This window comes from Sus scrofa, chromosome 3 (assembly GCF_054392235.1).
Source record: "Sus scrofa isolate SSC_HxYL_T2T_F1_AM1 chromosome 3, Sscrofa_HxYL_maternal_Yorkshire_Landrace_v2.0, whole genome shotgun sequence".
NCBI lineage: Eukaryota > Metazoa > Chordata > Mammalia > Artiodactyla > Suidae > Sus > Sus scrofa.
This window is the reverse complement of record NC_139385.1, coordinates 21,832,909-21,904,817: the sequence shown is the minus strand read 5'-3', so window position 1 is coordinate 21,904,817 and position 71,909 is coordinate 21,832,909. Positions and strand designations below refer to the sequence as shown.

The following is a 71,909-nucleotide window of genomic DNA, read 5'->3' as shown; positions in this document are numbered from 1 at the left end:
CATATTATCCTTGTTCAAAATATGAATCATATCCCATTAATGCATTTTCCCCACAACTTCCATATAACCAGAAACATTCATTTGGTATATTGGCAATCTCCCACAACTAATTACACTTATAGATTCAATACACAGTTACAGGCTGTTAATTTTCAAAATAATGCCTTTCTTGTCTTTATATAGATTTCCTAGTGAAAATAGAAAGTAAACGTTTATGTTTTAAAGTCAAAATATTAGGGTGAATTATCTAAACCACAGTTTACTCATATACAAACAGAATGACAATAATTACCCTTGGGGGCTGCTGTGAGGTTTTTATAATTAATCCAAAAAATGAATACACCTTAATCATATGCTGCTGTCATTGGATTGTGGCAATTATTCTCAAAAACAACATTTCCTAAATCATTGCCTTGAGTTGCTTAGATAGAAACATATGGATAAAATAGTATAAATAACTTCAATTTTGTTTGATGTTTAATTTTTGCTTAATTACTGAGACTTTTAATTTGACTAGCTAATCAAAAAAGGGAAATTTTATAATGTGAAAATATGGTCTATTAAACAATTATATAAATCACATGATACAATAGCAAATTTTAAAGTCATGAATTCCCTAAAGTGTACTTTTAATCAAAATCTATGGGAATATCTATAAAAGACAAATATAAGGCTGAAAAAAATTTTACATGATTTATTGAGGCAATGTTCACAGAATAGTCATCATTTTAAAGTGAAAAATTCCACAGGGAAGGTGTGGCCAAGATGGCAGTGCAGGAAGACTTTCAGCTCACCTCCTTCCAGAGGCACACCCAAATCATAGCTATTTACAGAGCAACTGTTGATTAGGACAACCTGAAGACAAGATGAAAAGATTTCCACAACTGGAGTAATAAAGGAATTTCAAGAAGACAGGCAGGAGAGGTACAGATACACTAAAGACCTACAAATGGGTTTTAAGTACAACTTGGGAACCTCCAAATGGAAGGAAAATCACAACTGCAGAGGTCCTTCCCAAGAAGCAAGGGGTCTAACTAAGTCACAGAATGGGCTCTCCAGCTTGGAGATCCTGCCCCTGAATCATGAGCTCCCAGGACATCTGGCTTTGACAACACTGGGGCTGGTGTAAAGGAGTGAGGAATTCCCATTGTGGAGGATGAGGGTTCAATCCCTGGCCTTGCTCAGTGGGTTAAGAATCTGGCATTGCCATGAGCTGTGGTGTAGGTCCTAGACACAGCTTGGGTCTGGTGTTGCTGTGGCTATGGCATAGGCTGGCAGCTACAGCTCTTATTTGACCCCTAGCCTGGGAATTTCCATATGCCATTGGTGCAGCTCTAAAAATACAAATAAATAAATAAAGGCCACATGTGAAACCTCACAATCTCTAAGAGAAGCAGAGGCAGTAATTTGAAATAAGCCTGGGTCAGATCCACCTGCTTATCTTGGACATCCTTCTGGGGAGGCAGGATGCAACTGGAATACCCTGGGGGAGATAGAAGCTGGTAGCAGCCACTTTGGGGAGATTGTTCTACGCAAGGACACTGATGAAGGCAAATGTCATTTTAGAGTCCTCCCTCTAGCCTATCAGAAGTGGCACTTACCTGTCCACTGGTGTGTTGGCACTAGTCCCAGGACCCCTCCCCTCAGGCTGAGTGCACAACTTGTGCAGACTTAGCCCCATTCACCAGCGGGCTGGCACCAGCCCTTGACCTCCCTGAGCCACATACTGTAACATACCAGGACCAGAGCCTACCCAGCAGAAGGATGGCAGCCTATACAAGAGACAGGGCCTGGAGCCAAGTGGGCCAGGGTCCAGCTACACCTACAAGTGCTTCCACAGATACTGGCTCCACCACAACAGAGCACATGCAGCCCACATAGGAGGGGATACAGCTCTGGTGACCTGAAGGGACTGTGCCACTGGGCTCCACAGGATGTCTCCCACATAAAGGCCACTTCTCCAAGAACTGGAAACAAAAGCAACCTACCTAATACATAGAAAGAAAACCAGAGAACTAGACAAAATGAAAGGGCAGAGGAGTATGTTCCAAACAAAGGTACAAGATAAAACTCCAGAAAAGATGTAAATGAAGTAAAGAGAAGCTAACTATTTAATAAAGAGTTTAAGGTAAGGTACATAAAGATGGTCAACAAACTCAACAGTGCAAAGGATCAGAGTTCCCATCATAGTGCACTGGAATTGAATCTGAGTAGGAACCATGAGGTAGGGGGTTCGATCCCTGGCCTTGCTCAGTGGGTTAACTATCCGGCGTTGCCCTGAGCTGTGGTGTAGGTTGCAGACGCGGCTCGGATCCCGCGTTGCTGTGGCTCTGGCATAGGCCGGAGGCTACAGCTCCGATCTGACCCCTAGCCTGGGAACCTCCATATGCCGCGGGAGCGGCCCAAGAAATAGCAAAAAGACAAAAAAAAAAAAAAATTAACTTTGCTGTTCACCTGAAACTAACATTGTAAATTAACTATACTCCAATAAAAATTAAATTAAAATTTCATCAAAAAGAATAATACCTTGGAATAAATTTAACTACTGATGTAAAAGGCCTGTACTAGGAAAACCGTAAGACCCTAATGAAATAAATTGAAGATGACACAAACAAATGAAACGATAAACATGCCATGAGCTGTGGTGTAGGTTGCAGATAGTTTGGATCTGGCATGGTTGTGGCTGTGGCATAGGCTGGAAGTTGTAGCCTGAGAACCTCCATATGCTATGGGTGCATCCCTAAAATAAGTAAAAAAAAAAAAAAAGATAAACCAGGCTCATGGATTGGAAGAATTAGTATTGTTACCATGACTACACTACCCAAGGCAATTTACAGAAAAATGTAATCCCTATTAGAATTGCAATGTCATTTTTTATAGAACTAGAAAGAATAAATCTAAAATTCATGTGAAAACACAAAAGACCTTGGCTAGCCAAAACAATATTGAGAAAGAAGAGTGAAGCTAGAGGTATCATTCTCTCTAATTTCAAAGCATACTGCAAAACTACAATCATCAAAACAGTGTTCATGGCACAAAAACAGACACACAGATGAATGGGATAGAATAGAGAGCCCAGAAATAAACTGATATTTATATGGTCAGTTAATCTATGCAAAAGGAAGCAAAAACACACAATAGGGAAAAGATAGATTCTTAATAAATGGTTTTAAGAAAGCTGAACAGCTACATGCAAAGGAACCAATCTGTACTACTTTCTCATACCACTTACAAAAACAAACTCAAAATTGATGAAAACCTTAAGTGTAAGACCTGAAATCATAAAAATTCTGGAAGAAAACCTAGACAGTAAAATTTGACATTTGTCTTAATATATATTTTTTTTATCTGTCCCTCACTCAGGTATGGGCAACAAAAGAAAAAATAAACAAATGGGACATAATCAAACTTAAAAAAAAAACCAAAATTTTTGAATAGAGGCAGAAACCATCAACAAAATTAAAAGGCAGTCTACACAATGTGAGATGATATTTGGAAACAATATACCTGGTATGGATTAATAACCAAAATATGCAAAGATTTCATGTAACTCACTATCAATAAACAAGCAGCCTACTTTAAAAATCTGCAGAGGATCTGAATAGATTTTTTCCAGAGAAGACATACAGATGGCCAATAAGCACAGGAAAAGATACTCAATATCACTCATTTGGGAAATGCAATTCAAAACCACAATGAAATACACCTCATACCTTTCAGAATGATGATTATCTAAAAGACAACAAATAATTGTTTTCCTGGATGTGGAGAAAAGGGAACCCTTGTGCACTGTTGGTAGGAATTTAAATTGGTGTAGCCTCTTTAGAACACAGTCAGGGGTTCTCCAGAATATTAAAGATAGAACCACCATGTGATCCAGCAATTGCACTTCTGAGTATTTTTCCAAAGGAGACAAAAACACTGATTAGAAAAGATTCATGAACCCTTATATACACTGCAGCATTATTTACTATAGCCAAGATACAGAAGCAAGAGATAAATGGATAAAGAAAAAGAACAGTTGAATGGATGATCCACTTAGTCATAAAGAGAATGAAATCTTTCCATTGTTACAATATGGATGGAGGGTAACACGGTAAGTGAAATGTCAAAGAAAGACAAATACATTATTATCTCACTTATGTGTGAAATCTAAAAAAAAGCAATGAACAAACATAACAAAATAGAAAAAGACCCACATATGCAGAGAAAAAAGAGTTGCTAGTGGGAGTGGGCAGAAGAATGAAATGAAAAAAAAAAAAGGTAATTGCATGAGGTAATGAATGTTAATTAGTTGGATTCTGGTAATCATTTCACAATGTATACTTAAATAAAACCATCACACTGTACACCTTAAATATTTACAATTTTATCAATCATACCTCAATAAAGCAGAAAAAAAGTGAATATTCCATGACTTTTAGTTCATCCACAATGTAACCACCACCCCATAGCTAATTAGAAAGTATTTCTCACAATATCTTGATTTAGGTGAAACATGGCATATTTCCAATACCATCATTTTAGAATTCAAATAACAAAGAAAAAATATATTAAAATCATCATGGATTAATATATTATTCATAAATATTTATTCTATGATTATCATAAGTTCTCATTAAAATGTAGTAGTACTTTTTAACAGCAGCATCTGTGGCATAAGGAAGCTCCTGAGTAAGGGGTTGAATCAGAGCTGCAGCTGAGGCTTATCCCACAGCCACAGCAACATCTGATCCAAGTTGCATCTGCAGCCTATGCCACAGCTTGAGGCAATGCCAGATCCTTAATCTACTGAGCAAAGCCAAGGATCAAATCCGCACCCTCACAGAGAAAGGTCAAGTCCTTGACCCACTGAGCTACATTGGGAAAAGTGCAAAAATATTTTTTAATTCAAAAGTAAACTCATGGAGTTCCCATCGTGGTGCAGCGGACACAAATCCGACTAGGAACCATGAGGTCGCAGGTTTGACCCCTGGCCTCGCTCAGTGGGTTAAGGATCCGGCATTTCCGTGAGCTGTGGTGTAGGTCACAGTCACAGCGTTGCTGTGTTTCTGGTGTAGGCCAGCAGCTGCAGCTCCAATTGTACCCCTAGCTTGCGAATCTCCATATGCCATGGGTGCGGCCCTGAAAAGACAAAAAAAAAAGTAAACTCATATGCAATCATTCAATTTCAAGAAGTATATTTTCTCACGAAAAATATTTAAACATCAAATGCAAATGAATTTAGAAGTCAATCTTAAACTAGGGCATCCTCCAGGTGAGAAAGAAAACATACATTAAAATATATCAGGGCTCTGAGCAGCACACGGCAGAGCATACACTTTTAGATTATAGTTTATTAAATATGGGAATACATTCTAAAATTAAGGGCAGCTATAGAGAAACTCACTATAAATAGTTGAAAAAATGCTCTAGTAATTGCAATGTTAACTGCTGAATAAAGGGCATTTAAAAATTGAATCTATTTTTGCACACTTAGCACACTTCCTAGGAATAATCATGGAAATTGTTATATTGTTTAAACAAAACTGAAGGTAACTTTAATTTACTATAATCAATCCAAGGTTACTGCTGTTCAAGAATTACTATGTAACTAGTTATTCATTATGCATTTTCATATTCTGTAGAACAAGGAAATGCACTATTTGGGTGAATGAATTTTGCTTAGGGACACTAGCTTCATACTACAGCAAAATTAAACTCCATCAACACAGCAAAATCTGTTTATTCTATTGCTGGGCTAAAAGACTCACAATTCTAACAAATTTCACTAAAATTCTTGTGACTTAAAAATGTTTTAAATGTTGGGAGAGTCCGTCATGGTGCAGTGATTAATGAATCCGACTAGGAACCATGAGGTTGTGGATTCCATTCCTGCCTTTTGCTCAGTGGGTTAAGGATCTGGTGTCGCCGTGAGCTGTGGTCTAGGTCGCAGACACAGCTCGGATCCCGAGTTGCTGTGGCTCTGGCATAGGCCGGCGGCTACAGCTCCAATTACACCCCTAGCCTGGAAACATCCATATGCAGGGAGAGCAGCCCAAGAAATCTCAAAAATACAAAAAAAAAGTTTTAAATATTTAGTTAATTCTAATTTATTTAAATTATTTGAAGTCTAATTTGTTTTGCTGATATATGAGTATAATCATGCCTTAGGTAGTATTTTTGGAAAATGGCTTTTATCATTTGACAACATGACTGTTGTAAATTTTCCACACAAATACTTATAAATCTTCCTTGCTTATTTTTAATATTATGGTATTTTACTGTTTATTCTGCATCAATTGATTTTACTTAAATTGTTCCTCATGTGTTATCCATACAAATGCATATTTTCTTAATTGATAATGCCCTTAGTGATTGTTCATTTTCTTTATTTTATTATTATTTTTTAATTGTTAATTCCACAATTTTTTTCTACTGTACAGCATGGTGACCCAGTTACACATACATGTACACATTCTCTTTTCTCACATTATCATTCTCCACCATAAGTGACTAGGCATAGTTCCCAGTGCTATACAGTGGGCTCTCATTGATAATCCATTCCAAAAGCAATAGTTCACATCTATTAACCCCAAGCTCCCAATCCACCCCACTCACTCCCCCTTCCCCTGGGCAACCACAGGTCTATTCTCCAAGTCCATGATTTTCTTTTTTGTGGAAAGGTTCATTTGTGCCATATATTAGATTCCAGTTTTAAGTGATATCATATGGTATTTGTCTTTCTCTTTCTGACTTACTTCACTCAGGATGAGAGTCTCTAGTTCCATCCATGTTGCTGTAAATGGCATGATGTTGTTCTTTTTTATGGCTGAGCAGTATTCCACTGTGTGTGTGTGTGTGTGTGTGTGTATATATATGTGTGTATATATATATATATATGTGTGTGTGTGTGTGTGTGTGTGTGTATATATCTTCCTAATCCAATCATCTGTTGACGGACATTTGGGTTGTTTCCATGTCTTGGCTATTGTGAATAGTGCTTCAGTGAACATGCAGGTGCATGTGTCTTTTTTAAGGAAAGTTTTGTCCAAGATATATGCCCAAGAATGGGATTGCTCAGTCATATGGTAGTTCTGTGTATAGTTTTCTAAGATACCTCCATACTGTTCTCCATAGTGGTTGTACCTGCTTACATTCCAACCCACAGTGCAGGAGGGTTCCTTTTTCTCCACACTCCCTCCAGCATTTGTTATTTGTGGACTTACTGATGATGGCCATTTTGACTGGTGTAAGATGATATCTCATGATAGTTTTGCATTTCTCTAATAATCCGGGATGTTGAGCAATTTTTCATGTGCTTGTTGGCCACCTGTACATCTTCCTTGGAAAAATGTCTATTCATGTCTTTTGCCCATCTTTCCATTGGGTTTTTGGATTTTTTGCTGTTGAGTTGTATAAGCTGCTTGTATATCCTGGAGATTAAGCCTTTGTCAGTTGCATCATTTGAAATTATTTTCTCCAATTCTGTAAGTTATCTTTTTGGTTTCTTCTTGGTTTCTTTTGCTGTGCAAAAGCTTGTCAGTTTGATTAGGTCCAACTGGTTTATTTTTGCTCTTATTTCTGTTGCTTTGGGAGACTGACCTGAGAAAATATTTATAAGATTGATGTCAGAGAATGTTTTGCCAATAGATCAAACACTATAAATGAAATTGAATATGTCAAAAAATCACTCCCTACAAATAAAAGTCCAGGACCAGATGGCTTCACAGGTGAATTCTACTAGACATACAAAGAGGAACTTATACCCATCCTCCTTAAACCTTTTCAACAGGTTGAAGAAGGAACACTCCCAAAGACATCCTATGATGCCATCATCACCCTAATTCCAAAACCAAAGATACCACCAAAAAAGAAAACTACAGGCCAATATCTTTGATGAATATAGATGCAAAAATTCTCAACAAAATTTTTAACATATCAAAAAGATCATACACCATGACCAGGTGGGATTCATTCCAGGTGCACAAGGATGGTTCAACATACCCAAATCAATCAACATCATACACCACATTAACCAAAGAAAAGTCAAAAACCACATGATCATCTCAGTAGATGCAGAAAAAGCATTTGACAAAGTCCAACATCCATTCGTGATAAAAACTCTTACCAAAGTGGGTATAGAGGAAACATACCTTAACATAATTAAAGCCATTTATGACAAACCCACAGCAAATATAATACTCAATGGGGAAAAACTGAAAGCCTTCTCACTCAAATCTGGAACAAGACAGGGATGCCCACTCTCACCACCGTTATTCAACATAGTACTGGAAGTCCTAGTCACAGCAATCAGACAAACCAAAGAAACAAAAGGCATCCAAATAGGATGAGAAAAGGTAAAACCATCACTGTATGCAGATGACATGATACTATATATAGAAAACCCTAAGGACTCAACCCCAAAACTAATTGAACTGATCAACAAATTCAGCAAAGTAGCAGGATATAAGATTAACGTTCAGAAATCAGTTGCATTTCTGTATACTAACAATGAAATATTAGAAAAGGAATTCAAAAATACAATACCTTTTAAAATTGCACCACAAAAAAATCAAATACCTGGGAATACACCTGACCAAGGATGTAAAGGACTTATTCATTTTCTATTACATATACTGTGTTTATTTCAAATAAGTGTATGTTGTGACATATATTTCTAGTTCTATTTTAAATGTTTACAATAAATAATACTCTAATGCTATCACATTTTGTTCAATGATTTTTTGCTAGATGTATGTGGTCATTATTATTTAACTTATTAACATCTCAATTATATTAATATGTAGTCTAAGACAGAGCCATCCCCCAATTGTTGGAATACAACTAACTTGAACAAAGCAAATCATTCTTTGTGAAATAATGTTGAATCATTTTTATTTTTTTCAGGAATTTCAAATCTTTTGAGATTTTTTTAAAGCCTGTGATTATTTGAATAAAAGTCTATGGTTTTATGTTTGAGTATAATAGTCACATGAAATTCATAAAGTAAATGTTGAAGACTTTTAATATTTTTGCCATTCTTTAAAATGGTTTAATGGCACAAGTAAATTTTAATTCTTTCTCAGTTGAGTTTTGAATCAATGACTGGTGCCCAAGAAGTTGGATAGGAATTGATTTATTAATGTTAATGTTGGTAGCACTGAAAGCAATAAAGTGCTGAGTTGATCTAAGGCAAGTAATTCTGAGAGACAGAGAATGAGAAAGAGAGTCCATGAGATCTTGCTGTCCCTGCTTGTTGGTCCACACTCACCAATCCATTGAGTCTTTCCTTTTCAAGGAAGAGGAGGAAGTGAGGGGAAGAAGGCAACATTTTTCCCAAATAAATCTTAAGAGGCAAGTGTTCTTTTTTCAGTGCAAAAATGGGGGTCAGGGAGCATGAGGGGTGAATGCTTTATTCCTAGATGTCATTTATTTATTCAAGAAATAAGGGCAGTATATCCTAAGGCAATAGAAATGAGTAATGAAGAGGGGACAAAAGTTCTTTTGTTCTTTTCATCACAGTGTGTATCTGTGTGCATGCAGGGGGAATGGATATATTTAGCAAGTTAAGTTATGTAGCACTACATATAGTAATTAGCTGCATCTGGAATAAAAAGGAAGTTAAGCAGGATAAGTGGGGAGTGTGGGATGGGTGTGGAGATGGCAATTTAAACTGGGTGTTTTGGGTAGGTCTTAATGACAGTTAATGTTGGAGCCATGAAGCTCAAGGGAAGCTCTTCTAAGCAGAGAGAAGACCCAGAGGAGAAAACATGTCTGATATTTTTCAGGAGAAGCAGGGAGGTGTATCAGTAAGGAGAATAGCAACCTCAAAGTTTGGATAGAAATTGTCTCTAAAACTGTCTGGATCTGGAATCATTTATGATGGCCATCCTTTGTAAATCTTTCTAATTTATTCTTATTTAAACAGCTTATTCAAGTTTTGTAAATATTTATGAGTCATATTTCCCAATTTGCATTTTGATAGGAAAAATGCCCTCTGTTCAAGATTTTTGCTGGGATAAATTTTGCCTTTAAATTCCATTTACTGGAGTTCCCATCATGGAACAGGGGTTAACAAATCTGACTAGGAACCATGGGGTTGCAGGTTCGATCCCTGGTCTTGCTCCGCGGGTTAAGGATCCAGCGTTGCCATGAGCTGTGGTGTAAGTTGCAGACATGGCTTGAATCCCACATTGCTATGGCTCTAGCGTAGGCCAGTGGCTACAGCTCTCATTGGACCCCTAGCTTGGGAACCTCCATATGCTGTGGAGCAGCCCTAGAAAAGTCAAAAAGACAAATTAAATAAATAAATTCTATTTACTACTTTCAGTATTTACAACCCTGTTATTTTCCCTTTGAACATTTCATTTTTTAAAGGTTTTAATTTAAATCTTTTTGAGATAATTCATTTTCTGTAGGTTATCAAGATAATTCAGTACAAATGTTTAAAAATAAATTTTAAAAAATTTCCTGCCATATGAAGTTTATATTCTAACACAAGAGAGGGGAAATAAAAAATCAAGTAAAAAAGTAAATATATACTTTCTGATACATATATAATATATTTAATCTTTTTTAAAGTTTTAAGCAAAAAAAAAAATCCAGATCAATTACTTAGAATAAAAAACTTGGACAGTCATTTCCAAAACCATCATGTAATTATATATTATGGTGTTTATAAATTATACCTAAAGTAATAAAAAAAAATTCTAATCCCAAGAATGAAATTCTATTATTCTCATCTTCATTTGTTACCATTCTTGGTTGGTTCTAATCTTCTGTGTGTTCCCTGAAGATATCTCTGTGGAGTCTTTATCAGATTTCTAGAATCCAGGTCTAGTCCTCAGTTTACATTCAGGTATAGAAACTTAAAGAGCAAAAAATGAAGTTCTGTTATGACGTCATCTGATTAGGCTAAAGTGGAGCATAAATCCACGTATATGCCCTGAAGCATGTTTTGACCTAGTGACTACCTTTACTCCTTTTTTCCTGACCAAGTATCTCAAAGTTCTCAACTTCAATGATCTCCCTCATTTGTCTCTCTCAATGTATTCCAGCTCCATTCATTTGCCTCACAATAGTTAGAATGATCTCTTCATACAACCCCCCATCCATAAACACTCAAGGACAAACCTCTTTTAAACTCTCTTAAAGCCTCTTAACTCTCCTAATATGGAGACCAAAGTCTTGCAAGTGACCAACTGGGCCCTGAGTAATAGTTTCCTTTTCGGGCTCTAAAGCTGTCTCTCACAACTGTTTTCTTCTTTTTGCTCAAGTTTATCAAAGGTGCTCTTCTCCTTTCCAAAGGTTTGCATTTGCTCTTGTCCCTGACTAGAATGTTTCTTGCCTTCCCTCAACCCCCTGTACTCTCACACCATAACTTTTCAGTCCATTGAACTTTTCTTCCCAGCATTCATTGTATTAAGTAATTATAACTTGCTTTATGATTATATGATTTAATGCCTTTCTTCTACTGGACTGTGAGATCTTTCTTCACATGACTGTGAGACCACGGCTAATTCCTCTACATCAGCTCATAGCAGTATTAGCACATCACAGCAGCTGCTAATAAATTTTTCAGGAATGAATAAATGACCTGATTGAAACTTATAACTTGTGCACATCACTTTACTCTCATCAGACTTTCCTTGCTTTTTCATATCTTCTTATCTAGTATACTTTCTGACCATTGTTATAATTAGTTCCAAATTACTCAAATCCTTCCCTCCACCATGTCTTCCTGCCCAGCCTTCATGAACCCACCTGTCTGCCCCATTCTTGTACTACAGCTGGTAAGACCTGTAGTAAGGAGCTGCTTGAATTAACTTCCCCTTGCCCCCATCACTGGAGGGAGAGCTGAAACAAGGAGGGCAAGGAAGAATGGCTTTCTTACCCACTAGTGCTCCTCCTTCCTTACCCTTTCTCTGCCCCATGTTGAGAACCTCAGTCAAGAAGATCATTCTACCACATAGTTTTCTGTATGACCTCAGTAGAGGTCACAGTATCAAACACAGTACTGTTCATTTACTTTTCAGATAAATGTTAGGCTTTAATAAATTAAATTTCTTAAAGGGTGAAATATTTTTTGTATGCTCACTTTTCGATGTGTTCTTCATCTATTAAAGATATTTAAAGTCTTGAACACATGGCTTTGCTGAGTGAAATTGACATAAAATATTAATTTAAAAAGTAAATATATAATATGTGAGGGAATGACAATATATACTGAGAAAATAGCTTGAAAGAGTTAAAACATTCTTAGGGATAGGTTATGACTTTAGGTAGTGTGGTCAGGGAACACTTCAGTAAAATGTTAAGATATTTGCTGAAACTTTTTTGTTTTTTGTTTTATTTTTGGTCAATTCTGTGGCATACTGAATCTGAGCTGCAGCTGCTGTGGCAATGCAAGTGGGTCCTTAACTCACTGTGCTGGCCAGGGATCAAACTGACACCTCAGCAGCAACCTGAGCTGCTGTACCACAATGGGAGTTCTGAACTTTTTCTTAGTAGTGCTGCTAGCACAAAAATTGGAATCTAGGGTTAGATCAATACTGATACTCTGCTTTTGTGTTAGCTGAATAATTGTGCTCATAGAAACAGTTCATTAATAATTCTTCTTCTTATTTTTTTTTTTTTTGGTCTTTTTAGGGCCGCACCCATGGCATACGGAAGTTCCCAGGCTAGGTGTCTAATCAGAGCTATAGCTGCCAGCCTACACCAGAACCACAGCAACATCAGATCTGAGCTGTGTCTGTGACCTACACCACAGCTCACAGCAACACTGGATCCTTAACCCACTGAGCAAGGCCAGGGATTGAACCCACAACCTCATGGTTCCTAGTTGGATTCACTAACCACTGAGCCATGACAGGAACTCCCCTTTGTGTCTTTTTAGGGCTGCACCTACAGCATATGGAGGTTCCCAGGCTAGGGGTCCAATCAGAGCTGTAGCTGCCAGCCTATGCCACAGCAATGCCAGATTGGAGCCGTCTCTGTAAACTATATCACAGCTCATGGCAATGCCAGATCCTTAACCCACTGAACGAGGCCAGGAATCAAATCTGCAACCTCATGGCTCCTAGTTGAATTCATTTCTACTGTGCCACGATGGGAACTCCAATAATTATTCTTTATAATAAGAAACAGTAATTTTACTTCTCAAAAGTTGACATCCTGTAATTTTGCATAAATAAAATCGTGTAATAACAGTAACATCAATTCACTATAAACACATAGCTATAATAAACATGTGCATTATTAATAAATTACAGAGAAAAATAAGAAAGTGTAATGAGTTGCCAAATGCTTATTTATCAAAATAATTATAGGTAATGACAAATAAATAGTGGGAACTAGCAAGAGTAAAAATATTTCATATAAGAAACATAATGGAAAATGCTGTTCCATTATACAAAAACTAAGATACTTCATTTCCTCTTCATAGTTTCTCTTGGACTTACTATAATTTTCAAGAGAATCATCACATCTATTTTTACAAAGTTCTTCTATAAGCAAAGTTCTAAAACATTTTTCTTTTTTTCTTTCTTTTTTTTTTTTTTTTGTCTTTTTGCTATTTCTTGGGCCGCTCCCGTGGCTATGGAGGTTCCCAGGCTAGGGGTCGAATCCGAGCTGTAGCCACCAGCCTACGCCAGAGCCACAGCAACGCAGGATCTGAGCTGCGTCTGCAACCTACACCACAGCTCACGGCAACGCCGGATCCTTAACCCACTGAGCAAGGGCAGGGACCAACCCCGCAACCTCATGGTTCCTAGTCGGATTCCTTAACCACTGTGCCACGACGGGAACTCCTAAAACATTTTCCTTTTTTTTTTTTTTTTTCCATTTAACAAAGTGATTGTATTTTCTATTTTTCCTATGTCTCTTTTTTTTTTTTCCCACTGTATAGCAAGGGGGTCAGGTTATCCTTACATGTATACATTACAATTACATTTTTCCCCCCACCCTTTCTTCTGTTTCAACATGAGTATCTAGACATAGTTCTCAATGCTATTCAGCAGGATCTCCTTGTAAATCTATTCTAAATTGTGTCTGATAAGCCCAAGCTCCTGATCCCTCCCACTCCCTCCCCCTCCCATCAGGCAGCCACAAATCTCTTCTCCAAGTCCATGATTTTCTTTTCTGTGGAGATGTTCATTTGTGCTGGATATTAGATTCCAGGTATGAGTGATATCATATGGTATTTGTCTTTGTCTTTCTGGATCATTTCACTCAGGATGAGATTCTCTAGTTCCATCCATGTTGCTGCAAATGGCATTATGTCATCCTTTTTTATGGCTGAGGAGTATTCCATTGTGTATATATACCACCTCTTCCGAATCCAATCATCTGTCGATGGACATTTGGGTTGTTTCCATGTCCTGGCTATTGTGAATAGTGCTGCAATGAACATGCGGGTGCATGTGTCTCTTTTAAGTAGAGTTTTGTTGTCCGGATAGATGCCCAAGAGTGGGATTGTGGGGTCATATGGAAGATCTATGTATAGATTTCTAAGGTATCTCCAAACTGTTCTCCATAGTGGCTGTACCAGTTTACATTCCCACCAACAGTGCAGGAGGGTTTCCTTTTCTCCACAGCCCCTCCAGCACTTGTTATTTGTGGATTTATTAATGATGGCCATTCTGACTGGTGTGAGGTGGTATCTCATGGTAGTTTTGATTTGCATTTCTCTTATAATCACTGATGTTGAGCATTTTTTCATGTGTTTGCTGGCCATTTGTGTATCTTCCTTGGAGAAATGTCTATTCAGGTCTTTTGCCCATTTTTCCATTGATTGATTGGCTTTTTTGCTGTTGAGTTGTATAAGTTGTTTATATATTCTAGAGATTAAGCCCTTGTCGGTTGCATCATTTGAAACTATTTTCTCCCATTCTGAAAGTTGTCTTTTTGTTTTCTTTTTGGTTTCCTTTACTGTGCAAAAAAAAGCTTTTCAGTTTGAGTAGGTCCCATGGGTTTATTTTTGCTCTAATTTGTATTGCTTTGGGAGACTGACCTGAGAAAATATTCATGATGTTGATGTCAGAGAGTGTTTTGCCTATGTTTTCTTCTAGGAGTTTGATGGTGTCCTGTCATATACTTAAGTCTTTCAGCCATTTGGAGTTTATTTTTGTGCATGGTGTGAGGGTGTGTTCTAGTTTCATTGCTTTGCATGCTGCTGTCCAGGTTTCCCAGCAATGCTTGCTGAATAGACTTTCTTTTTCCCATTTGATGTTCTTGCCTCCCTTGTCAAAGATTCATTGACCATAGGTGTCAGGGTTTATTCCCGGGTTCTCTATTCTGTTCCATTGGTCTGTCTGTCTGTTTTTATACCAGTACCACACTGTTGGAATGACTGTGGCTTTGTAGTATTTCTTGAAGTCTGGGAGAGTTATGCCTCCTGCTTGGTTTTTGTTTCTCAGGATTGCTTTGGCAATTCTGGGTGTTTTGTGGTTCCATATACATTTTGGGATTGTTTGTTCTAGTTCTGTGAAAAATGTCATGGGGCATTTGATAGGGATTGCATTGAATCTGTAGATTGCTTTGAGTAGTATGGCCATTTTTACAATATTGATTTTTCCAATCCAGGAACATGGAATATCTTTCCATTTCTTGACATCTTCTTTGATTTCTTTGATTAAAGGTTTATAGTTCTCAGCATATAGGTCCTTTACCTCCTTGGTCAGGTGTATTCCGAGGTGTTTGATTTTGTGAGGTGCAATTTTAAAAGGTATCGTATTTTTGTATTCCTTTTCTAATGTTTCATTGCTGGTATACAGAAATGCAACTGACTTCTGAATGTTAATCTTATATCCTGCTATTTTGCTGACTTTATTAATCAGTTCAAGTAGTTTTGGGGTTGAGTCCTTAGGGTTTTCTAAGTATAGTATCATGTCATCTGCATACAGTGACAGTTTCATCTCTTCCCTTCCTCTTTGGATGCCTTTTATTTCTTTTGTTTGTCTAATTGCTGTGGCCAGGACTTCCAAAACTATGTTGAAGAGCAGTGGTGAGAGTGGGCATCCCTGTCTTGTTCCAGATTTGAGTGAGAAGGCTTTTCAATTTTTCCCCATTGAGGATTATATTTGCTGTGGGTTTATCATAAATGGCTTTGATTATATTCAGGAATGTTCCCTCTATACCCACTTTGGCGAGGGTCTTGATCATGAATGGATGTTGAACTTTGTCAAATGCTTTTTCTGCGTCTATTGAGATGATCATATGATTTTTGACTTTTTTTTTGTTAATGTGGTGTATGATGCTGATTGATTTGCGTATGTTGAACCATCCTTGTGAACCTGGGATGAACCCAACCTGGTCATGGTGTATAATTTTTTTGGTATGTTGTTGGATTCGGTTGGCTAAGATTTTGTTGAGAATTTTTGCATCTATATTCATCAAAGATATTGGCCGATAGTTTTCTTTTTTGGTGGTATCTCTGCCTGGTTTTGGAATGAGGGTGATGGTGGCCTCACAGAATGTCTTTGGGAGTATTCCTTCTTCTTCAACCTTTTGAAAGAGTTTAAGGAGGATGGGCACCAATTTCTCTTTATATGTTTGATAGAATTCACCTGTGAAGCCATCTGGTCCTGGACTTTTATTTATAGGGAGTCATTTTATGACCTCTTCAATTTCATTTCTAGTGATTGGTCTGTTCAGTTGGTCTGTTTCCTCTTGATTCACTTTTGGCAGACTGTAAGACTCTAGAAAATTGTCCATTTCTTCCAGATTGTCAAACTTGTTGCCGTATAGTTCTTCATAGTATTCTCTTATGGTTTTTTGTATTTCTGCTGTATCCGTTGTGATTTCTCCTTTTTCATTTATAATTTTGGTGATTTGGGTTCTTTCTCTCCTCTTTTTAGTGAGTCTGGCCAGGGGGTTGTCAATTTTGTTCACCTTTTCAAAGAACCAGCTCTTGGTTTTATTAATTTTCTCTATTGTTTTTTGAGTCTCTATTTTATTGATTCCTTCTTTGATCTTTATAATTTCCTTCCTTCTGCTGACTTTAGGACTTTTTTGTTCTTCTTTTTCTAATTCATTTAGGTGGAGGGTTAAGTTGTCCATTTGAGATCTTTCTTCTTTTTGAGAAAGGCCTGTATTGCTATAAATTTCCCTCTGAGCACTGCTTTCGCAGCATCCCATAGATTTTGAGAGGTTGTGTCTTCATTATCATTTGTTTCAAGGTAGTTTTTAATTTCCTTCTTGATTTCCTCACTGACCCATTGGTTTTTTAGTAGCATGTTGTTTAGTCTCCATGTAGTAGGTTTTTTCTCTTTGCTTTTCCCATGGTTGATTTCTAATTTCATGGCATTGTGGTCAGAGAAGATACTTGAGATAATTTCTATGCTCCTAAATTTATTGAGATTCGCTTTGTGTCCCAATATGTGGTCGATTCTTGAGAATGTTCCATGAGCATTTGAGAAGAATGTGTATTCTGCTTTTTTTGGATGTAGTGTCCTGAAGATATCAATTAAGTCTAACTTTTCTATTGTTTCCTTTAGGATCTCTGTTGCTTTATTGGTTTTCTGTCTAGAGGATCTGTCCATTGATGTGAGGGGGGTATTAAGATCTCCTACTATGATTGTATTCTCATCAATATCTCCCTTTATGTCTGTTAATATTTGTTGTATGTATCTGGGTGCTCCTATACTTGGGGCATATATGTTGATGATAGTAACATCCTCTCCTTGGATGGATCCCTTAATCATTAAATAGTGTCCTTCTTTGTCTTTCTTTATGTCTTTTGTTTTAAAGTCTATTTTGTCTGATATGAGTATTGTGACTCCTGCTTTCCTGTCTTGTCTATTGGCGTGAAATATTTTTCCCCACCCTTTCACTTTCAATCTATATGTATCTTTTGTCCTAAGGTGAGTTTCTTGTAGGCAGCATATTGAAGGTTTTTGCCTTTTTATCCACTCAGCCACTCTGCGTCTTTTGATTGGGGCATTCAGTCCATTGACATTTAAGGTGATAATTGATAGATGATTATTTATTGCCATTTGAACGTCGTGTTCCAGTTGATTCTATGGTTCTCCATTCTTCCTTTCTTTTTTTTTTTTTTTTGGTTGGATGGTCTCCTGTTGTTATCTGCTTGAGTGTATTTTTTCATTTTTCTTAATGTTATATTTATGCTGATGTTTGTACCTTTGTTACATCTTTTGTTTGGTTATATTGAATAAGCATTTAATGATATAATCTAGAGATGTTGTTTATCTTCCTGAAAGCTGCATTGAACACAAACCATTCTGATGACTAAGATACTTATTTTAAAGCAAGAGGCATCCAGCATGTTAAAGTGAATGAATCTGCCAAAAATTTTATCACAGAAACCAAATGTTTGGAGTTTTCAGAAGCAACAATGGAATGCAGGCATGGGGAAATCCACTGTAGGCTAGCAATTCAGCTTTGAAAGATTTACTAATCTAGTGCATCAAATACATATTTAGAAACTGATGTTAAAACAAATGTTAACTATACTGTTGTAGTGATGATTTCAATATACACAAATATTGAATCATTATGCTGTATAATCAAAATATGCCAATTACATCACAATTAAGACAGAAAAAAGAAACTTTAGATATTTTAATAATTTTCTAAAATTTCTATTAAATGTAAAAAATAATGTTTGCATTTCCCTGAGCATTATGCTACAGGAAAGGTAAACTTACTAATTAGATTTCAAAGAAGTATAAATCATAGATAAAATGAGAAAGTCATTTAGGAACATCTGTTTATTTTAATAAGGTATATCTTTGAAACTTAGTGAGTTTAATATAATAATTAGTATATTTAAGCATTTGTCTATTTTTAGAGGAAAAACATCTCTATTGTCCAACATATCCAGACTTCTCCCAAGGAGATTATTAAGAAACATGCTAATTAATTTCATTTTAGGTGATTTTTTAAAAACCGAACTTTGTTTTTTAACATACCTGTAAATTTATATTTAGTGGGAAAAAAATAATTCAGAAACTAGTCCTGTGCATCTTCTATCCAGTTTCCTCTAATTGTTACTTGCAAAATTGTAGCATAATATTACAATCAGGACTTTTACATTTACAGTAATGAGAGAGAACTGTGCCATCACCACTAGGGCCCCTCACTGCTGCCTTTTCATAATCACATCCACTTCCTTCCTATCAGCACTCCCTCCCTTGTTCCTGATAGCCACTAACCTGTTCTAATTCTGTAATTAAGATACCGGATATTCATCAACAGTTAGTGGTATCACTTTTTTAAGCCATTCTAATAAGTGTGCAATGGCATCTGATTGTGATTTTAATTTTCATTCCTCTAATGGGTAATGATATTGAATATTTTTTCATATACTTGTCATCTCTGAGTCTCCAATGAAATGCTGCTTCATGTTTTTGTCCATATGGTAGTTGAATTGTATGCTGTTTAAATTTTTACTTTCACTTTTGAGAAAGCTTTACATCTTCTAAATATTAGCTCTTTGATGTATATGTTATGTTCCAATATTTTGTCCTGATCTGTATCTTGTCTATTCATTCCCTTAACAGGATCTTTCACAGAGGAAAAAAAATTATTTTGAGGAAGTTTAATTTATCAACATTTCCTTTTATGAATCAGGCTTTTGTGGCAAGTGTAAGAGCTCTTTGCCTAACCATAATGTTCTTATTTTTTCCTAAGTATGTTTTATAGTTTGACATTTTACATATAATTCCATGATCTATGAGGAGTTAATCATTGTATAAGATATGAGGCTTATGTTGAGGTTCATTTATTTAAATTTTTTTTAAACCTTTAAATGTTCAACTGTTCCACCACCTCTTGAAAAGACTGAAATGTCTGTCTTTCCTCAGGCATATTTTTGAAGATCTATTTCCTATTTGATTCCTTTATGCATCTATTCCTCTCACATTATCAGAGTTTTGGCTACTGCAGCTACATAGCAAGTCTTAAAAACAGATAAATCTACTTGTTACCTATAATTTTTATCAAAACTATCTTAGCTAATCTAGTTCCTTAGACTTTCTATTAAAAAATTACCAAAAAGGACCTATTTTTAGCACAGGGAATTATATTCAATATTTTATAATGACCCATAAGGTAAACGAACCTAAAAAGGAATAGCCATATATGTATGTGTAACTGAATCACTGTGCTATGCACCTGAAACCAACATAACATTGTACATCAACTATACTTCATTTTCATTTTTAAAAGTTATAATGTTGTCTATGTCTGCAAAAAAATCTTTTGAGTATTTTGACAAAAACTCTTGTGACGATTAGTTTTATGGCCAACTTGATATATATTTGTGTTATGTCTATGTATTGTGTATGTTATATACATACCTTGCAATAGTATAAAAATGAATGAAAAGTCATTTCAGTTGCAATTAAAATATATGATTTTAACATGTATCTAAGATCACATAGCTAGATAGTGGCAGAATTGCGCTTGAACTCTAGCTTTCTTTTATATCAAAATATATGTGCTTAATTTCTGTATTAGCACATATTATATCCTATATTATCTCCCTGGGGTGGACAAGATCTCATACAGAGAATAATACCCTCCACCAAATATGTTCATGTCCTAATCTCTGTAACCCATGAATATATAATTTTATATGGTAAAGGAGAATTTACACATTTAATTAAATTACGATCTTTTCTCCTCTCTTTCAGTAATGAGTGTCACTACCCATTTTGCTTAGGCATCTGCTATAAATAGTTTCCTAATAAAATCTTCAGTGAACTTCCTGCTTCCCACTCTCAACTTCCGTATATAAAATGTACCACAGATGTTTAAGAGGCGTCTTGTTCATATTTTAGCTTTTAGGAACTTTAGCAGTCCCTCTAAATACAGCATGCCTATTGCAAAGAAGAGAAACCACTGAAATCATTTTGAGTAATGGGGGTATTTATGTAAATGAATATTTGTTTAAATAAAATCCAAGCAAGAAAAGGAAAAAAAAGAGTAAGGATCAAAAGGAACTAAACTGAACATCAGAATACCAGGAATCAAGACCATTCTCAAGCAACAAGGGGCTTCGGGGCCTGTCATCTTATTTCCCTCTATCATCATTCTCTCTGAAGTGTTTGCCTTGCTCTCACTTTACTATTTGCACTGCTCTAAACCTAACTTTAACAGACCTTTTAATTTAAGTGTATGTAACTGCAGATTCCATCTTTTAGTTTAAATTATCAAAAGTTTAAGAATCTGATTGTCAATGACTTGAGTGTTTACAGTAATGTACCACCTGTGGTGCAATTAACTTTGTATATGGGTGGGGATGGGGCTAATGCATAAGAGCACAAACTTGTACATGAACTTGAGTACCAAAGTTTAACAAAAAAGGAAGGTGTGTGGATTCCATTGCGGCTCCGTGGGTTAAGAACATGACATAGTGTCCATGAGGATGCAGGTTTGATCACTGGCCTTGCTCAGTGGATTAAGGATCTGGCATTGCCACGAGCCATGAAACAGTTTGCAGAGGCGGCTTCGGGTCCAGTGTTGCCTCTGCTGTGGTGGAGACTGGCAGCTGCAGCTCTGATTAGACTCCCTAGTCCAATCTTCCATACGCTGCTGTGAAGCTATAGAAAAAAAAAAAAAAAGAAAAGAAAGGGAAGGTGTGAACGTGATAAATGTCTACTACAAAACACTAAATGAAATAAAAATAATACCTGCTACCTCCTCCTCCCCCGGCCAAGGTGGCTGGCAAGCCCGGAGTTGCTGGGCCGGCGGGGCTCCCTCTACGCTTCTCACAAGGGCTCAGCTGGTGGACCATCTTGGCAAGCAGCCACGAGGGCTAGAGTCCCAGCATGAGAGTGCTCAGGGGAGATGAGAGCCCGGCGGGCCTCCCGCCCACCTGTCACTGAAGCCTGCCCTCCACACCAGGCCCAGCATGCGCCTGTTGGTGTGGAGGGCACTGCTGGCAGCCGGCCTTGCCCTGGCCCTGGTGCTGGCCATCCAGCTAGGGCAGCAGGTGCTGGAGTGCCAGGCAGTGCTGGGGGCCCCCCAGAACCCCTGGCAGGCTATGCGGCCGGAGCAGGAGGACCTGGTGATGATGGGCACGGACTATGTGGAATACCATTGTGGCAAGGCTATGCCGCACATCTTCGTGGGGGGCGTGCCCCTGAGCTGCACTACACTGATGCACGTGATGCTGGATGCCCACCTGGAAGTGCGCTGCGGTGAGGAGACCCGCATCATCCCCCAGGCCATGCGTCAGGCCTGGTCCAAGTCCCGTGGGGAGAAGCTGCGGCTGGATGAAGCCAGCATCACGGACCAAGCGCTGGAGGCCACCATGCAGGCCTTCATCCTGGAGGTGATCGCCAAGCATGGCCAGCCGGCCGGCATCCTCTGCAACAAAGACCCATTCACCCTCAAGTCCTCTGTCTGCCTGTCACGCCTGTTCCCCAACTCTAAGTCCCTGCTGATGGTGTGAGATGGCTGGGCCTTGGTGCACTCCATGATCACCCGCAAGGTCACCATTGCTGGCTTTGACCTCAGCAGCTACCACAACTGCCCCACCAAGTGGAACAAGGCCATTGAGGTGATGTAGGCACAGTGTGTGGAGGTGGGCAAGGACAAGTGTCTGCCGGTGTACTACTAGCAGCTGGTGCTGCACCCCCGTTGCTCCCTCAAGCTCATCCTCAACTTCCTTGGCATCACCTGGAGTGATGCTGTCCTGCACTACGAGGACCTCATTGGCAAGCCCGGAGGTGTCTCCCTGTTCAAGATTGAGCAATCCACAGTCCAGGTCATCAAGCCTGTGAACCTGGAAGCTCTCATCAAGAAGACTGGCCACATCCCTGGGGACATGATGTGAGACATGGCCCAGATCACCCCCATGCTGGCTCAGCTAGGCTATGACCCCTATGCAAACCCACCCAACTACAGCAACCTTGACCCCATCGTTGTCAACAACACACACGAGGTCTTGAAAGGGGACTGTAAAACACCAGCCAATCTGAAAGGATATTTTCAGGTGAACCAGAATGGTACCTCCTCCCACCTAAGAAGTGCATGATTTCCAGATCTCTACAAATGGCTTTGTTGCCAGGAAAGAAGAAACTTTGCATTGGAATGGAAATCAGACCTCTAATCCAAGCATATTGCTTTCTATTAATGGCCAAAACAGGACTGCCCATGAAGATCATATTTGCATATGTTTGCAAAAACCAAATCCTCAAAAACTTACCTTGAAAACTTGAAACACTCTATCTTAGGACAGTCTGGAGTAGAGAACCAAGAATGTGGAAGTAGTCTGGCTTTTGAAACTTGGGTATTTTATATTCCGCCCCCCCCCCAACTTTCTTTTAAGGGATGGATTTGCCATCCTCCTTAATTTGCAGGATTGCCTCAGTGGCTTTGTTCTCTGGGACAGGGCCTGCCACCTGTTCCTCTCCTGTTGACCCTTACTTTTGAATTCAAAATATCTATATAAGAATTTAATATATGAGGTTTTCTTTGATTCCTTCTCAGCTCTACTCAGTTTCACAGAGAAAAAAAAAAAATTCAAATAAACCACACAGGGATTCAAAAAAATAATAATAATAATACCCGACCTCAAAAGCCACTGTCGTTCCTACTTTAATGATGTGTATAGTCTGTGCACTGGATTTCAATTTAAGATGTTAAATAAATGAAAGTGTCTGTTCATGTTTTCTTGCCTTTTAGGTCATCATGAGAAATTGTGCATATAAGGTTAATGTATTTAAGCCAGAATTTAACAGTATCATCTAGGGAGTGATGTGAGTTTATGACAGAAGTAATTGTATTTCTATTTGCTTTTTAGGTTTACTGGTTTAATGGTTTTATTAGTCCCTATTGGCTTAGTTATTTCATATCACTGTGATACCAAAAAGAAAATACATTAATAGAAATGAACATCTTATTCATAGGCATCCTTATAACTAAAACTTATAATCCTTAAAACTACAAAAGGTTTTAGATACATTTATTTTGTTCAACTACCTTCATTTATCAATCTATATATTGGATCATTTGGAATTCTTTTTCGGCTTAAAAGATATATGTAATAAAAGTACCAACTTTTAAAAATACACAGGCACTATTCTCATAAATCAATGGATGAAGGAGTCAGTTATAGAAATTTATAAAAAATAAAATGCTTAAGATTTTTTGAAATACCCTACTTAAGAACTTTTGATTCAAGTTAATTAACATAATTAACATATATATCTTTTTATAATTCATTTATTCTAATTTCAACACATAAAATTTCATTACATTTCTACTGAGTAAAATGAATTATAACTTTTATTTCAACATCTAACGTCTGGAATTTGAGTAAACCCAGGAATGGGAATCCTGGTTTTTTCTTCTCTGTCTTGCGACCTCACACTTGGGTTTCCATGCCCTTCTTTCTCTGTGATTAAATATTAGTATTCACCACAATACTATTGTTAGTCTGTAGATTATTCCTCACTGAGAATAACCACAATGACAACTATTTCATTTATAAATCTAAAATCTACATCTTCACTCCAAGTCCCTCTGTTGAGATCTTGAACCATACCTAACTTGCTGGAGTACATATACAATTAGGCACTGCTTCGTTATCTCTGAAACTAAGGTGCTGACATTGAACATAGAATATTTTCTCTTACTTCTGCATACAAGAGCACTGGAGGTAAGCTCTAAGACACTTCCCTTAACTCTCTCTGAAGTGGATTATTTGACACACCACTGCATCTAGCATCAAGACAGAGTTTATTTCCTCATGACCTGTGAGTATCCCTAGCATCAGCTCTCACTGGGAAATGCCTCCTCTGAAAAGAGGCATTTTATCAACTGTCACTTCTTCCTCCTGGGAAGCCCATACTTATTGACAGTTGGAGGTAAGACTATGGATATCAGCTTCTGTTCTGAAAATAGGTCATTCTAATGGGCTTTCTCAGCTCCTGCGCGCCAGGCAGGGTCCTTGGGCCTTGTTTGGAACTGTAACTTACTCCAACTTCTCTCTCTGTCCAAGCCTAATGCATCCTGCAGAGGGATGAGAAATCTGATGCTAAATGGGATTTTGGACTTGGTTCACCTGCCAACTCACTGGCAGTGAGGACCCCATCATCACTGATAGAACACAGACGGTACCTGACACAAGGAAGAAGTGCAACTGTAAGGGTTTTAGCTGTGTTAAAGTAAGATGGAATTCCAGTGGAGGGGAATGTGCTATTAGGTACAATGTGTTCAGTTTTTTAAAAAACATGGGAGAGATTGTGTACCTATAACCACTACTCTAGTGGCATTACATGGTTATTGCTGAATGTAAATAATGCATATGAAAAAAAGATAAGAAAAAACTGTGCATGATTACCCAGCAACTAAGAGCTAAATGTGAAAGCCAGAAGGCCTCCTTAGTAGCATTTAAAGAAGATCTTGTCTACTGCAGCTGTGGGCAGAGAGAAATATGCATACCAGGCTCCTAACCTATAAGAGTGGCAGATTTCCAAGAGCTTGAACTCTCAATTGAGGTAGGTCTGCTACAGCTGGGTCAGGGTATTGGTTGGGAAGGAATAGGACCTTCATACACGGAATGAGGATTTCTGGATTTATGCCTCTGAAAATCTTGAGTCCTTCAATTACTTGGAGCCCTCTGGGCCTGGAGAAGTGGACCACACACACAATTACATATTAAGGGCCACATTACCTGAAGACAATACAAAGGCTTTCCTTCGGTAGGACAAAGTAAGCCTTCACCCAGTGTATGCTCACATGTTCCCTACTTACCAGTCCAGTGACTAGGGTTAAGTAACAACATACCTTATTGTGGACATGCTCAGCCCCATTAAGAAATAAATGAACTACTCAAAATACCTGTAGCATCTCGTCAACACACACCAGCAGGAGCAAAAGAGGATTCATGAAACTACATGAAGCTGATAGAACATAAGGGTGGATAAAGGATATTTATATACAATGCATATGAACTTCTAGTTAAATTTCTGGATTCAGGTTATAACTGTGGAGTCATTCAATTTTCGATAGAATTTAAAGCAATAATGTTGAATGAGATACCATAGCCAATGCTTACAGCTAGCTACTAATTTGATGTACTACTGAGAAACATGATGATCTACAAAGCAATATTACAATTCTACTATGAACCATTAAATTGCAGAGTTTAATACTTACATACGGAGAAATTATTATAATTAAAGGAAGAAGTAAATGCCTCTCTCAGACATAAAAATTAATAATTCTCTTCTCTTGTTTAGTATTTCTCGGAAAACTAGTAATGAAATGCCTGAACTTTCAAAGTCATTTTACAAGTATGTAGTGAACATTTATACTTGTTTTCTTGTGTGCGTGTGAATTTTACACTATTTACATATGTAGTTCATAGACTATATTGTGCTTTACTTTTTCCTACACTGAGAGATGGAACATTATAGGAAAAATGCAGAACACTGCTTCTACATAATTTCATATTTAGCAAAACTTTCAAACTGGATTAATTCATCCTCAAAAATGTACAGTTAATGCAATCCTCATAATTTCATTGATTGATTTATTTCTGAGTAGTTATTTCCTTCTTTACCCTCCTTTTATTTCAGTGTACTACAGACTGGTACTGTGACTAAGGAGGAGGATTTTAGCAACAGTTTTACTGATTTCCAATTAAGAGTTATTCACTTGCAAGTGTAAAACTTAAGAAAATAAGTCAGGCTCTCTGTGCTTCAGGTTCCTTGTCTGTAAAATGAACATAACCATGGAACCTAACTTATGGATTTGTAATGATTAAATACAACCTGTAAGCTGAATAGCAAAGGGGCTGGCACATATTAAGGATTGAATAAATATGACAATTATTAGCAATTACAGAAGAAATTCTTTCATTACTTTGATAAAGACACTTTGTGTATGGCCTAGAGTCATGAACACCAACTAACACTGGTACCTAACAATTATAGAAGCTACTTATTTTTTTCTAGTGAACCTCATTTATCAGAGTTAATTATAACTAAACACCTAACCATTCTTTCTCTTATCTGCAGTCTACATATCTAATTAAAAAGCACACAAACAGGAATGTTAAAAAATAAAAGCCTAAGAATTAACTTTGGATTTCAGGGTATTTTAAATTTGTCATAGCTATATAGCATATTAAATCAAAATGGATACAGCAAAAGAAATCAGGTGAGATAATTACTAAGCAGAGTTTTTATATCATCTTTGATTGCTATCTTGTGGTCCTACAGGTCAATAGGACAGTCATTCACATTATATAAAATTGATATTTTCCATTATTTAATATTAAGATGTTTGACTAATAATATTTAGAATAATATCTTTAAGAGTAAATGTTCAAATGCCACATTTCATTAATATTTATTATTTCTAAAGCATCATTATACAAAATTAAAATTGAAAAAATAAGTGTTGAACATTTATAATTTAATAGCATAAAACATCACCAGCTTCATGGCCAGTGTGATCACTTATAGAACATGAAGAAAAAGGAGTTACACAAAAATAAGTTCTTCACTTTGCTTGAATTATTATGGTTTAGTAAATGGTCTAATTCAAAATATATTTGTTACTCTATGATTATCATTATGGGAGAATTTTTTTTTTCAGAGTCAGTAGCCTAATTTTCTCTGAAAACCCAACTGAGAAAGCAAAAATTTTAATTTGCATTCTTCATTTGATGGGAATTATGGTATAAGGTGAAAATGGAGGAAAATTTTATTATAAAAATTAAAAATGTTGTCTTTCTTTAAGTAGGATTTGGGTAGAAGAATGCTTAATAATAAATGGCTGTTTTTATTACCATTATTAAGATTATGCAGTGATTTTGTAAAAAGATGGAAATTTTACTCAAACAGTATTTTTGATGTTTTGTAAGACAATCCAATACAAATTTATTCTAAAGTAATAAAAGTAAATCTACTAAATTTAATCTAATTTGGCCAAATTAATTATGAGCGATTTTTCAATTTTTCAATAACAGCAAACTTAAAAGACAAAATCTGGTCATAATTATATAACATGGTAAATATTAATAAAAAACAATGAAATTTTCAAATTCAAACACAAACATAGATTTAAAATACAATGTCTAAGAGGCAGGATCAAGATGCTGAGGAGTAAGATAGAGCACCTTTTCCCACAAGCACATAAAAAAAAATCCTCAGGGAGTTCCCGTTGTGGCTCAGTGGTTAGCGAATCTGACTAGGAACCAGGAGGTTGCAGGTTCGATCTCTGGCCTTGCTCAGTGGGTTACACATCGGGCATTGCCATGAGCTGTGGTGTAGGTCACAGACATGGCTTGGATCCCATGTTGCTGTGGCTCTGGTGTAGGCTGGTGGCTACAGCTCTGATTGGATCCCTAGCCTGGGAACCTCCATATGCCATGGGTGTGGCCCTAGAAAAGACAAAGCACCAAAAAAATATAATAACAATAAATAAATAAATAAATATCTTTATGTAGAACAATTCATACAGAACATGCACTAAATGTTGGCAGAAGATCACACCCCTCCAAAAAGGGCAGGCAATGAACCCTTTGCAAACTGGGTAGAACAAAAGGAAAAAAAAAAGATAGAGAGAGAAGAGAAAAAACAGAGTCAGGGTGGAACTAGTGCTTCTGAGAGGGACCTATGAAAAAGGAAAGAATCCATAACCTGAAAGGCAACCTAATTGATGGGGAGATCAGCCAGGACAGAAGGGAACCTCAAAGCCTCAGAGAAAAGCACAGCCATAAGCCTGAGGAGAATGAAGTAGAGAGAAATACACAAAGGATCTGTACCACTACCCTACTGAAACACAGCCTGAGACGCTTGGGTCGGGGCTGGATGCCGAGACTTAGGCAAATGAAGGTCAGTTCCAGGGAGAGGACTAGGTTGGCAGTGTGGAGATAGCCTAAGAGGCTAGGGAGAGGTGCACTAGCAGAACACCCCAGCTGAACAAGTGAGGGAGCAGGACCGGGCCCATAGGAGAAGCAAGGCACTATTGTTGGGGAGGACAAGAGGAAGAGGGGTGGGACAACCATAGGAACATGTTTCTCTGCACATCCACAGACTCTTGAACAGAAGGGCACCTCTTGTGCAGGCTACAGGGATGGATGCAAACCACCACAGCCATCTCAAACTCTTGAGTTGGGCATGGCCTGCCACCACTCAAGGTCCCTATGGCCCCAATTACCTAAGGGGTCACCAATGCCAAAGACTCTGCAACCAAGTGACACCCATTGCCAACACCCCCCTGGGAAGGCACATGCCCTGACTTTGCCAAAGGCTCTGGGTGCTATCCCCACCTTCCTCAGGGTCACTGCTACTACCAAGAGACCTGCAATTATGAGCAGCCTATTGCACCCACCTCTCCATGGGTCCTCACTACTGGCAAAGGCGCCAGCAACAAAGTATTGCTTACAGGGGATACCCATTGTCCCACCCCTCTGGAAGCACATGCAAACCATACACCTGCAAACGCCCTATCAAGGGGTGACAGCCTACACACACTGAGGAAAGAGACATCAAGCATCCAAACAAAAATCAGCCCTCATGCCAAAAAAAAAAAAGTAAGACTTCACAAGCTACCCACAGATGTTTGAACATATAAATAGCCATCCAAGACTACAGTAGATAACTGTTTTCCCTAAACACATGGAATTAAAAAAAATCAAAATAAAGATGTACAGGAACCATTTCCAGTTAAAAGAAAGGAGAATTCCACTGAAGGAACAAACAATGAAACAGACCTCTGCAGTCTAACAGACAGTGAGTTCAAAAAGGAGATAATGAACATACTGAATGAATTAAGAACAGATATCAATAGTAACACAGATTACTGTCGAAAGGAAAAGTATAAAAACTAAAAAGAGGAGCCAAGAAAAATTAGAAAATATATTTGTAGAGAGAAAAGCTGAGTTAAAAGCATTGAACAGCAGAATAAATAATGCAGAGGAATGAGTAAGTGACTTGAAAGATAGAAAAATGGAAACCACCCAATCAGAACAGCAGACAGAAAACTCAAAGGGAAAAAAACATGAAAGCAATATATAAAGCAGGCCAATCTACACATAATAGGGATTCCAGAAGGAGAAGAAAAAAAAGGGGGGAATTGCAAATATATTTAAAAAATTATGGCTGAAAAGTTTACAAATCTAAAGGAAACTGATATACAGATATGGGAAGCACAGAGGGCCCCAAAGAGACCTACACCAAGACATATTACAATAAAATGACAAAAGTTAAAGATAAGGAAAGGATTCTAAAAGCAGCAAGTGGAAAACAAAGAGTTAATTATAAGGGAACCTCCATAAGGCTATCAGGTGTATTCTCTACAGAATGCTACAGGCCGGAAGAGAGTGGCAAGATATATTCAAATTTCTAAAATGGAAAATTTGCAGCCTAGTATACTCTACCTAGCAAAATTATCATTTAAAATACAAGGAGAAATAAAGAATTTCTCAAACAAATGAAAACTAAAAGAATACAGCAATACTAAAAATCCATTCTAAAAAAAATACTGAAAGGTCTCCTCTAAATAGAAAAGAAGTAAGAAGATACAGGATGGAGGTATATAATTGGAAAGTAATCACTTAATTAAGCCAGAATACAGATTAAAAAAAAAACTATTTGTGAAAACAATGATAAACACAAGGAACAGGAAAAGAATAAACATGAAGATGTAAAAAAGGACATCAAAATCATAAAACGTAGGGAAGAGGAGCAACTAAATCTAGACCATTTTTTGTTTAGAATCTGTTTGAGCCTATATGACTATCAAGCTAAAGCAAGGAGTTATAGGAAGGGGTTAACATATTGAAAAATAGGGCAACCAGAAATAAAAAACCAAACAATACATTCACCAAAAAAGAAAGAAAGGAAAAAGGAGAAACATAGAATCAATTGGAAAACAAAGTTTAAATGGCAATAAATATAAATATAAATAAATATATATTTATCAATAATTACCTTGATTCCCAGCAGCCGCCAGACACAGGCGGGGCCTACAGACCTGCAGCCGCTACCAGACCCTGGAGCTGGAAAAGGAGTTTCAGTGTAATCCCTATCTGACTCGTAAGCGGTGGATCGAGGTATCACATGCGCTGGGACTAACAGAGAGACAGATCAAAATCTGGTTCCAGAACCGGAGGATGAAGTGGAAAAAAAGAGAACAAAGATAAGTTCCCCAGCAGCAAATGCGAGCAGGAGGAGCTGGAGAAACAGAAACTGGAATAGGCCCCAGAGGCGGCAGATGAGGGTGATGCGCAGAAGGGCGACAAGAAGTAGGCTCCAGCTGAGACTGCCAGGGCCAGGGCCGCCCTGCATCCGCGGGTCCCCAGGCTGCGCTGCTGTCGCCTGCCCCCACCCAAGAGAGCGGGGGCAGGTGCCTGGCCTCCCACCGCAGCGCCCCCGCCATGCCAGTTCCCGCTAGTTGTAGTATCTTGAAATAGCTTGTGTGTGAGCTACCTTGGATCTCCTTCCCTTCTCTTGGGGGTCAGGGGGAAGGGGGGGGTGGAGAGAAAAAAGGATTTCAAGCAAGGACTCCCTCACCCTGCGAGGGTGAGTGGCTGTGGCCTGGCTGAGGCACCGCCCCCGCCCCATGTAAAAAGTCTCCTTGTTCAATGGTCTTTTTTTTCCTTTGAACGTCCTTCTTTGTAATGACAGAGGTACGATTTCTGCTAAGTTCTCCCAACAACATGAAACTGCCTATTCACACCGTAATTCTTTCTGTCTCCCTCTCTCTCTTTCTGTCTCTCCCTCTCTCTCACACCTCGTTCTCATTTCCCCCTCTCACCCCCTCTCCCTGCTGCCCTCCCTAGTTCGCTGGCTTTTTTCTGGCTTCTGTCTCCGCCCCCTCACCCCCAACCCTCGGCTTTGGTTTGACAATTTTGTCTTAAGTGTTTCTCAAAAGAGGTTACTTTAGTTAGCATGCCCCGCTGTGGACAATTGTTAAAAGTGTTCTTAGGTTTATTGTGAAGCGAATGTATCCTGTATCTGTGAATTGCTTTATTGCGGGGAGGGGGGCTAATTACATATTTTGTTGTTTCTGTATACTTTGTTGTCTGTGCCCGAAAAGGGCGGAAGAGTTACAATAAAGTTTACAAGCGAGAACCCCCCCAAAAAAATAATAATTACCTTAAATGTCAGTGGATTGAATGCTCCAAACAAAAGACAAAGTGTGGCATTAGAGACCCACCTTAAGGCAAAAGACGCATAAATTGAAAGTAAGGGGGTGGAAAAAGACATTTCATGAGAATGTAAATGATACAAAAGCAGGAGTCACAGTACTCATATAAGGCCGAGTAGGCTAAAACAAAGGCCGTAAAGAAAGAATGACACTATTAATGATAAAAGGATCAATTCAAGAAGAGGATATTACATTTGTGAATATATATGTCCCTAATATGTGAGCACCCAAATACAAACAACTAATATATTCATAGATATAAAAGAGAATTTGATGGGAACAAAATAATAGGATACTTTAACACTCCACTCACATCAATGAACAGATCCTCTAGACAGAAAATAAATAAGGCAACAGAGATCCTAAATGACACAACAGAACAGTTAGACTTAATCAATGTTTTCGGGATATTACATCCAAAAAAAAATCAGAATATATATATTCTTTTCAAATACACATGGAACATTCTCTAGGATTGAACACAAACCAAACTCAACAAACTTAAGAGTACAGAAATTATTTCAAACATTTTCTCTGACCACAATGGCATGAAACTAGAAATCAACCACAGGAAAATAAATGGAAAAAAACTGACTACATGGAGACTGAACAACATGCTACTAAAAGGCCAATGGGTCAAGGAGGAAATCAAAAAGGAAATTTAAAAATACCTTGAGACAAATGAAAATGAAATCATAATCATACAAAAATGTATGGGATGCTGCAAAAGCAGTTCTTAGAGGGAAGTTCATAGTGACACAGGCCTTCCTCAAAAAACAACGACAATCTTGAATAAACAATCTAAACTACCACCTAAAAGAATTAGAGGAAAAAAAAGAACAAAACAAGCCTAAAATCATTAGAAGGAAGGAAATCATAAAGATCAGAGAGGAAATCAATAAAATAGAGGTTAAAAAATCAATAGAAAAAATCAATAAAATGAAGAGCTAATATTTATATTCAATAAAACTGAATATGTAATAAAAAAACACTTCCTACAAACAATGGTCCAGGACGAGACAGCTTCACAGGTGAACTCTACCAAACATACGAAGAAAAATCTATACCCATTCTTCTTAAAATTTTCTAAAAGTCTGAAGAAAGAGGAACACTCCAAAAGACATTCTATGAATCCACCATCACCCTAATAGCAAAAACCAGACAAAGCTTCTACCAAAAAAGAAAATTATAGGCCAAAAGCTTTGATGAATATTAACACAAAAATTCTTAACAAAATTTAAGCCAACTGAATCCAAAAACACATTAAAAAAAAAAAAAAAAAAAGATAATACACCACGACCAAATGGGATTCATCCCAAGGTTACAAGGATGGGTCAACACACAGAAATCAATCAATGTAATACCATATTAACAAAAGAAACTTTAAAAAACACATGATCATCTCAACAGTTGCAGAAAAAACATTTGACAAAATTCAACTTACATTCATGATAAACCTAACAAACTAGGTATAGAGGGAACATATTTCACTAAAATAAAAGCTACCAATGACAAACCCACAGCCAATATAATACTCAATGGAGAAAAGCTGAAAGCCTTCTTGCTAAAATCTGGAACAAGACAAGGATGCCCACTCTCACTACTTTTATTCAACATAGTATTAGAAATCCTAGCCACAGCAATTCAGACAAATGAAAGAAATAAAAGGTACCCAAATTAGAAAAGAAGACGTAAAACTGTCAATATATGCAGATGATATGATACCATACATAGAAAACTGTTAAATACTCCACACTGAGTCCTACTCAAACTGATAAACTAATTCAGCAAAGTAGCAGGATACACAATTAACATTCAGAAATTGGTAGAACTTCTGTATACCAACAATGAATATTAGAAAAGGAATATATATAAAAAAAAGCTGTTATGTTTTTCCTTTTGTAGCTCAGTGGATTAAGAACCTGACTAGTATCCATAAGGATGCAGGTTCGATCCCTGGCTTCACTCAGTGTGTTAAGGATCCAGCGTTGCTGTGGCTGTGGCATAGGCTAGCAGCTGCAGCTCTGATTTGACACCTAGCCTGGGAACTTCCATATGCTGCAGGTGTAGCCATGAAAAAGGAGCAAATAAAAGAGAATAGCTTTTAAAATGGCACCCCAAAAATTAAATACCTAGGAATAAATCTGACCAAGGAAGTGAAAGACTTATATGCTGAGAACTATAAAATACTAATCAATGAAGCTAAAGAAGATTCAAAGAAATGCAAAGATATCCCATGCTCCTGTATTAGAAGAATTAATATTGTTAAAATAGTCATTCTATCAAAAGCAATTTAGAGATATGTCATCCCAATGAAATACCCATGATATTTCTTCACAGAAATAAAACAAATAATCCAAAAATTTATATGGAACCATAAAAGACCCAGAATTGCCAAAGCAATCTTGAGGAAAAAAATAAACAGAAGGTATAATGCTCCCCGATGTCAGGCAATATTACAAAGCTGTAGTAATCAAGACAGTGTACTGGTACAAAAACAGACACACAGACCAATGGAACTGAATAGAAACCCCCAACAATAAACCCAGACACCTATGGTTAATTAATCTTTGATAAAGGAGGCAAGGATGTAAAATGGGGAAAAGAGTCTCTTTGACAAATGATATTGGAAAAACTGGACAGCTGCATGTAGATCAATGAAACTAGAACACACTCTCATACCATCAACAAAAATAAACTTAAAATTGCTTAAAGACTTAAACAAAAAAACGAGACACCATAAAACTCCTGGAAGAGAACACATGCAAAATATTCTGACATAAACCACACAAATGTTTTCTTAGGTCAGTCCCCCAAGGGAATAGAAATAAAAAGAACAATAAACAAATGGGACATAATCAAACCTGCAAGACTTTGCACAGCAAAGAAAACTATGAAACAAATAAACAAACAAAAAAACAAAAATACAATGTAGGGAGTGGGAGAAAATAGTGCAGTTGATGCAGCTGACAAGGGCTTAATCAGCCAAATATACAAACGACTCATAACACTCAACACAAAAAAAAAAAAAAAAAACAAAGAACCCAACTGAAAAATGGGCAAAAGACCTAAACAGACATTTCTCCAAAGAAGACATAAGGGTGGCCAATAGGCACATGAAGAAATACAAAACACCACGAACTATTAGAGAAATGCAAATCAAGACTACAATGAAGTACCACCTCACAGAATGTCCATCATTAAAAAGCCTACAAATAACAAATGCTGGAGAAAACATTGAGAAAAGGCAACAGTCTTATACTGCTGGTGGAAATCTAATTGATATTGCCGCTATAGAAACCACTATGGAGGCGCCTCATAAAATTAAGGATAGAGTTAAGATATGGTCCAGCAATCCCACTCCTGGACATACATTAAGACAAAATTATAGTTCAAATATACATACACCCTGATGTTCACTGAACCCTTATTTACAATATCCAAGACATGAAAACACCCTAAATGTCCATTGACAGATGAATGGATTAAAAAAATATTGTACATATACATAATGGAATACTACTCAGCCATAAAAAAGAATGAAATAATGTCATTTGTAGCATTATGGATACAACTAGAGATTCTGGTACTAAGTGAGGTAAGTTAGAAAGAGAAAGAAATACCATATGATATCCCTTATATAAGTAATTGAAAATATGGAATAAATGAACCTATCTACAAAACAGAAACTGATTGACGGACATAGAGAACAGACTTATGGTTGACAGGGCAGGAAGGTGTGGGATGGACTGGGAATTTCAGATCAGTAGATACAAATTATTACATTGAAAATGTTTGGGGACTGAGGCCATATCATCCAGCACAGGGAACTATGTCCAATCTCTTGAGATAGAACATGATGGTGGACGACATAAGAAAAAAAATGTATATATTATGTATGACTGGGTCCCTTTTCTGTACAGTAGAAATTGGCTCAACATTGTAAATCAACTATACTTTAATTAAAAAAATAAAATACAAAGTGTAATACCTATAGGGGACTCAGTAATTGAAACAAAATCAATTTCCAAACTATAAATTTGAATAGTGAAATAAAATTATGCTAATTTAATGTATTTGCCTTGTGTTTTTCAGTTCATTTCTCTGCATGCATAAATATGAGATGGTTATTTTCCCTTTGGTAATACTTCTTAAGTTATTTGCTTTAAATTGGTTTGCTTCCTTTATGTACAGCTAAAGCTTTATGGAAAGATTTTGTTTTCAAATGAGCTTTCACTGTTGTTATATTTTACCTTTATTTACTTTTGTTTACATCATGTAAAAGGCATTACCAATTATTTTCTTTACTTACATTATGAGACCAGAGTACATAAGTATCTCAAATTGCCTCTCATTTTTCTTCCTGACCTCTATGTCTAATAAGAATCTATTAAAATCTATGACACTGCCTCTGTATATACTTCTGAATTTTCCAGCAGCTCAGGTCAGTGTGGTCCAAATTCTTTGACCCAAGTTAACTTTGTCTTTATCTTTCTTATTACAGAGCCATTGCATTTATCTTTTTTCTTCACACTATTTTCTGATCTTTAATTATTAAATTATCATTTCTGCTTCCTTCATGTAATACATTTTTCCTTCAGTGGTTCATGGTTATGTCCATAAATGAAAAATAAAGAAGAGAATAAAACATGATATCTAAGCTAAAAACTAATGGCATAAAGTATGTTTATTTTATCAAGATATTTCTTCTCTCCAGCATTGTTTTCAAATTTCTAATATCTAGTACAATTATACTCTGCTTGTTTTGTGTCCTATTGTGCCACTGATGTTCAGGCTAACACACGGTATACACTTGAAAAGCCTTACAAAGTAACAACAAATTTTAACAAATACAATTATTAACAACCATTAATAAACGATAAAATAAGTTCTAGTGAAAGAATATCATGTCAATTATGATAATAAAATTTTGGCCTAAACAGAGATAGACATTTGGGGAAATATTTTTTGAAGTGAGAATAAAAGGATAACTATATCTTAGTTTTCTTCTTTTCTTTCTTCATCCTTTCCATCTTTTGTCTTTTATTTTTTTCCTTTCTTATATTTACCTTTTCTTTTCTCATTCTTACTTAAACATTTCCTTCTCAATTGCCTTATTCTTCCTTACACTAAATATATAGAACATTACGGTATTATATTGGAAGCAAACACTTTCAGGGGGCAAGGATATTAACTTGAATGACTGAAGCAGGCAAGAGATTAGAAAAAAAAAAAACAGCCTAAGCAAGATGAATAGAAAATCAGTGGTCCTTTGTGTCAGACACTTAAGAAGGGAGTGTCATCCATTCTGTACATAAGAAACAATACTAATGGGCTACTGTCCCTCCAGTAGATTGGATCAGGCAACTTAAAAACAAAAACACAACAACCTAGAAGAAATGGACAAGTTTCTAGAAACATACAACCCACCAAAATTGGGTCAAAAAGAAATAGATAACTTGAGCAGACCAATCACTAGAAGTGAAATAATCTGTAATTAAACAACTCCCTACAAACAAATGTCAAGGGCCAGATGACTTCACAGGTGAACATATAAAGAAAAACATAACAATCTTTCTCAAACTCTTCCAGATAATTTAAAAGGAATGAACACTCCCGATGACATCGTATTAAGTTAGCATCACCCTGATACCAACACCAGACAAAGATACTACCAAAAAGAAAATTACTGGCCAATATCTTTGATGAATACAGATGTAAAAATTCTTAAGAAAATGTCAGCAAATCAAATCCAACAACACATAAAAAAGACCATATGCCATGACCAAGTGGGATTCATTTCAAGTTCACAAGGATAGTTCAATATATGTGAATCAATGTGATAAACAACATAAAGAAAAAAATCACATTATTATCTCAATAGATGCACAAAAAGCATTTGACAAAATTCGACATCCATTCATGATAAAAACTCTTATCAAAGTGGTTATGAAGGGAACATATCTCACTGTAATACAAGCTATCTATTACAAACTCACAGCCAATATAATACTCAATGGTGAAAAGCTGAAAACCTTCCTGCTGAAATCTGGAATGAGTCAAGGATGCCCACTCTTACCACTTCTATTCAACATAATATTGGAATTCCTAGCCATAGCCATCAGACAGAATAAGAAATAAAAGTTATTCAAATTGTAAAGGAAGAAGTAAAATTATCATTGCATGCAGATGGAGTGATACTATTCAACTTGGAAAGGAAGAGGTAAAATTATCATTACATGCAGATGGCATGATACTATATATAGAAAATTCTAAAAACTCCACACAAAAACTATTAGAACTGAAAAATCAATTCAGCAAGGTGGCAGGATACAAGATTAACATACAAAAAATTGTTGCATTTCTTTCCACTAACAATGAAATATCAGAAAGAGAATGTGGAAAAAAAAAAACCTTCTAAAATTGCACTAAAAATAACATACTTTAGGAATAAACCTGATCATGGAGGTGAAAAATTTATATAACCAGGAAGTAGAAAACATTAATGAAGAAAACTGAAGATAATTAAAAGAAATGGAAAAATACCCATGCTCTAGGATTGGAAGAACTGATGTTGTAAAAATAGGCATACTACCCAAAATAATCTAGAGATTTAATGTGATCTCTAGAAACTTATCCATAACATTTTCCACAGAACTAGAACAAAAAATCCTAAAATGTATACGGAATCATAAAAGACCCACAAATGCCAAGGCAATCCTGAAGAAAAAGAACAAAGCAGGAAGCATAACCTGCCCAGACTTCACTAATTGTCTATTTATGTAGAGAATACTACAAGTCTATAGTAATCAAAACAATGTGGTCTTGGCACAAAAGCAGAAAAATGGATCAATGTAGCAGAAAAGAGAGTCCCTCAAAAACCCATACTCCTATGGGTCAATTAATCTTTGACAAAGAAGACAAGAATATACAGTGGGGAAAAGATAGTCCCTTCAGCAAGTGGTGTTGGGAAAGCTGGAAAGCTGCACACATATGAAATTAGAACACACCCTCTCAGGATAAACAAAAATAAACTCAAAATGACTTAAAGACTTAAACATAAGACATGAGACACCATAAAAATAAATATTTGAGACCTAAACAATGTATAAGCTTTTGTACAGGAAAGGAAACCATAAACAAACAAAAAACCCTATTAAATAGGAGAAAATATTTGCAAATGATGACACTGATAAGGGCTTAATTTCCAAAATATAAAAATAGTTCATACAACTCAGCCCACAAAAAAACAAACAACCCAACTGAAATATGGGCAGAAATATAAACCGGTATTTTGCCAAAGAATAAATGCAAATGACCATAAGTATATGAAAAAATGCTCAACATGGCAATATGTATAAATCAAAACTACAATGCAAATCAAAACCCCAATGAAGTACCATCTCACACAGGTCAGAATGACCCCTTATTAAAAAGCATACAAATAACAAATGCTGGAGAAAATGTCAAGAAAAGGGAACCATCTTACACTGTTGGTAGAAATCTAACCTGATAGAGTTTAGATCAGCTTTGGAAACCAGTATGGAGCCTCCTCAGAAAAATAAGGATAGAGTTACAATATGGTCCAGCAATCCCATTCCTGGGCATATATTAGGACAAAATTATTTACTTCAAAGATACATACACTCCAATGTTTACTGCTTACAATAGCCAAGACATGAAAACACCCTAAATGTCCACTGGAGATGAACTGATTAAGATGAGGTAAATATATATAATGAAATACTACTCAGCCTTAAAAGAAGAAATAATGCCATTTGCAGCCACATGGCTACAGCTAGAGATTATCAGGCTGAATGAAGCAAATTAGAAAGAGGAAGATAAATACCGTAAGATATCACTAATGTGTAGAATCTAAAATATGTCACAAATGAACCTATCTATGAAACGGAAACAGACACACAGGCAAAAAGAACAGACTTGTGATTGCCATGGTGGAGGGGAGTTGGGAGATTGGTGGAGTGGGAGGTTGAGGTTAGCAGATGTAAGCATTATATACATGGAGGAGATAAACAACAAGGTCCTACTGTATGGCACAGATAAATATATTCAATGTCCTAAGATAAACCAAAATGGAAAAGAATATTTAAAAAAGAATATATATAGGCGTTCCTGCTGAGCCACGACAGGAACTCTGGTTTTTTATATAAATCACAGGATCAGATTTAACAGAACCTGCTTCATCTTCCTTTTTTTTTTTTTTGTGCTATTTTAGGGCTGCACTCTCAGCATATGGAAGTTCCCAGGCTAGGGGTCAATTCAAAGCAATACCTGCTGGCCTATGCCATAGCCACACAGGATCTGAGCCGTGTCTGTGACCTACACCACAGCTCATGGCAATGCCAGATCCTTAACCCACTGAGCGAGGCCAGGGATTGAACCCACATCCTCATGGATCCTAGTTGGGTCGTTAACTGCTGAGCCACAAAGGGAACTCCAGAGCCTGCTTTATCTTCCGGAACTTGTATCAAACCTACGCCTGGTCACAGAAATGCTCTCTCAAGATTCCATCACTGCTTTCATTAAGTAACATACCCAAGAACAAGAATATTGATTTGTTTATATTAAAATATATGCAAGTCAGGACATGGCTTTAATATTTCATTACTGACACCTAAGATCTGCTAGAATATGCACATCTGGCTATATTCAAATTGCCTGTTTGTCTGTGTGTCTTTCCTCTCAAGTGGGAATCAGTTATAGTTTTAACCCAGCCCCTAGCATTTGACAGGTTCTTAAGAGACATTTGTTGAACAGAACTGGTAACAGAACAATGAAATTGACAACTAAATGTTAATTCTGTGGCAATTAAAGAAACAACTGACACAAACGGAAAACTATATATACGGAATTACAAACACAGGAACAATGGTCATTTCAACCTTAGTGAAAAAAAATTAGTAATTTTATTTATTTATTTGGCCACTCCCATTGTACATGGAATTTCCCAGGACAGTAACAAACTCACTCCATGTCAGTAATCAGAGCTACAGCAGTGACAACATCAGATCCTTAACGAGCTCAGCCACCAGGGAAATACAGCAGCAGATTTTTAAAAGACAATATCTAGTGCTACTTAGGTGATGGTCAGAGGTGGCATCCACCATGTCATGCACAGCAACATGCGTGGCCGTGTGACATGACCTGCTATACTATATGATAATGCTATCATGTTAGAAGGAGTTTGGCAATACACTGACTACATTTTGTGTGTGTGTGTGTGTCTTTTTGCCTTTTCTAGGGCCGCACCCATGGCATATGGAGGTTCCCAGGCTAGGAGTCTAACCGGAGCTGAGCTGCTGGCCTACACTACAGCCACAGCAACACCAGATCTGAGCTGTGTCTGCGACCTACACCACAGCTCACGGCAAGTCCTGATCCTCAACCCACTGAGCAAGGCCAGGGATCGAACCTGCAACCTCATGGTTCCTAGTCGGATTCGTTAACCACTGAGCCACCACGGGAACTCCCTACATTTTTTTTTTCTTTTTCTTTTTAAGGCCACACCTGGGGTATATGGAAGTTTCCGGGCTCGGGGTCAAATCAGAGCTGCAACTGAAGGCCTATGCCACAGCCTCAGCAATGCCAGATCCAAGCCACATCTGCAAACTACATACACTACCAGCGAGTAAGGCCAGAGGTCAAACCCACATCCTCTCACACACCAGTCAGATTCTTAACCTGCTCAGCCACCATGGGAACTCTTGACTACACAAATATTAATTTCTTACAAATGAAGTGACTCTCAACTTCAGAGGATGCATCCAAAAAGAAAAATTACTTAGAGAGGAATGGCTATAATCATTCAAAGAGTGACTGACCAAGTCACAAGTAAGGGGAGGCCTAGATGTCGCTCAAAAGGGGTAACAACCAGCTCAAGCCACCAAAGCCCATTGGAAGACAATTGTGAGTTCAGGTAGGAAAAAAAAAAAAAAAAATGAAGGCTTGAACTAAGTTCATTGGAAGAATAGCCATCGAGAGACAGAGGCCAAGTCAAAAGAGACTCAGGAGGAGTTCCCATCGTGGCTCAGTGGTTAATGAATCCGACTAGGAACCATGGGGTTGCGAGTTCGATCCCTGGCCTTGCTCAGTGGGTTAAGGATCCGAGGTTGCCATGAGCTGTGGCATAGGTCACAGACACGGCTTGGATCCCACATTGCTGTGGCTGTGGCGTAGGCCGGCAGCTACAACTCTGATTCGACCCCTAGCCTGGGAACCTCCATATGCCGCGGGTGCAGCCCAAGAAATGGCAAAAAAAAAAGAGAGAGACTCAGGGGGCAGAACTGCCAGACGGCGGTCAAAGCCTGGATATAAGAACATGGAAGAGGAGGGGACTGACAGGTGACAGGTGAACATGGAAGAGGAGGGTTGGTGACCTTCCACGCACTGGCATGAGTGCCAGCAAACTTTTCTGCAAAGGGAACAGATGGTAAACACCAGAGGCTCTGTGGACTGTACAGTCACTGTCAAAACGACTCAGACCTGCTGCAGCAGCAAGTGGCGGTGTTCCAAGAAAACTTTTTGACAAAACAGGCAGTGGGCAGGATTTGGCCTGTAGGCCAAAGTTCGCTGACCCGCAGATGAGGGAATCCAGGGGAGGGAAGCCAATGTGAGGATGGGGTTCATAAGTTCAATGTGAGCAGGGCGGTCAGTCTAGGGGTGAGAGATGCCAGGGCCAGAGGCAGGAAATTGAGAGTCCCAAGCCACATGGTGGCAGTCGCAGGTCTGAGAGCACCCCAAGGAATGATCTCAGAAGCAAGGACATGAAGGACCCTTCCCTGTCTGAATACAAGGCCAGATGTTACCTCGGGTCACTCAGGCCCTGGAAAGGTAGAAGCTTTATGACCTAACCTGCCTTAACTCCCTTAATTTATTTATTTATTTATTTTGGTCTTGGTGTCTTTTTAGGGCCACACCAGCATCAGGTTCCCAGCCAGGGGTGAAACTGGAGCTCTAGCCGCTGTCCTATGCCAGAGGCATAGCAATGCTAACTCCAAGCTGCAACTGCAACCCACACCACAGCTCACTACAGCTCATGGCCAGATTCTTAACCCACTGAGCAAGGCCAGGGATTGAACCCGCAACCTCATAGTTCCTACTTGGAATCATTTCCGCTTCGCCACGACGGGAACTCCCACTTCCTTAACTGAAAAAGAGGCTCTGATTTTAACTTTGGACTTTCTCTTTCCCAAGACCAATAACTCGAAAGTTTCAAGTTCATAGGTGACCCAACCAGCTTGAAAACAGAAAAGAAAAGCCCACAATTAGAAACAAGAAAATTACAAGTGAGAAAGTCCCCCTGGTAAAGGCAAGGATAATATAAAAGCAGGAAATCTCCCATTGACAATTATCACATCAAAACTAGCAAGCATGAAGGGAGTTCCCATCATGGCACAGTAATTAACGAATCTGACTAGGAACCATGAGTTTGCTGGTTCAATCCCTGGCCTTGCTCAGTGGGTTGAGGATCCGGCATTGCCACGAGCTGTGGTGTAGGTTGCAGATGCGGCTTGGATCCCGTGCTGCTGTGGCTCTGGCGGAGGCCGGCAGCTACAGCTCCGATTGGACCCCTAGCCTGGGAACCTCCATGTGCCATGGGAGCGGCCCAAGAAAATGGCAAAAAGACAAAAAAAAAAAAAATTACCAAGCATGAGAATACAAGAGGACAAATGCAGAACACTGAAAATGATTGGAAACTAAGAGACCAGGAGCCAACAACAATTCTGTATATATAGAGATGGCCATGTCAGATTCAAAGATGAAAAAGAAAACTTCCAAAGGGCTGGAAAATAAGGCAATGTTAAAGTGAAATGTCTAGAAGGTCTCCCACGGCACAGCAGGTCAAGGATCCGGCCTTGTCACTACATTGGCTTCGGTCGCTGCTCGGCGAGGGTTTGATCCCTGGCTCGGGAACTTCCCCATGCTGTGAACACTCAAAACATATATAACATATACATTCAGTACAATGAATAATGACAGGACAAATAGTCAGTCCCCATCTGAGGAAGTTCATTACCAAAACATCCCTGTCCGACTTCTATACCATAAGAACGAGTCTCTAACCTAGAGGTCAAAGAAGGTAACCCAAGACCAGATAAACCTTGAAGATAGTTCCATTGGCCTAAAGAGTGGTTTCGTTTCTTGTTCTTTTTAGTTGCCAACATTTAAATATCAAGAAATCAGCGTTCTGGAAGGCCACTAAAAATGGGGCAACCGGTCAGAGTTTCCCCTGTGGCTCAGCAGTAACGAAGCCAACTAGTATCCATGAGGACACGGGTTCCATCCCTGGCCCCGTTCAGAGAGTTAAGGATCTGGCGTTGCTGTGAGCTGCAGTGTAGATCACAGATACAGCTCAGATTTGGCTTTGCTGTGGCTGTGATGTAGGCTGCAGATGCAGCTCCAGATCCAATGTGGCTGAGGCTGTGGCTGTGGTGCAGGCCAGCATCTGCAGCTCTGATTTGGCCCCTAGCCTAGGAACTTTCATATGCCACGAGTGGGGCCCTAAAAAGGCAAAAAATTAAAATTAAAAAAAAAATGGGGCACTGTGACTACACTGTACCCACAGCTCACCATGGCAACAAGCAGCTAGGGCTGAGAGCAGGTGTCCTCTTTATATGAACATGAACTTCCCCAGTGCACTGCAGTGCTCACCGTACCCTAGTGCCTGACCCCTCTCTCCCACTTCACCTATTCATTGTCCTTGACCTGGCACTTGAGTCTGTGACCTTTGCTTACAGAGTAAATGCATGATTTCTGACTTTTTGGAGTATGGGCAACAGAATGTAAAGTAAAATTACAGGTCCATAATCCCTGATCCATCCCTTTGAGATCTAAAGAACAAAGGTTATTTTGTAACTTGTTTGGCAACAGGACTTGACCTGAGCTAAAGTGAAACTATAAATACATTGAAGGATTCTATTCAGTAGGAAATACATTCTTTTATTTTGCTAAATCAATATGAACAAGTTTGAGTACAGGCTGCTGCTCCAGACCCTAGTGGAGATTATTATGTAAGAGCACATGCAATCTGTTTTCTTTAAAATCTGAAAAATTCTGAACTCTGAAACTCCTCTGACCCAAGGGGTTTTGGATAAAGGACAGTGGGCCTGTTAGACTTTTACCTTCTATGTTTTAGAAAACACACACACACATACAGACACATACAAAGCAGACAGGAGTGTGATAATATTTGTAAATGGGTTTCTACTTGATTAATTACAATGGCATCCACCTATAATTGAGAAACAGAAATAGAATGAGATCTGCACAACCATCTCCACAAGAATGGGCAGAGCACATGCTGACTCTAGAACCCTCGACCAGAGTGCTGAATCCCTGGGGCAGCGGGGGGTTGCTGTGTTCATACTGGGAGGCGCCGGCACAAAGGCAATTCGGTATCAGAATAACATGCTGTTCACACACGCGACAGGATATGTGAAAAGGATGCTATATGACCACATCTTTTGAGGGATTTTTTTTTTTTTTTAGTGAACAATGGGTTTTCACTGACCTAAATACCTTGGATTTCACAACATGTAAAGTGCCTAACAAGGCCACGGAAAATCAGATTCACAAGCAACTGTGACGATTCCAGATTCCTTTCCACCCCTGCTCTGTGCAGAGGCTGGATGGAATCCACTCAGAGCGAAGAAAAGCACAGCTACCTCCCCTTTCTCAGAATGACTGTGTGGAGGAAATCGGAGGGAGCAAGATGAAGCCGCAGAGCAGGTGAGGGATGCAGAGAGCCATGTCGAACCTAGGAAGGGCTGTCTCATGGACGAGAGGCAAGACGGCACCAGAGGATGCTATGGGATGGGCGGGGAGAGAGGTGTTTGACTCACCTTGAGAGTGAGTGCTGGAATGGGAGAAGGTCATTGGAGATCTGTGACCTTCAGGGAGGGTCAGCAAAGGATGTAACAGAATAAAAGAAGCCAGGGAGGGGCTGGGGGCAAAGTGGGCAGCTGATGACCCCTGCCCCCATGGAACAGCTACTGCTCAGCTCCAGCTGCCTGTACTCCACGCCAGATGTGGCCAGGTCTTCTAAGGTTTTAGAAGAGACTGACAATCCAGGTTTTCATGTGAAAACCAGGGATAATTAATACATACATACATACATACATAGTGACTAAGCCAAAGAAAACACGTCTATGGCCTGCAGGCCCACAGTGTGGGGCTTTGGTATTGATAACTTGCACGTCAGACCCTGGAAGGATGGGACAAGGTTTCTCAGCTTCGGCTGTCTCTGCAGTTGGGACCCAATAAGTCTGGGTGGCAAGGCTTCCCAGGGCATCCTGGGATGTCCAGCAGCCTTCCAGCCCTCAATCTACACAGATGCCAGGAGCACCCCTCCCCCAATCAAGTCACCACAATCAAAAAAATGCCTCCAATTCATTGCAGCACTATTTAAAATAGCCAAGGGATGGAAACAACCTAAATGTCCATTGACAGATGACTGGATTAAGATGATATAGTACACATACACAATGGAATACTACTCAGCCATAAAAAAGAATGACCTAATGCCATTTGCAGCAACATGGATGGAACCAGAGATTTTCCTACTAGGTGAAGTAAGTCAGAAAGAGAAAGACAAATACAATTTGATATCACTTCTAAAATAGGGCACAAATGAACCTATCTACAGAACAGAAACAGACCCACGGACATAGACAACAGACTTGTGGTTGTCAAGGGGGAGGGAGGGAGGGAGAGGGATGGACTGAGACTTTGGGGTTGGTAGGTGGACACTACTACATTTAGAATAGATGAGCAATGAGGTCCTATTGGATAGCACAGGGAACTATATCCAATCTCTTGGGATAGATCATGATAGAAAATAATATGAGAAAAAGAACAGATATATATGTATGACTGGGTCACATTGCTATACAGCATAAATTGACAGAACACTGTAAATCAACTACACTCTAATAAAAGTAAAATAAAATAAAATGTCTCCAGAATTTGCCAAATGTCCCTGGGGGTAAAAACCATACCTGGTAAGAGCCATTGGATGAGAGCAACATCCCCCACTTGGCCTCCAGGATTTTATGAAGGCATCTCTCATGACTCAACAGGTTTCTCATGGAAGAGATGCCACCTGAAGCAGGGATTTATAGCTGCTTTGGAATCAGAAACCTGGGTTTCTGAAGTCACAGCTCAGTCATTTACTGGCTTGATGACCTCTTCTGAGATCTGACTTCCTTGTCATTAAATCAGGAACCAACAACATCACCTCTCAGAGTTGCTGCAAGAATGCACTGAGAAAATGTATGCAAAGCTCTGAGCCCAGCAGCATATTAAGCACCAAAGATGTTTAATCAACACTAATTATTCCCTGGTGAAAAGGCAGCCTAGATGCTGTCATCGGAAGCACATGGGATCCATACTCAGAAGTCCTGGGCCTGGACCCAAGTCAAACCTTGGCCACTTGGCAGACCGGGAACTTGACAAGTCATTTTTCCCTCTTTATAAAATAGAAATGATCATCACCAGGAGGTGAGAAACAAGCCAGGGGGTTGGTACAGCACTTGGACAGCTAAACCAATTAGAGGAATGACAATGGTTAATTCTATAAAATCGGAGTTTCCATTGTGGCTCAGTGGTTAACGAATCCGACTAGGAACCATGAGGTTGTGGGTTTGATCCCTGGCCTTGCTCAGTGGATTAAGGATCTGGCATTGCTGTGAGCTGTGGTGTAGGTCGCAGATGTGGCTTGGATCCCACATTGCTATGGCTGTGGTGTAGGCCAGCGGCTACAGCTCCGATTCAAACCCTAGCCTGGGAACCTCCATATGCCACAGGAAGCGGCCCTAGAAAAGGGAAAAAGACAAAAAAAAATTAAAAAAATAAAAATTCTATAAAGTCTTTGAAAGATGCCTGTAAAGGCAAGTCCAAGCTCTTCAACAAATCCAAAGAACCGAGAATGCAGTAAAATCAGGGTAAGGTACAGGGAAGAAAAGAAACATAATATTCGGGTCCTTAACCTCTAGTCCCTCCAGACAAGCAACTGCCAACTGGTGACCCAGAGGCCAGATCTGGCCACTCATCAATTTTGTTGAGCCCCACATAACACACTGTTTCATATGCATTAAATGCCATCGAAGTTTCATTAAAATCCAGATCAGGTTTTTCTGGAAAACAGTAAGGACTGAGTCACTCTGGGCCTATAGTCCCACAGGCCCCTTTGGTGAGACAATCTAATTCTCTGAGACCCCATATCAGAGGACCACCCCCAAAGCCTTGACCCTGCAGTAGACAAACCATCTTCTGGAACAGACGCATCCACCCATCGTCAACAAATTGCATCATGAGGACTCCTTCATTCCAGCCATTAGTAATTCTCTCCAAGGTTCACCCCATGGAACCTCACTGCGGGGTTCCTCACACAGTCCTCATTCTGGGAAGAAAATATATCATCGCAAGACATCACCTAGAACTCTGGGAACTGAGAGTACACATTCCAGGCAAGCCATTCCCACAGACAACTTCATTCATTAGCAGGTGTGTTGTCTGTTTTAGGTGTTTTTTGTTGTTGTTGTTTTTTGCTTTTTTTTTTTTTTTTTTTGGTCTTTTTGCCACTTCTTGGGCCGCTCCCGCGGCATATGGAAGTTCCCAGGCTAGGGGTCAAATCAGAGCTGTAGATGCTGGCCTACACCACAGCCACAGCAACGTGGGATCCGAGCCGCATCTGTGACCTACACCACAGCTCGCGGCAATGTCAGATCCTTAACCCACTGAGCAAGGCCAGGGATCGAACCTGCAACCTTGTGGTTCCTAGTCAGATTCGTTAACCACTGCGCCACGATGGGAACGCCCTGTTTTAGTTTTTTTTATAATTTTTTATTTTGTTTTACTTTAAGTATAGTTGCTTTACTGTGCTGTGTCTGTTTCTGCTGTACAGAAAAATGACCCAGTCCTACACACATATATACATTCTTTTCCTCTTCCTATCTTCCATCATGGTCTATCCCAAGAGACTGGATAGTGTGCCGTGTGCTGTACAGTAGGCCCAGATTCTTATCCATGCTAAATGTCATCATCTGCATCTACCAACCCCGAACTTCTCATCAAGCCCTTGTTTTAACCCAGCCATACCCAGAAGCCTGATTGCAATGCCCACCAACAGTCTGCTTCTGCCCAATAACAATTCTAGGCTCTCTCCTGCCTCCATTTTCCTCACTAGTCCTTTACAAGCACTTAAGTGGGGGGGGGGGACCCACAAATATATCCAGGAAATCAACACCTGTAAAGCAACAGTTCCCCAGTTAAAAAGTTTTGACTTCAGGAGTATAATTGCCACACCCTGAATAGCTCTGCAATAGCTGCAGCTTCCAGTGCATCTTGCCATAAAGATTTTCAGAATCAAAGGTCAGGGCCAGAATTCTAGTCCTAGAATGAATCACACCATTTACTCTCTCCAAATCTCGCTTTCCCATAGCTGGGCCCACACCACCAATGCGATCTAGGGTGAACTGGGTGGGCATTAGTTTAACAATATTTGTTGAGCAGCTACCGTGTGGTGGGGATCAAAGGAGAAAAGAGCAGAAAGTCTCAGAGCGCTTAGTCTCAGGGAGAACCTGGCCAGTAAAGAGGCAGTTACATTAGGGAAAAACAGGAGCTCCATGGACTTATGACAGCACCAAGAAGAGACATCCAATCTTTGCTGGAGCAGAGGCAGAGAGGAGCTTTACAGGGAGGCCTAAGGAATGTGTAGGAGGTGGCCGAGGGCAGATGTGATGACAGAGGCTTCCCAGGGTTCCAGGTAGAGACTAAGAAAGCATAGCCTCCTCTGGAGACTGAAAGGAGGTAAGCATGGCTGGAATGTAAATGTGTAAAGAGGAGTTCCCATCGTGGCACAGTGGTTAACAAATCCACCTAGGAACCATGAGGTTGCAGGTTTGGTCCCTGGCTTTGCTCAGCTGGTGAAGGATCTGGTGTTGCCATGAGCTGTGGTGTAGGTTGCAGATGCGGCTCAGATCCCGAGTTGCTGTGGCTCTGGCGTAGGCCGGTGGCTACAGCTCTGATTCGACCCCTAGCCTGGGAATCTCCATATGTGGCTCTAAACATACAAAAAGACCAAAAAAAAAAAAAAGTGTAAAGAGAGAAGCTGCTATGGAGGAAGCAGGGGCCAAAGAGACCCTGAATGGCTTTGTAGCTTTTAAAGCCTCAGATCTTTGGGACAATATGGCATCCAAACCACCAAAACTCATCCACTGGACAAGACACCTGAGTAGGATGCAGTGGGGGAGGAGGGCCAAGGTGGAGAACAGGGAAGGAGCTTCAGGATGATGGAAACAGTCATAGTCTCTGTCAGGATCACACTTATGCGCAGGTGTAGACCTTTGTCAAAATGCACAGATTGTACTCTTTAGAGGGATGAGGGTCATTACGAGCATTTTACCTCAACTGAGAAAAAAAATTGTGCATGAGGTTCACAAGCTTCAGGACAGTATGTGCTGGGTGATACCACTTAGTAAAAAAGTGAAAGGCAGGAGTTCCCATCATGGCATAGTGGTTAACGAATCCAACTAGGAACCATGAGGTTGCAGGTTCGATCCCTGGCCTTGCTCAGTGGGTTAAGGATCCAGCATTGCCGTGAGCTGTGGTGTAGGTCACAGATGCGGCTTGGATCCCGTGTTGCTGTGGCTGTGGTGTAGGCTGACGGCTACAGCTCCAATTCGACCCCTAGCCTGGGAACCTCCAAATGCCATGGGAAGCAGCCCTAGAAAAGGCAAAAAGACAAAAAAAAAAAAAAAGTGAAAGGTAATGTGTGTTGCATTAACATATACACAGTACTCTATATAAAACAGACAACCAACATGGACCTACCCACACAGCACAGGGAACGGTACTCAGGATTTTGTAATAACCTGTAAGAAAAGATAATCTGACAAAGAATATTTATAGAGAACCGAATCGTGTTTCCATACATCTGAAACTAACACAACACTGTAATTAACTGCATTCTGTTTTTTTCTAAAAAAATAAAATAAAAATTTAAAAAAACAAAGGCAAGGTGTATTTTCCACAAACACAGCCTCAGCGATGGCACCTTCAGTGTGGCTGTGATGGTGGCCTTGGGTCCAGGGAATCTGAAGCTGCTATGGTGGAAGCAGGGATTAAAGAGACCCTGAATGGGAGTGTAGCTTTTAAAGCCTCAGAACTTTAAGGGAAAAAAAAAACAAATTATCACTTGCCTGATACAATAAACAAACAGGTCAAAATGACCCTCTGACAAATGCATCTCGACAATCACCAATATTGATTCCACAATGTGCGTTCCTGAGAACACCAAGAAGGGCAGAAAACTCACAGGCAGGGACCTTGTAATTCATTGCAGACCCTTGGATGAAACCTTAGCCGTCTCTTCTTCCCAGTCTACCTTCCTCTCAGCCTTACTTCCATCACCTCCCCACAAATAACAGAAAGTAGGCACATTTAGGCCCTGGCAGACAGGGATGAACTCTAGAAACACACCAAGCTAACAGGGTGGGGAACCTCAAAAAATAAACAGCTGAACTAGGCAAAACGCTGGGGGAAACAAAACAGTACAGAGCAAATTTAGAAAGCTCAAGAGGAAGTAAAAGTATTTTCATACACACACAAAAAAAGAAGCGTCCCACGGGCTTTGGCCAAACCAAACTCCCCCTTTGACTCAACTGCTGATACAAGAAGCCAAGGCTGTGAAAAATTCCCATTTTCCTATCTCTGCACAGAATAAACAGTGAAATCAGTACCACACAGCTACCTTGCCCTGTGAGACCTTGAAAAATCTGCCCCAGATAAAATAACACATGACAATCACCTCCAGAAACTCTCAGAACCACAAACCATTCCTGTTCCAACAGCCCGAACATCCACAAACTCGGGTCTCTGCTGTCAGTTCCTAATCAATGCCTGCCAAGGAGTCCAGCTGTCCCATAGAAACATGGAGAAGCATCTGCTTCCAAATTCAAAGTGAGAAAGACTTGTTTAAAACAATCATCATCATCATTTCTTTTTAAATTGGCGCTAGGCGGTTGGAGAATCCTTTTCTCCCAAATCCAAAGCCGTCCCGTTCACCGTGGCCCCTGGTTTGGAGAGGCACCACCTCTCCGGTCCCTCAAAGGGGCGCGCTGAAAACTCTCTAGGCAGATCCGATGGGCTTGAACAACTCTTCCCTTCTTTCCTGCCATCGTGCGCTTGTTAAGTGAAGGCTTCGAGGCAGCGGGGCCACCCGGAAAGGCTGACCATGCCGCCCCCGAGCCGGGCAGCCTCGAACACACCACTTATCGGAGTCTCAGCCCCAGGCGCCAGTCCCGGCCGGCTCGATCCCCGGGAGGAGGAGAGAAAACAGAGAGCAGGTAGCGGGAAGGCGATGCTCCACGGGGCAGCGGGGACCCCTAGGGGTGGGAGCGGGGAGGTGCGGCCTGCCCAGCCGGTCTCCAGGACTGGGAGGGCGGCCCAGAGCGGCGCGCCAGGCCGCGGCGTGGCACCGCCCCCCTGCCCCGGGCCCCGCCGCCCTCGAACCGGGTGACGGCCGGACCTGAAGCAGCCGGGGCCCCGGGGAGCGGGCCCGCGCGCCCCCGCTTGCAGCCCCCGGCCCGCGCACCCCCACAGGCCCGGTGTGATGCACTTGCTTGCCCACGGTCTGGTTGCCCAGCTGCTTCACCAGGTGGAACTGCTTCTTCGCGGCAGCGGCGGCGGCGACGACGACGACGATGACTGTCCCGGCCCTTGGCTCCGCCCTCGCCGCGTCACTTCCAGCAGTGCCGTCCGCCAGCCCCTGCCGGGTTGGGACGACGACGACGACGACAACGACGACGACGACTCCCGGCCCTTGGCTCCGCCCTCACCGCGTCACTTTCAGCAGCGCCGTCCGCCAGCCCCTGCCGGGTTGGGTCGGGTCGGGTCGGGTCGGGGGAGGAGCCGCAGGCCCTGGGCAGTGCGCAGCGAGGCCTGAGGCTCAGAGGCCGGAGCCTGTGGCTTCCCGATGCCCCCGCCGCCCAGTCCGGTCCCCTTGCCTCCCGAGGCTCAGCTGCTTGGTGCCCCCACGGTCCACTAGGGCCTCAGTGTCATTTCGCTCAGCGATCTCCTGCTCCAGGGATATTTAACTCACTTTCCAGACTAGATCTCAAACACAAGGTGGAAAAAGCAGACACAAAGAGTGTAGACAGGAGGACACATCATAGATGGCGTCCAAGAACCTCCAAACGCACCCTCGGGACTAGAGCCTGGAGTAGGGCAGAGTGGGGGAGCAGGGTTGAAGTGCAGCCTTAAAGGAGCTTTGGGATGATGGATACAGTCAATGTCTGTATCAGGGTCAAGCTTAGGTGCAAGTGCAGACATTTGTCAGCATGCACCGATTTATACTCTTTGTAGGTCACTATGTGGGTCACTATGTGTATTTCAACTTGATTAAAAAAAAAGTGTGTTGGAGTTCCCGTTGTGGTGCAGTGGTGTACAAATCCGACTAGGAACCATGAGATTGCAGCTTCGATCCCTGCCCTTGCCCAGTGGGTTAAGGATCTGGCATTGCCCTGAGCTGTGGTCTAGGTCGCAGACACGGTTCTGATCCCGAGTGGATGTGGCTGGGGCCTAGGCCAGTGGCTGCAGCTCCAATCGGACCCCTAGCCTGGGAACCTCCATATGCCACGGGGAGCGGGCCTAGAAAAGACAAAAAACTAAAAATAAATAAATAAATGTGTGTTGTTGTGTGAGGCTCATAAGCTGCAGGACAGTGAGCACTGTGTGACAGCACTCAGTAAAAAAGTGAAAGGCAAGGTGTTTAATTAACATGTACACGGTGCCCTCTAAAAAATAGGTAACCAACAAGGACCTACTTCAAAGCAAAGGGAACTACACCCAGTATTTTGGAATAGCCTGTAAGAGAAAATAATCTGAAAAAGAATATTTGTATTTGTGTGTATATATTATATATAAAACAGAATCACTTTTCTGTACACCTGAAATTAACACAATGTTGTAAATCAAATCTACTCCTTATTTTTAAAGTAACTAAAAATTTTAAAAAACAGGAGTTCCCATTGTGGCACAGTGGTTAATGAATCCGACTAGGAACCATAAGGTTGCGATTCAATCCCTGGGCTTGCTCAGCAGGTTAAGGAACCGGCATTGCTGTGAGCTGTGGTGTAGGTCGAAGATGCAGCTTGGATCCCATGTTGCCGCGGCTCTGGTGTATGCCGGTGGCTACAGCTCCGATTCAACCTCTAGCCTGGGAACCTCCATATTCCGTGGGAGCAGCCCTAGAAAAGGCAAAAAGACAAAACAAAATGAAACCAAAAAACAAAAAGATCAGGAGTATTTTCCACAAACACACGCTCAGAGTTGGCATCTTTAGCTTGGCTGTGATGGTGGCCTCAGGCCCAGGGAATCTGAGCAGGACAGTGGCACTGGGAAAATCACACAGGTGGTGAAAAGGACCAACCTCTGTGCTGAAGTGTCGTGGGGGTGAGTCATGGGGGCATGGGTTGGGGGAACAGGTCACTGGAGACAGGCCCTTTGTGAAGTCCCAGGCCAGACCCTCATTGCCTAGAGACTCCTCATTGTGTTTGGATTCTCAGCCACGCACTGGCAAAAGTGCCGGAACACTTGGTGGGATTGTCCAACTGCACTGGACGCTTTTCACGGAGTGGACGAGGTAAGTTCTATGACCCCCAGCGATGGTCTCTTGGTTTGGGACCCTTGGCTCCAGCTTAGGCAGGTCCCTAGGGCAGGTGGGTGGTAGCATGGCCTCCCTCACAGGCCACAACTCTAATGTCACAAAAGCCGTGCTGAGGAAGGGAGATGAACAGGGACCTGAAGATGTACCTGAATCCAAAACAAAGGAAGTTGAAGATGTTCAGTCCACCTTCAAATCAGGGAACGAGAGGAAAGAGAGTGATACCCTAAGAGACAAGGAAAAGGTTCTTCCACAGACAACATCACTGAAAGAACTACCCAAAGAGCAGCAAGCAGGATCTGATGCTGACAGTGAACTCATGAGCAGCTTGAATCAGAACAACATGTTACTGAAGAAAACTTGAAACCTGAAAAACCAGTGCAAGGTGTAGATTTGGAGGTATAATGTCTTCACAGGAGCTTATCTTCTCATTCCTCCAGCCAAGACAATGGACAGGTTCATTGCCAAGTTACAAGCCTATGCTGTGGAAAGAGAACAAATCTTAGCTGTTTTAGAGGAGAAAACTTGGGAAAACAGCAATCTGAAAAGAGAAAGCATGATGGATATACTTGTTGCCAAAGAAGTAGACCTGGTCAGACTTCGAGATGCACATACAAAGCTCTGCACTCGATTTGAAAGCAGTGGTCAGGATATGTTGAAAGATACTCTTCAGAATTTATCCAACACTGTTTTTGTTGTTGGTTTTTGGTTTTTGGTTGGTTGGTGTGAGGGGGGAAGAGGGTGGAGGATGAGGACCCCTTAGCACATGGGAGCGGAAGGATGTCAGGAAAGGAGCCCAGAGGGGTTAGTGTGGGAATGGGCCAGGGCAGCTGGGAGGGGCTTGTGGGTCGTGCCTGAACAGAGGGGAAGGGAGAGCTGAAGGGAGTGCTGAGGGCCAGGGCGAGCAGGGGGGGACTGAGGTAAGGCTGTCAGTGGAGTTCCAGCAGACAGGTTCAAGTGAGGTGGTTTTTGTTTTGGTTTTTGGCTTGCTGTGTGTGTTTGTTCGTTTGATTGTTTGTTTGAGAAGGGGGTAGAGGGGTGGATAGGTTGGATGCCTTTGAACTGATGGGGAAAGTTTCCAGGAAGGGGGGGGGGTGTGGGTGGGGGCAGAGAGGGGCGAGGGGGGCGGGGACCCGGTTGTGCAGAGCGCCTGCGTGGGGGTTGCGTGCGTGCCGTGGCGTGCGTGGGGGTTGCGTGCGTGCCGGGGAAGGGAGCCCCGGGAGCGACTGCTGAGGGACACCGCGGCGAGCGAGCATGGGTGGAGGAGCTGAGGGTGTGAGCAGGGCTGCAGCGGGCAGGTCCAAGGCAGGTTGGTGTTTATCTTGGTGAGAAGGGAAGAGGGTGCCTAGGATGCTTGGGAAAAGGGGATGGAAGGTCCCAGGAAGTGTTTGGGGGAAAGGTGCGTGTTTGGGGAGGGCCGAGGGGGGCGGGAGCGGCTTCAGGGCAGCGCAGGCGTGGGGGTTGGGTGCGTGCAGGGGAAGGGAGCGCGCAGGGACTTTGGAGGGCCACCGCGAGCGTGGGGGAGGGAGGTGAGGATGGCAGCGGAGCCCCAGCTGAAAGGTTGAAGTTAGGGTTCGTTTTGAGAGGCAGGAAGAGGGTGGATGGGATCCCTTGGAAAAGTGGAGGAGAGGTCCTAGGAAGGGTTGGGCCTGTGCGAGTGCGGGGAGCATGGAGGCGGGCGGGCACCCCTTGCCCCCCGAGCGAGCGTGGGGGTTGCGTGGGTGCAGGGGAAGGGAGGCCGGAGGGAATGGAGAGGGACATGTAGAGCCTGGGGCCCTGCGGTGAGGTTGTGAGGGGCATTCTAGGGGATAGGTTCAAGGTAGGTTTTGGTGGCTGCTGCGGTGGTGGTGGTGGGTGGTGGTGGTTTTTGTTGTTGGTGTTTGGTTTTTGGTTGGTTGGTGTGAGGGGGGAAGAGGGTGGAGGATGAGGACCCCTTAGCAAATGGGAGCGGAAGGATGTCAGGAAAGGAGCCCAGAGGGGTTAGTGTGGGAATGGGCCAGGGCAGCTGGGAGGGGCTTGTGGGTCGTGCCTGAACAGAGGGGAAGGGAGAGCTGAAGGGAGTGCTGAGGGCCAGGGCGAGCAGGGGGGGACTGAGGTAAGGCTGTCAGTGGAGTTCCAGCAGACAGGTTCAAGTGAGGTGGTTTTTGTTTTGGTTTTTGGCTTGCTGTGTGTGTTTGTTCGTTTGATTGTTTGTTTGAGAAGGGGGTATAGAAGGGTGGATAGGTTGGATGCCTTTGAACTGATGGGGAAAGTTTCCAGGAAGGGGGGGGGGTGTGGGTGGGGGCAGAGAGGGGCGAGGGGGGCGGGGACCCGGTTGTGCAGAGCGCCTGCGTGGGGGTTGCGTGCGTGCCGGGGAAGGGAGCCCCGGGAGCGACTGCTGAGGGACACCGCGGCCAGCGAGCATGGGTGGAGGAGCTGAGGGTGTGAGCAGGGCTGCAGCGGGCAGGTCCAAGGCAGGTTGGTGTTTATCTTGGTGAGAAGGGAAGAGGGTGCCTAGGATGCTTGGGAAAAGGGGATGGAAGGTCCCAGGAAGTGTTTGGGGGAAAGGTGCGTGTTTGGGGAGGGCCGAGGGGGGCGGGAGCGGCTTCAGGGCAGCGCAGGCGTGGGGGTTGGGTGCGTGCAGGGGAAGGGAGCGCGCAGGGACTTTGGAGGGCCACCGCGAGCGTGGGGGAGGGAGGTGAGGATGGCAGCGGAGCCCCAGCTGAAAGGTTGAAGTTAGGGTTCGTTTTGAGAGGCAGGAAGAGGGTGGATGGGATCCCTTGGAAAAGTGGAGGAGAGGTCCTAGGAAGGGTTGGGCCTGTGCGAGTGCGGGGAGCATGGAGGCGGGCGGGCACCCCTTGCCCCCCGAGCGAGCGTGGGGGTTGCGTGGGTGCAGGGGAAGGGAGGCCGGAGGGAATGGAGAGGGACACGGAGAGCCTGGGGCCCTGCGGTGAGGTTGTGAGGGGCATTCTAGGGGATAGGTTCAAGGTAGGTTTTGGTGGCTGCTGCGGTGGTGGTGGTGGGTGGTGGTGGTTTTTGGTTTTTGGTTGGTTGGTGTGAGGGGGGAAGAGGGTGGAGGATGAGGACCCCTTAGCAAATGGGAGCGGAAGGATGTCAGGAAAGGAGCCCAGAGGGGTTAGTGTGGGAATGGGCCAGGGCAGCTGGGAGGGGCTTGTGGGTCGTGCCTGAACAGAGGGGAAGGGAGAGCTGAAGGGAGTGCTGAGGGCCAGGGCGAGCAGGGGGGGACTGAGGTAAGGCTGTCAGTGGAGTTCCAGCAGACAGGTTCAAGTGAGGTGGTTTTTGTTTTGGTTTTTGGCTTGCTGTGTGTGTTTGTTCGTTTGATTGTTTGTTTGAGAAGGGGGTAGAGGGGTGGATAGGTTGGATGCCTTTGAACTGATGGGGAAAGTTTCCAGGAAGGGGGGGGGGTGTGGGTGGGGGCAGAGAGGGGCGAGGGGGGCGGGGACCCGGTTGTGCAGAGCGCCTGCGTGGGGGTTGCGTGCGTGCCGGGGAAGGGAGCCCCGGGAGCGACTGCTGAGGGACACCGCGGCCAGCGAGCATGGGTGGAGGAGCTGAGGGTGTGAGCAGGGCTGCAGCGGGCAGGTCCAAGGCAGGTTGGTGTTTATCTTGGTGAGAAGGGAAGAGGGTGCCTAGGATGCTTGGGAAAAGGGGATGGAAGGTCCCAGGAAGTGTTTGGGGGAAAGGTGCGTGTTTGGGGAGGGCCGAGGGGGGCGGGAGCGGCTTCAGGGCAGCGCAGGCGTGGGGGTTGGGTGCGTGCAGGGGAAGGGAGCGCGCAGGGACTTTGGAGGGCCACCGCGAGCGTGGGGGAGGGAGGTGAGGATGGCAGCGGAGCCCCAGCTGAAAGGTTGAAGTTAGGGTTCGTTTTGAGAGGCAGGAAGAGGGTGGATGGGATCCCTTGGAAAAGTGGAGGAGAGGTCCTAGGAAGGGTTGGGCCTGTGCGAGTGCGGGGAGCATGGAGGCGGGCGGGCACCCCTTGGCCCCCGAGCGAGCGTGGGGGTTGCGTGGGTGCAGGGGAAGGGAGGCCGGAGGGAATGGAGAGGGACACGGAGAGCCTGGGGCCCTGCGGTGAGGTTGTGAGGGGCATTCTAGGGGATAGGTTCAAGGTAGGTTTTGGTGGCTGCTGCGGTGGTGGTGGTGGGTGGTGGTGGTTTTTGGTTTTTGGTTGGTTGGTGTGAGGGGGGAAGAGGGTGGAGGATGAGGACCCCTTAGCAAATGGGAGCGGAAGGATGTCAGGAAAGGAGCCCAGAGGGGTTAGTGTGGGAATGGGCCAGGGCAGCTGGGAGGGGCTTGTGGGTCGTGCCTGAACAGAGGGGAAGGGAGAGCTGAAGGGAGTGCTGAGGGCCAGGGCGAGCAGGGGGGGACTGAGGTAAGGCTGTCAGTGGAGTTCCAGCAGACAGGTTCAAGTGAGGTGGTTTTTGTTTTGGTTTTTGGCTTGCTGTGTGTGTTTGTTCGTTTGATTGTTTGTTTGAGAAGGGGGTATAGAAGGGTGGATAGGTTGGATGCCTTTGAACTGATGGGGAAAGTTTCCAGGAAGGGGGGGGGGTGTGGGTGGGGGCAGAGAGGGGCGAGGGGGGCGGGGACCCGGTTGTGCAGAGCGCCTGCGTGGGGGTTGCGTGCGTGCCGGGGAAGGGAGCCCCGGGAGCGACTGCTGAGGGACACCGCGGCCAGCGAGCATGGGTGGAGGAGCTGAGGGTGTGAGCAGGGCTGCAGCGGGCAGGTCCAAGGCAGGTTGGTGTTTATCTTGGTGAGAAGGGAAGAGGGTGCCTAGGATGCTTGGGAAAAGGGGATGGAAGGTCCCAGGAAGTGTTTGGGGGAAAGGTGCGTGTTTGGGGAGGGCCGAGGGGGGCGGGAGCGGCTTCAGGGCAGCGCAGGCGTGGGGGTTGGGTGCGTGCAGGGGAAGGGAGCGCGCAGGGACTTTGGAGGGCCACCGCGAGCGTGGGGGAGGGAGGTGAGGATGGCAGCGGAGCCCCAGCTGAAAGGTTGAAGTTAGGGTTCGTTTTGAGAGGCAGGAAGAGGGTGGATGGGATCCCTTGGAAAAGTGGAGGAGAGGTCCTAGGAAGGGTTGGGCCTGTGCGAGTGCGGGGAGCATGGAGGCGGGCGGGCACCCCTTGCCCCCCGAGCGAGCGTGGGGGTTGCGTGGGTGCAGGGGAAGGGAGGCCGGAGGGAATGGAGAGGGACACGGAGAGCCTGGGGCCCTGCGGTGAGGTTGTGAGGGGCATTCTAGGGGATAGGTTCAAGGTAGGTTTTGGTGGCTGCTGCGGTGGTGATGGTGGGTGGTGGTGGTTTTTGGTTTTTGGTTGGTTGGTGTGAGGGGGGAAGAGGGTGGAGGATGAGGACCCCTTAGCAAATGGGAGCGGAAGGATGTCAGGAAAGGAGCCCAGAGGGGTTAGTGTGGGAATGGGCCAGGGCAGCTGGGAGGGGCTTGTGGGTCGTGCCTGAACAGAGGGGAAGGGAGAGCTGAAGGGAGTGCTGAGGGCCAGGGCGAGCAGGGGGGGACTGAGGTAAGGCTGTCAGTGGAGTTCCAGCAGACAGGTTCAAGTGAGGTGGTTTTTGTTTTGGTTTTTGGCTTGCTGTGTGTGTTTGTTCGTTTGATTGTTTGTTTGAGAAGGGGGTAGAGGGGTGGATAGGTTGGATGCCTTTGAACTGATGGGGAATGTTTCCAGGAAGGGGGGGGGGTGTGGGTGGGGTCAGAGAGGGGCGAGGGGGGCGGGGACCCGGTTGTGCAGAGCGCCTGCGTGGGGGTTGCGTGCGTGCCGTGGCGTGCGTGGGGGTTGCGTGCGTGCCGGGGAAGGGAGCCCCGGGAGCGACTGCTGAGGGACACCGCGGCCAGCGAGCATGGGTGGAGGAGCTGAGGGTGTGAGCAGGGCTGCAGAGGGCAGGTCCAAGGCAGGTTGGTGTTTATCTTGGTGAGAAGGGAAGAGGGTGCCTAGGATGCTTGGGAAAAGGGGATGGAAGGTCCCAGGAAGTGTTTGGGGGAAAGGTGCGTGTTTGGGGAGGGCCGAGGGGGGCGGGAGCGGCTTCAGGGCAGCGCAGGCGTGGGGGTTGGGTGCGTGCAGGGGAAGGGAGCGCGCAGGGACTTTGGAGGGGCACCGCGAGCGAGCGTGGGGGAGGGAGGTGAGGATGGCAGCGGAGCCCCAGCCGAAAGGTTGAAGTTAGGGTTCGTTTTGAGAGGCAGGAAGAGGGTGGATGGGATCCCTTGGAAAAGAGGACGAGAGGTCCTAGGAAGGGTTGGGCCTGTGCGAGTGCGGGGAGCATGGAGGCGGGCGGGCACCCCTTGCCCCCCGAGCGAGCGTGGGGGTTGCGTGGGTGCAGGGGAAGGGAGGCCGGAGGGAATGGAGAGGGACACGGAGAGCCTGGGGCCCTGCGGTGAGGTTGTGAGGGGCATTCTAGGGGATAGGTTCAAGGTAGGTTTTGGTGACTGCTGCGGTGGTGGTGGTTTTTGTTGTTGGTTTTTGGTTTTTGGTTGGTTGGTGTGAGGGGGGAAGAGGGTGGAGGATGAGGACCCCTTAGCACATGGGAGCGGAAGGATGTCAGGAAAGGAGCCCAGAGGGGTTAGTGTGGGAATGGGCCAGGGCAGCTGGGAGGGGCTTGTGGGTCGTGCCTGAACAGAGGGGAAGGGAGAGCTGAAGGGAGTGCTGAGGGCCAGGGCGAGCAGGGGGGGACTGAGGTAAGGCTGTCAGTGGAGTTCCAGCAGACAGGTTCAAGTGAGGTGGTTTTTGTTTTGGTTTTTGGCTTGCTGTGTGTGTTTGTTCGTTTGATTGTTTGTTTGAGAAGGGGGTATAGAAGGGTGGATAGGTTGGATGCCTTTGAACTGATGGGGAAAGTTTCCAGGAAGGGGGGGGGGTGTGGGTGGGGGCAGAGAGGGGCGAGGGGGGCGGGGACCCGGTTGTGCAGAGCGCCTGCGTGGGGGTTGCGTGCGTGCCGTGGCGTGCGTGGGGGTTGCGTGCGTGCCGGGGAAGGGAGCCCCGGGAGCGACTGCTGAGGGACACCGCGGCGAGCGAGCATGGGTGGAGGAGCTGAGGGTGTGAGCAGGGCTGCAGCGGGCAGGTCCAAGGCAGGTTGGTGTTTATCTTGGTGAGAAGGGAAGAGGGTGCCTAGGATGCTTGGGAAAAGGGGATGGAAGGTCCCAGGAAGTGTTTGGGGGAAAGGTGCGTGTTTGGGGAGGGCCGAGGGGGGCGGGAGCGGCTTCAGGGCAGCGCAGGCGTGGGGGTTGGGTGCGTGCAGGGGAAGGGAGCGCGCAGGGACTTTGGAGGGCCACCGCGAGCGTGGGGGAGGGAGGTGAGGATGGCAGCGGAGCCCCAGCTGAAAGGTTGAAGTTAGGGTTCGTTTTGAGAGGCAGGAAGAGGGTGGATGGGATCCCTTGGAAAAGTGGAGGAGAGGTCCTAGGAAGGGTTGGGCCTGTGCGAGTGCGGGGAGCATGGAGGCGGGCGGGCACCCCTTGGCCCCCGAGCGAGCGTGGGGGTTGCGTGGGTGCAGGGGAAGGGAGGCCGGAGGGAATGGAGAGGGACACGGAGAGCCTGGGGCCCTGCGGTGAGGTTGTGAGGGGCATTCTAGGGGATAGGTTCAAGGTAGGTTTTGGTGGCTGCTGCGGTGGTGGTGGTGGGTGGTGGTGGTTTTTGGTTTTTGGTTGGTTGGTGTGAGGGGGGAAGAGGGTGGAGGATGAGGACCCCTTAGCAAATGGGAGCGGAAGGATGTCAGGAAAGGAGCCCAGAGGGGTTAGTGTGGGAATGGGCCAGGGCAGCTGGGAGGGGCTTGTGGGTCGTGCCTGAACAGAGGGGAAGGGAGAGCTGAAGGGAGTGCTGAGGGCCAGGGCGAGCAGGGGGGGACTGAGGTAAGGCTGTCAGTGGAGTTCCAGCAGACAGGTTCAAGTGAGGTGGTTTTTGTTTTGGTTTTTGGCTTGCTGTGTGTGTTTGTTCGTTTGATTGTTTGTTTGAGAAGGGGGTAGAGGGGTGGATAGGTTGGATGCCTTTGAACTGATGGGGAATGTTTCCAGGAAGGGGGGGGGGGTGTGGGTGGGGGCAGAGAGGGGCGAGGGGGGCGGGGACCCGGTTGTGCAGAGCGCCTGCGTGGGGGTTGCGTGCGTGCCGTGGCGTGCGTGGGGGTTGCGTGCGTGCCGGGGAAGGGAGCCCCGGGAGCGACTGCTGAGGGACACCGCGGCGAGCGAGCATGGGTGGAGGAGCTGAGGGTGTGAGCAGGGCTGCAGCGGGCAGGTCCAAGGCAGGTTGGTGTTTATCTTGGTGAGAAGGGAAGAGGGTGCCTAGGATGCTTGGGAAAAGGGGATGGAAGGTCCCAGGAAGTGTTTGGGGGAAAGGTGCGTGTTTGGGGAGGGCCGAGGGGGGCGGGAGCGGCTTCAGGGCAGCGCAGGCGTGGGGGTTGGGTGCGTGCAGGGGAAGGGAGCGCGCAGGGACTTTGGAGGGGCACCGCGAGCGAGCGTGGGGGAGGGAGGTGAGGATGGCAGCGGAGCCCCAGCCGAAAGGTTGAAGTTAGGGTTCGTTTTGAGAGGCAGGAAGAGGGTGGATGGGATCCCTTGGAAAAGAGGACGAGAGGTCCTAGGAAGGGTTGGGCCTGTGCGAGTGCGGGGAGCAAGGAGGCGGGCGGGCACCCCTTGCCCCCGAGCGAGCGTGGGGGTTGCGTGGGTGCAGGGGAAGGGAGGCCGGAGGGAATGGAGAGGGACACGGAGAGCCTGGGGCCCTGCGGTGAGGTTGTGAGGGGCATTCTAGGGGATAGGTTCAAGGTAGGTTTTGGTGGCTGCTGCGGTGGTGGTGGTGGGTGGTGGTGGTTTTTGGTTTTTGGTTGGTTGGTGTGAGGGGGGAAGAGGGTGGAGGATGAGGACCCCTTAGCAAATGGGAGCGGAAGGATGTCAGGAAAGGAGCCCAGAGGGGTTAGTGTGGGAATGGGCCAGGGCAGCTGGGAGGGGCTTGTGGGTCGTGCCTGAACAGAGGGGAAGGGAGAGCTGAAGGGAGTGCTGAGGGCCAGGGCGAGCAGGGGGGGACTGAGGTAAGGCTGTCAGTGGAGTTCCAGCAGACAGGTTCAAGTGAGGTGGTTTTTGTTTTGGTTTTTGGCTTGCTGTGTGTGTTTGTTCGTTTGATTGTTTGTTTGAGAAGGGGGTATAGAAGGGTGGATAGGTTGGATGCCTTTGAACTGATGGGGAAAGTTTCCAGGAAGGGGGGGGGGTGTGGGTGGGGGCAGAGAGGGGCGAGGGGGGCGGGGACCCGGTTGTGCAGAGCGCCTGCGTGGGGGTTGCGTGCGTGCCGTGGCGTGCGTGGGGGTTGCGTGCGTGCCGGGGAAGGGAGCCCCGGGAGCGACTGCTGAGGGACACCGCGGCGAGCGAGCATGGGTGGAGGAGCTGAGGGTGTGAGCAGGGCTGCAGCGGGCAGGTCCAAGGCAGGTTGGTGTTTATCTTGGTGAGAAGGGAAGAGGGTGCCTAGGATGCTTGGGAAAAGGGGATGGAAGGTCCCAGGAAGTGTTTGGGGGAAAGGTGCGTGTTTGGGGAGGGCCGAGGGGGGCGGGAGCGGCTTCAGGGCAGCGCAGGCGTGGGGGTTGGGTGCGTGCAGGGGAAGGGAGCGCGCAGGGACTTTGGAGGGCCACCGCGAGCGTGGGGGAGGGAGGTGAGGATGGCAGCGGAGCCCCAGCTGAAAGGTTGAAGTTAGGGTTCCTTTTGAGAGGCAGGAAGAGGGTGGATGGGATCCCTTGGAAAAGTGGAGGAGAGGTCCTAGGAAGGGTTGGGCCTGTGCGAGTGCGGGGAGCATGGAGGCGGGCGGGCACCCCTTGGCCCCCGAGCGAGCGTGGGGGTTGCGTGGGTGCAGGGGAAGGGAGGCCGGAGGGAATGGAGAGGGACACGGAGAGCCTGGGGCCCTGCGGTGAGGTTGTGAGGGGCATTCTAGGGGATAGGTTCAAGGTAGGTTTTGGTGGCTGCTGCGGTGGTGGTGGTGGGTGGTGGTGGTTTTTGGTTTTTGGTTGGTTGGTGTGAGGGGGGAAGAGGGTGGAGGATGAGGACCCCTTAGCAAATGGGAGCGGAAGGATGTCAGGAAAGGAGCCCAGAGGGGTTAGTGTGGGAATGGGCCAGGGCAGCTGGGAGGGGCTTGTGGGTCGTGCCTGAACAGAGGGGAAGGGAGAGCTGAAGGGAGTGCTGAGGGCCAGGGCGAGCAGGGGGGGACTGAGGTAAGGCTGTCAGTGGAGTTCCAGCAGACAGGTTCAAGTGAGGTGGTTTTTGTTTTGGTTTTTGGCTTGCTGTGTGTGTTTGTTCGTTTGATTGTTTGTTTGAGAAGGGGGTATAGAAGGGTGGATAGGTTGGATGCCTTTGAACTGATGGGGAAAGTTTCCAGGAAGGGGGGGGGTGTGGGTGGGGGCAGAGAGGGGCGAGGGGGGCGGGGACCCGGTTGTGCAGAGCGCCTGCGTGGGGGTTGCGTGCGTGCCGTGGCGTGCGTGGGGGTTGCGTGCGTGCCGGGGAAGGGAGCCCCGGGAGCGACTGCTGAGGGACACCGCGGCCAGCGAGCATGGGTGGAGGAGCTGAGGGTGTGAGCAGGGCTGCAGCGGGCAGGTCCAAGGCAGGTTGGTGTTTATCTTGGTGAGAAGGGAAGAGGGTGCCTAGGATGCTTGGGAAAAGGGGATGGAAGGTCCCAGGAAGTGTTTGGGGGAAAGGTGCGTGTTTGGGGAGGGCCGAGGGGGGCGGGAGCGGCTTCAGGGCAGCGCAGGCGTGGGGGTTGGGTGCGTGCAGGGGAAGGGAGCGCGCAGGGACTTTGGAGGGCCACCGCGAGCGAGGGAGGTGAGGATGGCAGCGGAGCCCCAGCTGAAAGGTTGAAGTTAGGGTTCCTTTTGAGAGGCAGGAAGAGGGTGGATGGGATCCCCTGGAAAAGTGGAGGAGAGGTCCTAGGAAGGGTTGGGCCTGTGCGAGTGCGGGGAGCATGGAGGCGGGCGGGCACCCCTTGGCCCCCGAGCGAGCGTGGGGGTTGCGTGGGTGCAGGGGAAGGGAGGCCGGAGGGAATGGAGAGGGACACGGAGAGCCTGGGGCCCTGCGGTGAGGTTGTGAGGGGCATTCTAGGGGATAGGTTCAAGGTAGGTTTTGGTGGCTGCTGCGGTGGTGGTGGTGGGTGGTGGTGGTGTTTGGTTTTTGGTTGGTTGGTGTGAGGGGGGAAGAGGGTGGAGGATGAGGACCCCTTAGCAAATGGGAGCGGAAGGATGTCAGGAAAGGAGCCCAGAGGGGTTAGTGTGGGAATGGGCCAGGGCAGCTGGGAGGGGCTTGTGGGTCGTGCCTGAACAGAGGGGAAGGGAGAGCTGAAGGGAGTGCTGAGGGCCAGGGCGAGCAGGGGGGGACTGAGGTAAGGCTGTCAGTGGAGTTCCAGCAGACAGGTTCAAGTGAGGTGGTTTTTGTTTTGGTTTTTGGCTTGCTGTGTGTGTTTGTTCGTTTGATTGTTTGTTTGAGAAGGGGGTAGAGGGGTGGATAGGTTGGATGCCTTTGAACTGATGGGGAAAGTTTCCAGGAAGGGGGGGGGGTGTGGGTGGGGTCAGAGAGGGGCGAGGGGGGCGGGGACCCGGTTGTGCAGAGCGCCTGCGTGGGGGTTGCGTGCGTGCCGTGGCGTGCGTGGGGGTTGCGTGCGTGCCGGGGAAGGGAGCCCCGGGAGCGACTGCTGAGGGACACCGCGGCGAGCGAGCATGGGTGGAGGAGCTGAGGGTGTGAGCAGGGCTGCAGCGGGCAGGTCCAAGGCAGGTTGGTGTTTATCTTGGTGAGAAGGGAAGAGGGTGCCTAGGATGCTTGGGAAAAGGGGATGGAAGGTCCCAGGAAGTGTTTGGGGGAAAGGTGCGTGTTTGGGGAGGGCCGAGGGGGGCGGGAGCGGCTTCAGGGCAGCGCAGGCGTGGGGGTTGGGTGCGTGCAGGGGAAGGGAGCGCGCAGGGACTTTGGAGGGCCACCGCGAGCGTGGGGGAGGGAGGTGAGGATGGCAGCGGAGCCCCAGCTGAAAGGTTGAAGTTAGGGTTCGTTTTGAGAGGCAGGAAGAGGGTGGATGGGATCCCTTGGAAAAGTGGAGGAGAGGTCCTAGGAAGGGTTGGGCCTGTGCGAGTGCGGGGAGCATGGAGGCGGGCGGGCACCCCTTGGCCCCCGAGCGAGCGTGGGGGTTGCGTGGGTGCAGGGGAAGGGAGGCCGGAGGGAATGGAGAGGGACACGGAGAGCCTGGGGCCCTGCGGTGAGGTTGTGAGGGGCATTCTAGGGGATAGGTTCAAGGTAGGTTTTGGTGGCTGCTGCGGTGGTGGTGGTGGGTGGTGGTGGTTTTTGGTTTTTGGTTGGTTGGTGTGAGGGGGGAAGAGGGTGGAGGATGAGGACCCCTTAGCAAATGGGAGCGGAAGGATGTCAGGAAAGGAGCCCAGAGGGGTTAGTGTGGGAATGGGCCAGGGCAGCTGGGAGGGGCTTGTGGGTCGTGCCTGAACAGAGGGGAAGGGAGAGCTGAAGGGAGTGCTGAGGGCCAGGGCGAGCAGGGGGGGACTGAGGTAAGGCTGTCAGTGGAGTTCCAGCAGACAGGTTCAAGTGAGGTGGTTTTTGTTTTGGTTTTTGGCTTGCTGTGTGTGTTTGTTCGTTTGATTGTTTGTTTGAGAAGGGGGTAGAGGGGTGGATAGGTTGGATGCCTTTGAACTGATGGGGAATGTTTCCAGGAAGGGGGGGGGGTGTGGGTGGGGGCAGAGAGGGGCGAGGGGGGCGGGGACCCGGTTGTGCAGAGCGCCTGCGTGGGGGTTGCGTGCGTGCCGTGGCGTGCGTGGGGGTTGCGTGCGTGCCGGGGAAGGGAGCCCCGGGAGCGACTGCTGAGGGACACCGCGGCCAGCGAGCATGGGTGGAGGAGCTGAGGGTGTGAGCAGGGCTGCAGCGGGCAGGTCCAAGGCAGGTTGGTGTTTATCTTGGTGAGAAGGGAAGAGGGTGCCTAGGATGCTTGGGAAAAGGGGATGGAAGGTCCCAGGAAGTGTTTGGGGGAAAGGTGCGTGTTTGGGGAGGGCCGAGGGGGGCGGGAGCGGCTTCAGGGCAGCGCAGGCGTGGGGGTTGGGTGCGTGCAGGGGAAGGGAGCGCGCAGGGACTTTGGAGGGGCACCGCGAGCGAGCGTGGGGGAGGGAGGTGAGGATGGCAGCGGAGCCCCAGCCGAAAGGTTGAAGTTAGGGTTCGTTTTGAGAGGCAGGAAGAGGGTGGATGGGATCCCTTGGAAAAGAGGACGAGAGGTCCTAGGAAGGGTTGGGCCTGTGCGAGTGCGGGGAGCATGGAGGCGGGCGGGCACCCCTTGCCCCCCGAGCGAGCGTGGGGGTTGCGTGGGTGCAGGGGAAGGGAGGCCGGAGGGAATGGAGAGGGACACGGAGAGCCTGGGGCCCTGCGGTGAGGTTGTGAGGGGCATTCTAGGGGATAGGTTCAAGGTAGGTTTTGGTGACTGCTGCGGTGGTGGTGGTTTTTGTTGTTGGTTTTTGGTTTTTGGTTGGTTGGTGTGAGGGGGGAAGAGGGTGGAGGATGAGGACCCCTTAGCACATGGGAGCGGAAGGATGTCAGGAAAGGAGCCCAGAGGGGTTAGTGTGGGAATGGGCCAGGGCAGCTGGGAGGGGCTTGTGGGTCGTGCCTGAACAGAGGGGAAGGGAGAGCTGAAGGGAGTGCTGAGGGCCAGGGCGAGCAGGGGGGGACTGAGGTAAGGCTGTCAGTGGAGTTCCAGCAGACAGGTTCAAGTGAGGTGGTTTTTGTTTTGGTTTTTGGCTTGCTGTGTGTGTTTGTTCGTTTGATTGTTTGTTTGAGAAGGGGGTATAGAAGGGTGGATAGGTTGGATGCCTTTGAACTGATGGGGAAAGTTTCCAGGAAGGGGGGGGGGTGTGGGTGGGGGCAGAGAGGGGCGAGGGGGGCGGGGACCCGGTTGTGCCGTGGCGTGCGTGGGGGTTGCGTGCGTGCCGGGGAAGGGAGCCCCGGGAGCGACTGCTGAGGGACACCGCGGCCAGCGAGCATGGGTGGAGGAGCTGAGGGTGTGAGCAGGGCTGCAGCGGGCAGGTCCAAGGCAGGTTGGTGTTTATCTTGGTGAGAAGGGAAGAGGGTGCCTAGGATGCTTGGGAAAAGGGGATGGAAGGTCCCAGGAAGTGTTTGGGGGAAAGGTGCGTGTTTGGGGAGGGCCGAGGGGGGCGGGAGCGGCTTCAGGGCAGCGCAGGCGTGGGGGTTGGGTGCGTGCAGGGGAAGGGAGCGCGCAGGGACTTTGGAGGGCCACCGCGAGCGTGGGGGAGGGAGGTGAGGATGGCAGCGGAGCCCCAGCTGAAAGGTTGAAGTTAGGGTTCCTTTTGAGAGGCAGGAAGAGGGTGGATGGGATCCCTTGGAAAAGTGGAGGAGAGGTCCTAGGAAGGGTTGGGCCTGTGCGAGTGCGGGGAGCATGGAGGCGGGCGGGCACCCCTTGGCCCCCGAGCGAGCGTGGGGGTTGCGTGGGTGCAGGGGAAGGGAGGCCAGAGGGAATGGAGAGGGACACGGAGAGCCTGGGGCCCTGCGGTGAGGTTGTGAGGGGCATTCTAGGGGATAGGTTCAAGGTAGGTTTTGGTGGCTGCTGCGGTGGTGGTGGTGGGTGGTGGTGGTTTTTGGTTTTTGGTTGGTTGGTGTGAGGGGGGAAGAGGGTGGAGGATGAGGACCCCTTAGCAAATGGGAGCGGAAGGATGTCAGGAAAGGAGCCCAGAGGGGTTAGTGTGGGAATGGGCCAGGGCAGCTGGGAGGGGCTTGTGGGTCGTGCCTGAACAGAGGGGAAGGGAGAGCTGAAGGGAGTGCTGAGGGCCAGGGCGAGCAGGGGGGGGCTGAGGTAAGGCTGTCAGTGGAGTTCCAGCAGACAGGTTCAAGTGAGGTGGTTTTTGTTTTGGTTTTTGGCTTGCTGTGTGTGTTTGTTCGTTTGATTGTTTGTTTGAGAAGGGGGTAGAGGGGTGGATAGGTTGGATGCCTTTGAACTGATGGGGAATGTTTCCAGGAAGGGGGGGGGGTGTGGGTGGGGGCAGAGAGGGGCGAGGGGGGCGGGGACCCGGTTGTGCAGAGCGCCTGCGTGGGGGTTGCGTGCGTGCCGTGGCGTGCGTGGGGGTTGCGTGCGTGCCGGGGAAGGGAGCCCCGGGAGCGACTGCTGAGGGACACCGCGGCGAGCGAGCATGGGTGGAGGAGCTGAGGGTGTGAGCAGGGCTGCAGCGGGCAGGTCCAAGGCAGGTTGGTGTTTATCTTGGTGAGAAGGGAAGAGGGTGCCTAGGATGCTTGGGAAAAGGGGATGGAAGGTCCCAGGAAGTGTTTGGGGGAAAGGTGCGTGTTTGGGGAGGGCCGAGGGGGGCGGGAGCGGCTTCAGGGCAGCGCAGGCGTGGGGGTTGGGTGCGTGCAGGGGAAGGGAGCGCGCAGGGACTTTGGAGGGGCACCGCGAGCGAGCGTGGGGGAGGGAGGTGAGGATGGCAGCGGAGCCCCAGCTGAAAGGTTGAAGTTAGGGTTCGTTTTGAGAGGCAGGAAGAGGGTGGATGGGATCCCTTGGAAAAGAGGACGAGAGGTCCTAGGAAGGGTTGGGCCTGTGCGAGTGCGGGGAGCATGGAGGCGGGCGGGCACCCCTTGCCCCCCGAGCGAGCGTGGGGGTTGCGTGGGTGCAGGGGAAGGGAGGCCGGAGGGAATGGAGAGGGACACGGAGAGCCTGGGGCCCTGCGGTGAGGTTGTGAGGGGCATTCTAGGGGATAGGTTCAAGGTAGGTTTTGGTGGCTGCTGCGGTGGTGGTGGTGGGTGGTGGTGGTTTTTGGTTTTTGGTTGGTTGGTGTGAGGGGGGAAGAGGGTGGAGGATGAGGACCCCTTAGCAAATGGGAGCGGAAGGATGTCAGGAAAGGAGCCCAGAGGGGTTAGTGTGGGAATGGGCCAGGGCAGCTGGGAGGGGCTTGTGGGTCGTGCCTGAACAGAGGGGAAGGGAGAGCTGAAGGGAGTGCTGAGGGCCAGGGCGAGCAGGGGGGGACTGAGGTAAGGCTGTCAGTGGAGTTCCAGCAGACAGGTTCAAGTGAGGTGGTTTTTGTTTTGGTTTTTGGCTTGCTGTGTGTGTTTGTTCGTTTGATTGTTTGTTTGAGAAGGGGGTATAGAAGGGTGGATAGGTTGGATGCCTTTGAACTGATGGGGAAAGTTTCCAGGAAGGGGGGGGGGTGTGGGTGGGGGCAGAGAGGGGCGAGGGGGGCGGGGACCCGGTTGTGCAGAGCGCCTGCGTGGGGGTTGCGTGCGTGCCGGGGAAGGGAGCCCCGGGAGCGACTGCTGAGGGACACCGCGGCCAGCGAGCATGGGTGGAGGAGCTGAGGGTGTGAGCAGGGCTGCAGCGGGCAGGTCCAAGGCAGGTTGGTGTTTATCTTGGTGAGAAGGGAAGAGGGTGCCTAGGATGCTTGGGAAAAGGGGATGGAAGGTCCCAGGAAGTGTTTGGGGGAAAGGTGCGTGTTTGGGGAGGGCCGAGGGGGGCGGGAGCGGCTTCAGGGCAGCGCAGGCGTGGGGGTTGGGTGCGTGCAGGGGAAGGGAGCGCGCAGGGACTTTGGAGGGGCACCGCGAGCGTGGGGGAGGGAGGTGAGGATGGCAGCGGAGCCCCAGCTGAAAGGTTGAAGTTAGGGTTCGTTTTGAGAGGCAGGAAGAGGGTGGATGGGATCCCTTGGAAAAGTGGAGGAGAGGTCCTAGGAAGGGTTGGGCCTGTGCGAGTGCGGGGAGCATGGAGGCGGGCGGGCACCCCTTGCCCCCCGAGCGAGCGTGGGGGTTGCGTGGGTGCAGGGGAAGGGAGGCCGGAGGGAATGGAGAGGGACACGGAGAGCCTGGGGCCCTGCGGTGAGGTTGTGAGGGGCATTCTAGGGGATAGGTTCAAGGTAGGTTTTGGTGGCTGCTGCGGTGGTGGTGGTGGGTGGTGGTGGTTTTTGGTTTTTGGTTGGTTGGTGTGAGGGGGGAAGAGGGTGGAGGATGAGGACCCCTTAGCAAATGGGAGCGGAAGGATGTCAGGAAAGGAGCCCAGAGGGGTTAGTGTGGGAATGGGCCAGGGCAGCTGGGAGGGGCTTGTGGGTCGTGCCTGAACAGAGGGGAAGGGAGAGCTGAAGGGAGTGCTGAGGGCCAGGGCGAGCAGGGGGGGACTGAGGTAAGGCTGTCAGTGGAGTTCCAGCAGAC

General features: G+C 45.1%; 1 protein-coding gene and 1 pseudogene across 1 annotated transcript; one reads left to right on the top strand and one right to left on the bottom strand.

The window, feature by feature from the left end:
- Window positions 1-18,695: 18,695 nt before the first annotated feature.
- Window positions 18,696-53,469, bottom strand: LOC146404461 (uncharacterized). Its single transcript, XM_085016184.1, has 4 exons — window positions 53,340-53,469; window positions 51,947-52,971; window positions 22,130-22,314; window positions 18,696-21,545 (listed from the first exon to the last, which is right to left on the bottom strand). The coding sequence occupies exons 1-2, from the start codon at window positions 53,467-53,469 to the stop codon at window positions 52,421-52,423; spliced, it is 681 nt and encodes a 226-aa protein (XP_084872310.1). The 3' UTR covers window positions 18,696-21,545; window positions 22,130-22,314; window positions 51,947-52,420.
- Window positions 21,726-22,984, top strand: LOC146404462 (protein-tyrosine sulfotransferase 2 pseudogene; annotated as a pseudogene).
- Window positions 53,470-71,909: the final 18,440 nt, after the last annotated feature.

Excerpts from the sequence above, each read along its gene's own strand:
- LOC146404461 (XM_085016184.1), bottom strand. The coding sequence starts at position 53,469 with ATGTCTGCACTTGCACCTAAGCTTGACCCTGATACAGACATTGACTGT. Across the intron at positions 52,972-53,339 it reads TCCAGGCTCTAGTCCCGAGG|GGCGGAGCCAAGGGCCGGGA; the intron begins GTGCGTTTGGAG and ends TGACGCGGTGAG.